General features: G+C 39.7%; 6 protein-coding genes and 1 long non-coding RNA gene across 7 annotated transcripts; 4 read left to right on the forward strand and 3 right to left on the reverse strand.

Annotated features, from left to right (window-relative positions):
• The first annotated feature begins 9102 nt into the window (after nucleotides 1-9102).
• On the forward strand, nucleotides 9103-12347 carry LOC110867965. The gene is made up of 3 exons (XM_022117030.2): nucleotides 9103-9883; nucleotides 9981-10149; nucleotides 11807-12347. Exons 1-3 carry the CDS (start codon nucleotides 9203-9205, stop codon nucleotides 12259-12261), a joined length of 1305 nt encoding a protein of 434 aa, XP_021972722.1. The 5' UTR covers nucleotides 9103-9202; the 3' UTR covers nucleotides 12262-12347.
• Nucleotides 12348-13333: 986 nt separating this feature from the next.
• Nucleotides 13334-17116, forward strand: LOC110867955. The gene is made up of 3 exons (XM_022117022.2): nucleotides 13334-14161; nucleotides 15220-15388; nucleotides 16474-17116. The coding sequence occupies exons 1-3, from the start codon at nucleotides 13442-13444 to the stop codon at nucleotides 16926-16928; spliced, it is 1344 nt and encodes a 447-aa protein (XP_021972714.1). The 5' UTR covers nucleotides 13334-13441; the 3' UTR covers nucleotides 16929-17116.
• Nucleotides 17117-20443: 3327 nt separating this feature from the next.
• LOC110867984 (probable small nuclear ribonucleoprotein G) lies at nucleotides 20444-21427 on the forward strand. Its single transcript, XM_022117051.2, has 4 exons — nucleotides 20444-20644; nucleotides 20752-20774; nucleotides 21057-21178; nucleotides 21267-21427. The coding sequence occupies exons 1-4, from the start codon at nucleotides 20610-20612 to the stop codon at nucleotides 21327-21329; spliced, it is 243 nt and encodes an 80-aa protein (XP_021972743.1). The 5' UTR covers nucleotides 20444-20609; the 3' UTR covers nucleotides 21330-21427.
• Nucleotides 21428-22118: 691 nt separating this feature from the next.
• LOC110867971 (probable small nuclear ribonucleoprotein G) lies at nucleotides 22119-23089 on the forward strand. Its single transcript, XM_022117037.2, has 4 exons — nucleotides 22119-22256; nucleotides 22364-22386; nucleotides 22670-22791; nucleotides 22880-23089. The coding sequence occupies exons 1-4, from the start codon at nucleotides 22222-22224 to the stop codon at nucleotides 22940-22942; spliced, it is 243 nt and encodes an 80-aa protein (XP_021972729.1). The 5' UTR covers nucleotides 22119-22221; the 3' UTR covers nucleotides 22943-23089.
• Nucleotides 23090-24386: 1297 nt separating this feature from the next.
• LOC110867938 (F-box/kelch-repeat protein At1g57790) lies at nucleotides 24387-27015 on the reverse strand. The gene is made up of 3 exons (XM_022117005.2): nucleotides 26860-27015; nucleotides 24756-25875; nucleotides 24387-24648 (listed from the first exon to the last, which is right to left on the reverse strand). Exons 1-2 carry the CDS (start codon nucleotides 26889-26891, stop codon nucleotides 24768-24770), a joined length of 1140 nt encoding a protein of 379 aa, XP_021972697.1. The 5' UTR covers nucleotides 26892-27015; the 3' UTR covers nucleotides 24387-24648; nucleotides 24756-24767.
• Nucleotides 27016-35130: 8115 nt separating this feature from the next.
• Nucleotides 35131-41218, reverse strand: LOC110936641. Its single transcript, XM_022179052.2, has 3 exons — nucleotides 40063-41218; nucleotides 35819-35872; nucleotides 35131-35357 (listed from the first exon to the last, which is right to left on the reverse strand). Exons 1-3 carry the CDS (start codon nucleotides 41216-41218, stop codon nucleotides 35341-35343), a joined length of 1227 nt encoding a protein of 408 aa, XP_022034744.1. The 3' UTR covers nucleotides 35131-35340.
• Nucleotides 41219-42125: 907 nt separating this feature from the next.
• Nucleotides 42126-43411, reverse strand: LOC118479275. Its single transcript, XR_002590179.2, has 3 exons — nucleotides 43261-43411; nucleotides 42734-42787; nucleotides 42126-42272 (listed from the first exon to the last, which is right to left on the reverse strand). It is a non-coding gene; the product is annotated as an uncharacterized LOC118479275 (long non-coding RNA).
• Between the last annotated feature and the right edge of the window lie 27894 nt (nucleotides 43412-71305).

Consider the following 71305-nt stretch of genomic DNA (forward strand, 5'->3'; position numbering starts at 1 on the left):
TGAAGGAGGAAAAGGAGTCTTGTGTGTTGAAGGAGGAGTTAGCGAGGTTTTGGCGCACCATTGCTATTTTACCATTTTCAAACAACATGGTGGCGTCTGATATCAGAGATCCTCTTTATCGGTTTGTGCACAAGATACTGTCAGCTACATTGATAGGTAGGCATGAAGGGGATAAGGTGAATCAGCACAGTTTGTTTTGTCTGATGTGTATGATAGAGCGTCGCCCAGCAAACTTAGCGAGCATTCTGGCATGGTCGTTGGCGAGGCCAAAGAAGGGAGGAGGAACGGCGAGGTTATATGGCGGCCCGTATATTACGATGTTGGCAGCGAATTTGGGTGTGTTTGCTGATTTCCCTCCTGAGGGGATGCGTGTAGGACCAGCTCCATCACTTATGGAGCTGAGGAGCTTTCAGCTGGCGAGGATAGTTACATGCACTAATCCGCCAGCGTGGTCTGAGGTTTTGCCAGCACCACCCTCACCAGATCCAGTTGCCGAGGAGGCAGCACGCACTACGATTCCCGAGCGTTATCAGGTGCCACTCAAGAGGCATCAGCTGCCGGCACGAGAGTACCCCATTAGGCAGCCGAGGCCTGAGCCGTTGACATTAGAGGCAGTTTATGATAGGATGGATAGGTTATTTGATGTAGTGGAGCAGACGCGGGATGGTATGAGAGTGATTATGGATCACTTCCACTTGCAGCCACTGGCATCTTGGCAGCCGCAACAGGAGGATCCTGCAGGCGGGCAGCAGGGTGGAGCAGGAGGAGCATGAGGATATGCAGCAGTGCTTATGGAGCTTATATCTTTTGTTTTTATTTTATGCAGTTTTGATCCTCATATTTTGGTCTGTACTGATATTATATACTGGTTGGTAGGGTTTTGGGGTTGGTAGATACTTGGTTGATTGTTGATATTTTGATGGTATATATTATGTTGGTTTGGTATGATTTGAGTGTTAGGTCGTTGTTGGTGCCGCTTTCGTTCGCGTGTCCGAGTTAGTACAGTTTGCTGAGCGCGTTTTGGATTGGAGAGCATGTGTGGTATCGACTGGCATACTGACAGTCTCACATATTTATTCAGCTAAGTCGTTCCACTTGTACACTTGTATATTTATTTATTTATTTTGTTTTTAGGTTTTACGAGTCATGTTTTCATCCTTGCATTAGGGACAATGCAATATTTAAGTGTGGGGATGGGAACTAGTGTTTAGTGTGTCTAGTTAGTAGTGTCTTGAGTCATAAAAAAATATAAAAATACAAAAAAATTGAAAAATTGAAAAATCCAAAAAAATTAAAAAATTGAAAATGTCCTTTGAAATAAGAAGTTTGCAAAATAAAAACGGAAAATGATAGAAAAGTCGAGTTTTTGTTCGGGTGCAAATAATAATAATATGAGATAATTTAATTGAGCTTGTGTCTAGTTTGGGATATGCGGGTAGGCTCGGTTCGGTTTTGAGTTCCTTTGATCTTAATATACCTAATGTCGGTTTACTAGTGGGTTCTCATCTAGGAAAAGTGGGGAAGTTGAAACCGCCAAAAATAACATAAGGGGCACCGTTATAAGTTAAAACCGTTAGAGTTTGTGATCATATAAAAAAATAAATAAATAAATAAATAAATAGAATAAAAAGGGAGCTAGAAACTGAATGAAAGTAGCCACTTCTATGTAATCTGAGCTAGGGATAGCGACTCTACAGCAAGATTACCGCTAGGGTGTGTGAAATCGATCGTGCAAAGCATTAAAAAGAAAAAATAATAAAAAAAAGTACCGAAACTAAGTAGTCTGTGGTTGGGGATAGCGACTTTACAGCCGGATTGCCTCTTGGTTTAGGAAAGCACCGTCTAGACTCACGAGAAAAAAAAAAGAGAGAAAATTTTTTTTTGATTGTAAACTCTCTTGGTTTTAATATAAAACGGTTGGGAATTGGTCCAGTGATCGTTTCCTTTTGTCCTATAAGTTTGAGGTGGGATTAGATGGGCATGCGATTTCTAGTGTGAGACCCTAGGTGGATTGACCCATATTTGAACCTAAATTGCATGATAAGGGCTTGGAACCGGGTTTGGGTTTAAGAGGATCGAAATACTTGCAATCGTAACTAACACATGTCTCGATTTTAAATGAATTAACATAAGCTTTTGGCCCGAATGACTATCTTGACTATGATTCCGTTTGCATAATTCTTTTTCAAGGACGAAAAAAGAGTAAGTGTGGGGATATTTGATGTATTGTAAAATACATCGGTATTCGCGTCTGTTTTAGTCGTTAGTTATTCGTTTTTAGTGTCGGTTTTAGATAGATTGTACATACTTCTAGTCTATTTGTGTTTTCAGGTACTTGGAGCTGAAAAGGGCGAAAAACAAGTAAAATATGACAAAGGAGAGTGTCGGGACGAAAACCGGAAGCTCGTAAGCGAAAACAAGTTAAAAAACCGGTTCTAGAGAGTTTAGGCGCCCCGCGTAGGATTCAAAAAACATTGACGCGGGCCGCGCCAACTTAAATCAAAACAAAATCAAGTGCTTAAGTTCATACGGGCCGCGTAAGAAGACAGCTTAAGTGGACGCGGGCCGCGCGAGTTATCATTAGGATTTCCGGTTTTGAGCAGTGATACGGGCCGCGTAAGTTTCTTTGTTAAGGTTACGCGGGCCGCGTGAGACCCTATGTCGGCAGTATGTCGCGATTTGCATGGATTTTTAGGGTTTTGGACTTATAAATCAAGAAGGGATGTGAACAGTCGGGCATCAACGAACATTGGACGAATTTTGGAGTTCTTGGAGCTTGTAGAAGGCTGATTGAAGATTCTTGAAGCTTTCGGTTGCTAGGAATCATCGGGTAACGATCAGAAGCACTCGGGAGTGAAGCATTCGGGTTTATTCTTCCCGTTTCTTTAGTTTTCGTTCGTTTTTAATTGTCACATGATGAATTCAGATTTGTTTATAATCGTTATTATACTTTTAGACATGTTTAGCGGCTAAGTTTTTGTTACTACCTAGACATGGTTGAATGATTGTATATATTTTGATTATTCTTGGATTTTTGAATGCTATGGATAGTTTATAAATTGTAAACGGTTTGTTCTATCAGTTAGATGTGTTTGCGTGCTTGATGTTGTTTAATTATTGATTATCGCTTCGCATGAATCTTGGTGACGGTCTTTATCACATAATAGAATCGTGCTAGGTTTTAGATTTTGGTGACTGTCTATATCACGTAATAAATCTTGAATCTTTAGGGTTAAATCGGCCGATAAACCTTAGAAGTAATAATTGGTATTTTTATAAAATCAAGTGCTCTACTAATCGTCAATAGCTGTAAGGTGCGAGATTATTGCTAGGTCTAAGTGATTAAACCGCAACGTGGGTCCTTCTTAGGAAGTTAACCTTTTGGCTGCTGTCTAGCAAGTCTAGCTGAGAAAACAAGCCTATCCTAGGTTTAGGTCTCGTAAGGGAGTGAGCCTTGTAGGATACTTTTATAAACCCATTAGATGTCTTGTAAAGGAGTCTAATAACCGGTAATTTAACAACCTTTAGGGGATCTTAGCGTGCTCTTGAGAAGGGTTAGGGGTCCTTAGATTTCCCGAGAGTTGAGAATTTTAAGATCCCGGTTCCATAGCAGACAACTTCCAATTATAATCATAACTAAAAGCAATCAGGATTCCTGTCTAGGTAGTTCCTTCATCATCCTTGAGTTCAACCTTCGTGTGAGTTCGTCTCTAGTTCGTTTAGTTAATTTAGTTGACTTTTAATTATAATTTTAGGATATTTAGAAACCCCCCCCCCTCCAATTAATAAACAATTTAGTTATGTCGTGTCAGTCTTAGTCTAGATAGAGTCGTAGCGTAATCAGTAGAGTCTCGTGGGTTCGATACTCGGACTTGCTTTAGCTTTACTACATTGATCGGTTTACTTGCCGGTTGTGTGGTTTAGGGTTTAGATCGAGTCTTAGTTTTATAAATTTAAAGCTTAGAGAGTCTAGAATTAGGGTAATTTTAGTTGTTTTTAATTAACCCATTTTCAGCACATCAGAACACACACACTTGGCCGTAATAGCCCTTCTTGTTTTATTTTGATCAATTGAAACCATAACTCATTATTTATCACTTAATTACATATTATTAACTAGGTTAATTATTCCTAGTTAATTTAATGGGTTCGGGAAGTCATAACCCGTTTTACTTTAAGTCCCGTTAAATTGGGCCTTTTATCCATTCTATTTTCTTGAAAGCTCTTATTCACTTTTAATTAATATTAGGATTATTCACTTAATTCCTAATATTTTCCGGTTTACTTTTACCACTAACGGTACTTTCCCCGTCTTTAGTATTAACGGGGTTTAATTACCAAACCCATTTTCGGGGTGTTACAGGACGGATTCGAATTTTCGAAATCTTTCTAGACTTCTAAGATGTTTCGATCTCTCTTCGGGTCTAAAAGTCAATTTCGACAAAAGTAATCTCTTCGGGGTGGGAGTTCCTACGGAAAGCATATCAGAAAAAGCTTCTATTCTCAGATGTAAAACGGGTGTGTTTCCTTTCAGCTATCTTGGTCTTCCAGTGGGTGCAAACATGGGTCTAGTCAAGAACTGGAAACCAATAATTGATAGATTTGAAGCAAAACTCACAGCTTGGAAAGCTCGCACACTTTCTTTCGGCGGCAGGTTGACATTGATTGAAGCGGTGTTAGGCAATCTACCAACCTATTTCCTCTCACTCTTCTGTGCACCAATAAATGTATTAAAACAACTGGAAAGAATCCGTCGTAAGTTCTTGTGGGGTGGATGTACGGAAAAAAAACAAAGTTAATTGGATTCCTTGGTTTAAAGTGGTTGCCCCAAAAGAAAAGGGGGGTTTGGGTATCGGTAGCCTGGCCGCTACAAACAAAGCTTTAATGATTAAATGGTTAATCCGTTTCAAAAATGAGTCGTCTTCATTATGGGCCCGTTTAATTTCAGCGATTCACGTTGGTGGAAGGTGTCACTCCTTCATACCGTTGAAAAGCTCTATAGGCGGGGTTTGAAAGTCTCTCGTGAACTTGGGTCGGATATCTCAAAATTAGCCTCTCAACGTCCAAGAAAGGATGGTCCTGAGGATGGGTAACGGTAAAAAAAGATTGTTTTGGCTGGATATTTGGGCTGGTGATAGACCACTTCGAGATTTATTCCCGAACTTATACGGCCTGGAAAGTGAAAAAAAGATGTTATGTATCGGACAGGTATACCATTAATCATGGCTCGATTGTTTGGTTTTGGGGTAGCAATAACTCTCTATCAATTGCAAATCAAACTGAAGTTTGGGCCGGATGAATTTCACTTATGCAAAAAGTGGATATTCAAATGAGACCGGACGTTTGGCTTTGGAAGTCAGGTTCTGAGGTTGCCGACTATACGGTCAGTAGTGTTAGAGCTGAAATGGATCATCTTGACACCATTAACGAAACACGGGTACTCAAATGGCTTCATTGGATCCCAAAAAAAGTAAATTGTTTTTTATGGAGGGTGGTACTTGATAGAATAGCTACGAGAGAAGCACTCCTGATTCGTCGTATCTCGCCACCTTCCACTCAATGTATTTTCTGCTATAACACGGTCGAATCAGCATACCACCTGCTGGTGTCTTGTGAAACAGCTCAACAGGTCCGGGTCGTTATCTTCCAATGGCTGAATATACCCCTTCCGAGATATATTCTAAGTATAGTTCAGTTACTGGAAATCATCAACTCATATAGAGTTCAAAAGAATTTGAAAATGGCAATTTATGTAGTGGTAGCGGCCACTTGCTGGAATTTATGGATAACAAGGAACGAAATAATTTTCAAACAAAGAGTATTCTCGTTGTCGAAACTGATTGGGGACATCAAAGCGATATCGTACACATGGATAAGGAATCGGGCTGAACTAGCGGAACTTAACTGGGAAAAATGGAGGAGTTTAAATGTATAACTAGCGTCGATGTAGTTTGTATTTGTTTTGGCTTTTTGTTTTCTTTGTCTCTCTTTGTTTTTGTTTGTATGTTTTCTTGAGCGCCTCGCTTAAGTTTTTTATAAAATTTCGCCCTTTCTAAAAAAAAGAGTAAACTTTCATTTTGGTCCCTGTGGTTTGGGCACTTTTGCCATTTTAGTTCAAATCTCAAACTTTTTAAATCTGGGTCCCTGTGGTTTCACTTTTATTGCCATTTTGGTCCAAAATTCAAAAACTCTCATTTTTTACTGTTCCAACATGCCTATTTTGTCTTTTTGTGGGGGGGTATTTTTGTCCAAGTTCTTTTCATTTAACATTTTGTTAAGTATAAAACTAAATTAAATACCCTTATTAATTCTTGTTTCCCCATTTACATCATCTTCAACCCCCAAATCTGAAACTCAGTCTCTCTCTCCTCTCTCTCTCTCTCTCTAAACTCACCAGCCTTAACATCCATCATCTAACACAGTATCATCTCCGTTAATCACACCTCTAAACAAAAGACCCAAATGGATCGGAACCGGACGGAGAGTCTGGTGTACTCCCGGTAGTGGAGCAGCACCGGTTCACCTTCTCGGGCGATGTCACCAGTGAACAGTTAGAGAGAGAAACAAAGGGTTTCGTTTCGCCGGTGAACAGTTAGAGAGAGAAACGAAGGGTTTCTCTTGTACCAGAATCACCCACCACCACCGTCTCCCCTCCACCAAGGTACACCCACCACCACCGTCTCCCCTCCACCACCGTACACCCTCCATCACCGTACACCCTCCACCACCGTACACCCACCACTAGCGTACACCCTCAATACCACAGCCTCTACCCTCAGCCGGCATTGAAGCCCTAGTACGCCGCCTATATCCTTAGATCTAGTATCAGAAACCGCATCAATCCACCTAAAAACGCACAGGTAGTTGTCGTCATCTAACGAACCCTTATTTTCACATTGAAACCCTTTCAATCCCTGTTTTCTCAGCCAAATAAACCTCCATTGCCGATAAAACCCTGATTGCTGATAAAATCCCAGTTGCAGATCTGTTTGTTATCGAAAATTGAAGGACTGCAGGTCTGGAATTTTTGCGATTGAACATTCAGAGATGAAGTTGTTGTTGCGTGATAGTAGTTGCAGAGAGAGAGAGAGACAGAGAGAGAGAGAGAGAGAGGATGTGTATCAGAGAGACGGGTTTAGTTGTTTATATATAATTTGATTAGTTATATATATTTATTTTTAGATAATAATTAATAATTAGTTATAATAAAAGTATAATGACCAAAATGCCCCTGAAGAAAAGGACAAAACAATCAGCTTTCAACAGTCAAAATAGGGATTTTTTTTATTTTGAACTAAAATAGCAATAAAAGTAAAACCACATGGACCCAGATTTAAAAAGTTGAAGATTTGGACTAAAATGGCAAAAATGCCCAAACCACAAGGACCAAAATGGCAGTTTACTCAAAAAAAAAAAAAAAAAAAAAAAAAAAGATAATCCTTCCCATTCAATTCAAATCAGATTTATTCTTTTATACTTTATGGAAAGTTGTGTTCATTCAAAGCACGAGCTTTAAAGTTTATATAGTTTAATTAAATATTTTCTATTTCGTAAAATGATATTGTATTAATAACCATCGTGTATCGTACGATCTGGTATCGTATGTTCATGCTGTCATTTTTATTCAAATTTAATATGATATGAATAATCAATTTCTCGCCATTATGCGTTTTTATATGATATTGCATGATTAGGTATCTCATGCTCATATTCTCAAATTCTTTCTATTTTATAATTTTATAATGGAAATGATATGGCATTACATTTTGAATTTGACACTTGCCTATGTCGCCTTGTAAAATTAATGAGTCTAAGCCCATATGAGGGTTACCTCATCTACTAGCAAGTCTGGTCGATCTCAACTAAATCGATGCAACAACAATAAAGAAATTTTGATTAAGAGGATGACCTCTTGTTGCTATTACGATCATAGTTCATGTTTACGTGTCTCTCTCTCCTCTTTCCACTTTAGTGACCAATACCTCAGAGGCTTTAACTCAACCCGCATGCCCGGGGCAGACTTACCCTTTGGCCAGGGTGGGTGGCCGCACCCCTTAAAAAATAATTAGTGTATATTTTAGGTAAAAAAATTCGACCACACCCCTTGAAAATAAGGTTGAACATCTCATCCGCACCCCCAACAAATAATTTATAGGTCCATCATTGCGCATACCTTACCCGAAGTAGTGACGACAGCATACCCACGGTTAACCACTTACCACCGAACAAAGGCACACGTAGATGCCTCGCCAACCAGGGGCGGACCCAAGTTATGGGGTGGGTGGGCGGCCACACCCCTTAAAAAAAAAATAGTGGTATTTTTCGCAAAAAATTCAGACCGCACCCCTTGAAAATTTTCGTCCGCACCCCTTGAAAAATTCCGACCGCACCCCTTGGAAATTTTCGTCCGCATTCCTTAGAAAAAAATGTTAGGAATTTATGTAAAAAAATTGTGAACACGGATTGAAACCAGATCAAATTATGTAAACAAGTTAGCCCACTAACCCCTTTAATAAAACTTAAATTCAATCCATCAAGCCCAATAACTTAATACCCATTCAAGCCCAACCCAACTACTAGTTTTGTTAAACAAACCAGTCCACATAATAAAAAAAAATCCCAAATTTTATTGAATGATTAAGAGAAATAAAAGTAGAGATGGTTTTAACTTTGACGTTTTTTTTTGCTTGTTAATATGATAGAAAGTTAGGAACTAGGGTTTGATTGTTTGAGAATTGAAATGGACCCGACCCGATGTGATTCGACCCGCTATGAAACTTTGTTTGTTTGTTTTTACTTGTTTTACATGACCCGACCATATCCAACCCGCTATGAACCAATTTTTTTATATAGCTAGGGGTCTAAAATCTTTAAAAAATTTCCGCACCCCCAAGAAAAAAATCCTGGTTCCGCCACTGTCGCCAACCCATATACCCAAACCAGCATTGTACGATTTATATCACATGCCCGTATTTTTATTCCCAGTAGTTTTTTGGTTTTCAACACGACACCTACATTACATTTCGATTTTGACACTTACCTAATCAAAGTTACAAAAACAAATCACACAACATTCATATATCACAACTAAAATACAAAATATAACACGTTGGCATGTTTGTGTACATAACCAAAACTTCTATCAATTATCATACTCACAGTCACAAGTCTTCACGAGTCCAACTAACTAACTCCGGCGACAATGTCCCGCCCCGTCGGCGGCACCGAACACAGCTGGTGCAGAGCCGTCCCCGGCGGCACCGGCGTCACCGTCTCCGCCATACTCCTCTCCAAACCACCCAATCTCCCCCACCTCCAATCCCTCATCCACCAACTCCAATCTCACCACCCTATTCTCAGATCAAAACTCCATTTCAACCCCACCACCAACACCTACTCTTTCTCCGATTTCACCCCACCCACCCTCCAAATCCACACCTCCGATCACACCCACTCATTCTACCAAACCCTCGAACAAGAAATGAACACAAACCCATGGAACAATCAAGAAATAACAGAAACTGACGTAATGTTTGCGAGTCTGTACAATCTACCGAACGAGCAGTGGGCGGTGGTTCTGCGGCTGCACACGGCGGTGTGTGACCGGGTGGCGGCGACGGGGTTGATGAGGGAGTTGGTGGGGTTAATGGGTGGTGGTGAAATGGGGGTTGCGAAGGAAGAGGGGTTAGGGGTAGCGATTGAGGATTGTGTACCTGCGGGTAAAGCTAATAAACCGTTTTGGGCTCGTGGGGCGGATATGATTGGGTATTCGGTTAATGCGTTTCGGTTTTCTAATTTGGAGTTCGCGGAAACGGGGTTGCCCGATTCGACTCGGTTTGTGAGGTTGAAGATTGGGGTGGATGAGACTGATAAGATTGTTAATGTAAGTGTTCATGATTTGTTGTTCTTGTAGTTGAAGGGTGATTGTGTTGTGTTAATTAAGTTTGGTGTACTTGCATTATGGGATTAAATTTTTTTAGGGATGTAAAGCAAAAGGGGTTAAATTGTTTGGGGCGTTGGCTGCTGCGGGATTTATTGCTGCTCGGGCTTCGAAAAGTTTGCCGGATGAGAAATGGGAAAAGTATTCGCTTGCGACTCTTATTGATTGTCGTTCGGAGCTTGATCCTGTTCTTAGTGATCATCATGTTGGTAAGATTGATTTCAGTCTTTTTAACTTGAATGTCATGTTAGTTGTGTAAGCATATACATAGTTACTTACATACTATGTACAAATGATTTTAATGGTGTGCGTATGTCCATAAACTGCATAATTGATAACGGCAAGCGGGTTTTTGTATGCGTAGAAATCATCTAGACCAGAAACACTTTATGCCTAAAACTTTTAAATTCTCTATTATACTCGGTAGGAACTGACTAAGACTTACAACACTAACATTTAACAGTAACAACTAACAATTAAGACGTAAAACACTAATAGCAGCAATAAGAAGAAAGACGGATGGTAGAAATAAGAAGAAAGGTACTGATATCAGGAAAATCGGTGATATATTGGTCAAATATCGGTCAATATCGCCAATATTATCGGTACCGATATTCGGACTGATATTTTGCACCGTTATCTCAGTAGGGGACCAATAACCGATATATCACTGATATATCGGTGATAAATCGGGATACTAACTACATAGCATTCAAGGCCCGGTTTCGAAATTTAACTACAGACATAACTGCAGCAACCATCAACCATTCGACCCCTCCCAAAGCTAGAAAAATAGATTTTATTTAAACATATACTATATCTATACAAAATGTATAACTTTAAAAAATTAACTTTGCCAACTATAAACTTTTTAGTTTATAATTGCTGGTAGGAGGAGGGTTTTATTACCAAATATGTTGAAAAGGATAATTTTACAAAAAGGCCTCCACTTCATAGTTCGCTTAGGGTCTCAAAAAACGTAGGAACGGCCCTGCAAATGGGTTGATGGATCAAGTGGGTTGTAAACAGGTTGGTTAGTCCAGTGAGTTGTCAAGTTGAATTTATAACTTTTAGCTTCTTCACTTTTAAATCTAATTTAAAATGGAGTACTGGAAACGGGTTGGTTAGGTAGTAGGTGCCTAGATCAACCAGAACCTGACCCTGTTTAGTTATCCTTGCCAACCTGTTTTAACCCAAACCCATTTAGCCCCAAACCTAACCCGTTTAGTTCATGTCGTATTGGGAATTGCTGCCCTAAAATATGTTTTAAATGAAGTGATTTAGGAGGATTTTCATATATATATATATGCATAAAACACAAATGTAGGCTAGCTTTGACTTGTTTTCATTTGAGTTAAATTTATTTTACCGTTTGGAGTAAACTGCCAAAATGGTCCCTGAGGTTTGATCACTTTTGCCACTTTAATCCGAAACTCAAACCTTTTGAATCTGGGTCCATGTGGTTTCAATTTTGTTGCCATTTTCATCCAAAAGCAAAATCTGGTCAGATTTTTCAGTTAATTTGTATTTTTCCTCCCTTTTAATGAAGGGCAAAATGGTCAGATTTTTTTAATTTGTTATAATAACACGTTAAAAGATCATTTTGCCCTTCATTAAAAGGGAAGAAAAAGACAAAAAAACTGGATGTTAACTGAAAAATCTGACCTGATTTTGATTTTGGATGAAAATGGCAACAAAATTGAAACCCTAGGGACCCAGATTCAAAAGGTTTGAGTTTTGGACTAAAGTGACCAAACTTCAGGGACCATTTTGTCAGTTTACTCTACCGTTTGACTAGCTATAGATAAACATAACCCGAATCTATTCATTGATAAGCTGTACTGAAATCGTTTTCGACTCATGCAGGATTTTACCATTCTGCCATCTTAAATTCGCATGACATAAAGGGAGGGGAAGATTTATGGGATCTAGCACAAAAAATCTACACATCCTTAACAACCGCAAAAAGCAAGAACAAACATTTTACAGACATGGCGGACTTAAACTTTTTAATGTGCAAAGCCATTGAAAACCCAGGTTTAACCCCTTCTTCTTCACTGAGAACTTCACTCATCTCTGTGTTTGAAGAACCTGTAACCGAAAACGCCAATCAAATCCACCAAGAGATTGGTTTGTTGGATTACGTTGGTTGTGCTTCGGTTCATGGTGTGAGTCCTTCACTAGCAATCTTTGATTCGATTCGTGATGGCGAGCTGGATTGTGCTTGTGTGTATCCATCTCCAACTCATTCAAGGGAACAAATGCAAGATTTGGTGGATCATATGAAGAAAATTCTTGTTGAATGTAGTGTACCTCAATGAAAATTGTGTTGGTAATTTTATATTTCTTGTTGTTGTGGACGATTGATTGATTCTTCATGTTTTCATATCACGGTTACTTTGATTAATTTTCACGGTGAATAAAATTATATACTTAGGATAGTAATAAAAATGTATTTGGGAATCTTAACGGGTAGTTTTTAACAAGATAACAAACGCCATATTTTGAAGTTTTGATACAAACAAAACAAACAATTGTACCTGGTAAAATTCTACTCGTAGAGGAATGATATACCTAAAATTAACATAGATAGCTGATACTCGACAGTTATTGGGAAATCATGTACCTGATGAGATCCATCTCGTCTCTTAGATTCAACCAAACCCTAAAAAGAGTAAGTGTTATTCACTAATTCTCATCGGCCCTTGTCTCTCAGAATCTGCTACAACTCTCGTCTCTCATGATCCACCTTGTTTCCACAACATCTGAGCAACTACACACCTTCCTACATTTTTGCTGGTAAGTATCGTTTCTCACAACTTAAATCTGTTTGACTTTTTGGTTTTAACTGATAGTCAACTACGTTTGAGTATTAGTACGTGAATTTTTATTTCTCTTACCGATTTTAGTTGACATGTACAAGGTTTGTTTTGATATGAATTGGATTACAAATTGAGGTATTCTTTCCTTGAATGTCTATTTTTATAGGATCAATTTACATTCGCATGTTTGAATAAAAAATACATTTTGATTGCACAACAAAACGAGTTATTGTAAATGATTCTGGATTGGATTTGTTAATAGTGGTTGAACATGACTTTTTAGCTAAACTAAAATAAGTAAATTCAGTTCTAAATGAAACCGTAAACGAATTCATATTTTGTTATTTAGTTAGGTTTGACGCTTGGTTAGGCACTTCTTCATACCTGTTCGGTCCGATTTTTGGTACGACCAAAAGAAAAAGAAAAACCAAATTAACCAAACTAAATTAACTGTTAACCTAACCAATGAACGCCCCGTAAAAACCACTAAAAAGAAATAATGTGAATTATTATGTACATAGAAAAAAATAAAATTGTTTAAAATAGAAAACAATAAAGTCTCCAATGTTTTCTAACCTCCTCTTGGTTATCACCCACGTAAACAACCTTTGACTTTCTCTCTCCAACAACGGTATTAACTTCCATTTCTCCCAAACAAACCATCATCATCTCCCTCAAAATGTCCGTACCATCCCCGGCCGACACCACCTCCCGCCCCGTCGGCGGCACCGAATACAGCTGGTGCAAAGCCGTTCCGGGCGGCACCGGCGTCAGCATCTTAGCCTTCTTATTCTCCAAACAACCCGACATCTCCCACCTCCAATCCTGCATCCACAAGCTCCAAAACTCCCACCCAATTCTCCGGTCCAAACTCCGGTTCGATCCCGCCACCAGCGGCTACTCCTTCGTCACCCCTGTCGACTCCTCTCCCCCGCAAATCCAACCCTCTGATCACACCCAATCTTTTGAGTTAACCATTGAACATGAGATGAATACAAACCCCTGGGCCAATACGAACAAACAGGTGAATGAAACGAATGTCATGTTTGTGAATGTTTATAATTTGCCGGAGCAGCAATGGGCGGTTGTTCTGAGGCTGCATACGGCGGCTTGTGATCGGGCTGCTGCCGCTTTTTTGTTTAGGGAGTTGTTGGGGTTGCTTGGTGGTGGGGGTGATAAGGAGATTGTGAAAGAAGATGGGGTTGGGTTAGCGATTGAGGATTGTGTACCCGCGGGTAAAGCTAGTAAACCGTTTTGGGCTCGTGGGGCGGATATGATTGGGTATTCGGTTAATTCGTTTAGGTTTTCGAATTTGGAGTTTAAGGAAAATGGGGTCCCTAATTCGACTCAGTTGGTGAGGATGAAGATCGGTGTTGAGGATACCGAAAAGATTCTCTCGGTAAGCGGTCTTATTCTCATTTTATTAGTATCATATCTTATTATATCATATGTTTTCATATATTTTAATCTATGATCTTCTTCCAATGTAATGCAATATGTGGAAAACTGTTACATTTGACCCCTTGTACCAGCTAATATTGTATGTATGTGGAAAACTGTTACATTTGACCCCTTATACCAGCTAATATTGTATGTATGTGGAAAACGGTTACATTTGACCCCTTATACCAGCTAATATTGTATGTATGTAGAAAACTGTTACATTTGACCCCTTATACCAGCTAATATTGTACGTATGTGGAAAACTGTTACATTTGACCCCTTATACTAGCTAATATTGTATGTTTCTATGAGCTCGTGACTTTGTTGTGGTTGCACACAAGGAGGTCACACAATTTGGAATTATTGCCATATAGGCACGCCTTAACTATAAGGCTATTTTTTCATCTACAACTAATGTGCCCAAAACGCGTTGGTGGTATTTGAGGTCAGACATTTTTTATAACCAATATCTCTCCTGTGGACGGAGCGATATGGGATTTGCATAAAGTGTGAACTGTCGTTGTAAAATCTTTCTTGGTGTTTTCATATTGTAAAAGCGGGCTACCTTAAACACAACCGGCTATCTTTTACATAAATCTCTAAGGATGATCGTTACATTCTGTTAAAAATGTTTATTCTTGCGTGTCTTTGGAGCATTTTGTGTGATAAAGTTGGTTGCTTTGGAACAACAAAGCCAAGTATGATGCTTCAAGAAAAGAATAGTTTGACTTTTGTGGTCAAATGGGATATATTCTTGATCCACTTTTCATTTACATCGCTATCGAATTTGCTCCTAGCCACTTGAATATATATCGAGTTTTTCACAAATTTTAAAGTAGTTGGCAAATTTCTTCCATAAACATAAAGAATTAGTACCGGATTTGATGGTTAAAAGTCGTAAGGTTGACCTCAATAGTCAAAGCAAAACCATTTTTGGTGGGCTATATGGTATTCAATTGTCATGTTTTTGCCTGATTAACTTGCTGTACTTGCATTGCGGAATTAAATTTTCAGGCCTGCAAAGCAAAAGATATCAAACTATTTGTGCTCTTAGCAGCCGCTGGCATTGTTGCTGCTCGTGCTTCTAAAAACCTTCCCAATGATAAAACTGAAAAATATTCGCTTACGACTCTCATGGACTGTCGTTCGCTTCTTGAGCCAGTTCTTAGTGATCATCATATTGGTAAGATCAATTTTCACGTACGCTGCTTACATATCATGTTAGATGTGTGTTGCAAACGCATACGCATACATATACATACATACATACTACATAAGAATGATTTTTATGGTGTATGTCTTTTATATACATACTAGAAAAGTTGAATCCTAATTAGGACACGCGGAATCAAGAATGACGCGTGTAACTCAATTATCTAAACGGGTTAAAAGGGGGATGTAAATCGGCTGGTCAGACCAAATAAAATTATGGTTTGTAGTTTTATAATTAGTTTTCTAAATCTAATTTCAAATGGGTTGGCGGGTTGAAAACAAGTTGCTTAGGTCAACCCGATCCTGTCTATTAAACGGGTTATCCTTGTTGACCCGTTTATGACTTGAACCCGTTTACCCCCAACCCTAAATTGTTAAGTTCTTATCCCTCTTGAAATGCCACCCTTACAAAAAAAATGAAAAAAAAATCATCATATTTCAGTAATAATCTTTTTTTTTAAATAAGGGTTTTACGAGTACAGTATTTACATTTTTAAATAAGGGTTTTACGAGGACATGGTCGAGGACAGAACTTCGTGGAGACGTAGAATTAAGGTTAAGGACTTTTAAGAGTGTGGCCTGGTTTTTGCTTTACATTCTCGTCTTATTAGTTTAATTTTTCATTTTGTATGAGGTGTGATATAGCTTTTATAAGTCCCCACCTAGTCCCGGTGTCGTAGTTTTACTAACACGTACTTATTCATTTATGTGTTTATTTTGATTATTTTTATTCCCCCTTCTTTTAGTAGTGTGTGCTTATATGATGTCCCAGAAGATTATGTCTTGGTTCCCCCCTTCTTTTAGTAGTGTGTGCTTATATATTTACCTAGAAGCTTATATCTTGGTTATGGTTTTTAGAGCCGGGGGTCTCACTGGAAGCAGTCTCTCTATCCTTGGGATAGAGGAAAGGCTTGCCTAGATCCTACCCTCCCCAGACCCTATAGGTGGGATTATACTGGATATGGTTGTTGTTGTTGTTACTTACTTAGAAAAAAAACATAACCCGTAAAGTGATAAAACCGCCACACTTCTGCTGAAGTTGTTTTACTTGAACAGGATTTTACCATTCTGCTCTCCTAAACAACCATGATGTAAAAGGAGGTGAAGATCTATGGGAACTAGCCCAAAAAATCTATGCATCCTTAACTACCGCGAAAGACAGCAATAAACATTTTACTGACATGGCCGACTTAAACTTATTAATGTGCAAAGTCGTCGACAACCCTGGATTAACCCCCTCTTCTTCATTGAGAACTTCACTCATTTCTCTATTTGATGAAACCTTAGTCGAGAATACGAATCAGTGTCATAAAGATATTGGTTTATTGGACTATGTTGGTTGTGCTTCGGTCCATGGTGCGAGTCCTTCACTTGCGATCTTTGATACTATACGCGATGGTGAGCTAGATTGTGCTTGTGTGTATCCATCCCCAACACATTCAAGGGAACAAATGCAAGCTTTTGTGGATCATATGAAGCAAATTCTTATTGCTTCTAGTGTACCTAAATGAAAATTGTTGTAATTCTAACCTAATGTTTTGTTTGTCATACATGTGGTCTTTGATTTTTTTATTTTAAAGTGACACGCTATTGAATAACTTTGTTCTTGATTCATACGTGTACACAAACTTTGTTGTTGTCATATTATAATCATGTAATGTAATGTAATTTCACTTTGTAAATGATTTAAGTTTTTGACTTTTTGTTGTCATATTATAATCAGGTAATTTCACTTTGTAAATGATTTAAGTGTTTTAACTTTTTGTTTTACAAAGATATTAGATGTTAAGCTATTGAGTTCTCAACCAGTACTACAAAGTAGATTTCTTTCAATAAAATAATTAATAAAACACTAAAGGGCTAAATATAACAAAATGACAATGTTATTACTTATTTCCTCTTGCTAATAATATCACCATATTGAAAATATTTCGATTATTAATCCTTAAACAAACGGACCACAAGGTGCGCACCTAACCCTTTTTATTCACTTAACCATACTCGATAAAATGAAAAAAAGAAATAAAAATAGAATATCAAGTATCATGATGTTAATATTTTGATAGTTTAAGAAGATATTATACTATGTTGTTTTCTCGGGATATAGTATTGAGTCGAAACACTAATTAGTTTTGGAAAACGACATAGCAAACTAGCAAAGTTGGGTGGGTATGCAACACTGGTCAGTTTTATCAGTTTGATTGACGGTTTAGAGTTTAGATGGCGGGATCTAGGAGTAGTGAAGTATATTAAGGGCGAGGATGGACGGGTTTTAGTTAGGGAATGAGACATTAAGTTGAGATGGCAAACCTACTTTTACAATCTCTTCAACGGGGAGAGGACTGACCAATGGCCAAACGACATCCCCTCTACTCAAAGCCGACCACAGAATGCTATTGTAGGCGGATCACACATGGAGAGGTGAGGGCAGAATTGAGGAAGATGGGAAGGGCTAAGGCAGTATGTACGAACAACGTCCGGATTGGGGTGTGGAAGTGTTTGGGAGACGAAGGAACTCGGTGGCTAGCTAATTTATTCAGTCTTATTTTTTAGTATGGAAGAATGCCAAATCAATGGAGGAATAGTGTTGTAGTGCCTCTATATAAGAACAAATGAGATGCTCAATGTTGTGGGAATTAGAAAGGGATTAAGTTGCTAAGTCACACTATGAAGTTATGGGAGTGGGTAATTGAGACTAGACTTAGAAGAGAAACTCAGGTTACGGTGAACCAATTTGGTTTCATGTCAGGGCGGTCAATTACGGAAGTGATACACATTATCTGGAGGTTGATGGAAAAGTATAGGGAAAAGAAATGAGGTCTACATATGGTATTCATCTACCTTGAAAAAGCATACGATAGTGTGCCGCATAGAGTGATTTGGGTTAGTTTAGAGGGTAGAGGCGTTCCTAGGAGGTATATAGACATAGTTAAGGATATGTATATTAGGACTGAAACTAGTGTCCGTGCGCCCTTAGGGGATACTAATTTCTTCCATGTGGAGGTAGGACGCCACCAAGGGTTTGCATTGAGTCCATTTCTTTTTGCAATTGTGTTGGATGAGCTGTCAAAGTCAATTCAGTAGAATGTTCCATGGTGCTTGATTTTTACGAATGATATTGTGTTACATGCGGACAGAGCCTAAATGCGAAGTTAGAGGAGTGACAAGTAGCTTTGGAGGGAAAATGTTCAAGGATAAGTTGCTCTAAGACCGAACACCTTTATTGTGATTTTAGTGGTGCAGACGATCGAAAGGACACTTAGATCACCATAGAGGACCAAATGGTCCCGCGTGCAACCAAGTTCAAATATCTAGAGTCGTTTGTACAAAGGGATGAAGAGATAGATAGTGACGTAGACCATCGCGTCCAAGCTGGACGGTATAAGTGGAGAGCAGCTATTGGGATATTGTGCGAAAAAAAGGGTCCTAGTTAAACTAAGGGGGGAATTTTATAAGGTTGCAATTAGACCGACCATGTTATATAGAACAGACTGTTGGGCCATCAAGAAGACGCAACCGCGTAAGTTGGAGGTAGCAGAGATGCGGATGCTGAGGTGGATGTGTGGACACACTAGGCTAGACAAGATAAGAAATAAGGTTTTTAAATATAGATTAGGGGTAGCTAGTATATCAGACAAAATAAGAGATGGGAGGTTGAGATGGTTTGGGCATCTTAGGAGGAGACAAACGATAGCCACAATTAGAAGCGTAGAAAATCTTAATGTGGAGGGGAGGAGGAGTAGATGCAGACCAAAACTAACATGGGATGAACGAATTAGACAAGATTTGCTAGAATTGCACATCTATGAGGACATGGTCTAGGATAGGAGTTCGTAGAGACATATGATTAAAGTTAAGTACTTTTAGGAGGATAATTTGGTTTAACATTGTTCTTTAGGAGCTTAGGATGTTGGTCATTCCTAAGGAGCTTAGAGTGTTAATATGCTTTGGTGGCCTTTTCATTTTATTGCTTCTGTTTTTATGATGTGTTTCCTGTCCTTTTTAATATACTTTAGTGCACTGTGTTTTATGTTGATTTTGAGTATCTATGTGCCTTTTATGTTTTTATGTAACCTTGATGCCTGGATATGGCTTTGAAGCTGGCGGTTTCACTAGAGCAATATTTTTATCCATTGGAATGGAGATAAGGCTCGTCTACATCTCACCCTCCCTAAACCCTACCGATAGCTTTGCTATAAGAGAGATTTACTGGGTATGGTTGAGGTTGCTGTATTGATGGTTTAACAAATCATGTATTATTTGTTTTAGTTTCTTTAAATGTTAAAATGATTCATGATTATAATCAAAATCCGTAACTATATATTAAAAAAGGATATACTTACAAAATTGATAATCGAGCGCTTCAGTTTATAGGTGCACAAAAAACTCGAGCCTGGAAAAAACATCCAGACTCGGGGTTTATAAGAACCGGGTATTGTAAACCGAACCCCAAACCCGACCTTACCCATAGGGTAGGGTCCAAGTTTGGTATTTGTTGGGAGAACTTGGACCTGGGTTTTTTCAACCCGATTTATACCCGGGTTTTATCTATACCCGGGTTTTACAATACCCGCACCGGGTTTTTTGATACTTGACTATGTATGCACTTTTATGATATGTAATCTTGTAATACTTCTAACTTTCTAATATATTGGAAGTTTTATTTTGTAATTGTTATAGTTTGTAAACCCAAAATGGAGTTGGAAACATAAAAATACAAAAAATTTAAAATAAAAAAAAGCTGCGACATCGGGTTTTTTGCATACCCGTATAGGGTTTTCTAATACTCGACCCAGAAACCAGGTTTTTTTATACCCGCAAATATGGTATATTTAATACCTGGGTATAGAAAATCTGAACCCGATACACCAGGTATGATTTTCCTCACAAATACCTGGATCCGAACCTGACCCAGGTATTGCCAATACTCAGTCATACCCGAACCCGAGTATTAAAAAACCAGGTTATGTGCACACCTCTAGTTCAGTTTACACTAGAGATTTCAAGGCTCAAAACGGATCAACCAGGAAAACCAAACCGTAACATTGGGCTTGTTAAAGTGAAAGGGTCTGTGTTATTTTTAGACTTTGGATTCTCTTTTCAAAACCACTACGCGCGATAAACCTCCCTAAAATTTCTTTAATTTCGTTTAGTCATCGTTTTCGCTCTCTCTCTCTCTCTAGGGTTTCGCCATGAGCAGATCAGGTCAGCCGCCAGATCTCAAGAAGTAACAACCTCTCCTTTCTCATCACTTTTTTCTACATTCTTAACGCCTTTTTGTTCATCTGATTCAACCCTAATTTCCCTTTACTTTTTTTTTTAATTTTAATGCAGGTACATGGACAAGCAACTACAGAGTAAGTTTTCGCTTTTACACTATCATAATAATTAATTCTCTGTTATTTTCTGTACTAAATTGCAAAAAAAAAATAATAATAATAATAATTGAGAAATTAACCAATTCTAAAGGTTGATTTTGTTTGAAAACAGTAAATTAGGGCAAATATATTTTACAGTCATACTGTCATACCTTATTATTAGTATAATGATCTTTCTCGGGTTAATTGTAAAGTAGAGTAAGAGTAACAATTGCCGTAAAAAATGATTTATTGCTAGTTAATTTTGAAAGTTTGTTGCAGTCAAGCTGAATGCGAATCGAACAGTGGTGGGAACACTTAGGGGGTTTGATCAGTTCATGAACCTGGTGATTGACAACACAGTGGAAATTAATGGTGATGACAAACATGATATTGGCATGGTGGTAATGATCATTTTAACATGTTGATTTTTGATGTTAGATATCAGGTATTTAAGAATTGATAAAAATGTCATTTGTTTTGTGTGCACAGGTCATAAGAGGGAATAGTGTGGTCACTGTTGAAGCACTCGAGCCGGTCAGCAGAGGCCAATGATTCCCGACTCGTATTGGTATGGTTCTGGTGTATCGTGTGGCTGGTTTTGTAATTCTGAGAACTGTTATGGTGGTAATTGATGTTTAACTTCATAGCTTGCTTTTGAAAAGAGAATCCAAAGTCTAAAAATAACACAGACCCTTTCACTTTAACAAGCCCAATGTTACGGTTTGGTTTTCCTGGTTGATCCGTTTTGAGCCTTGAAATCTCTAGTGTAAACTGAACTAGAGGTGTGCACATAACCTGGTTTTTTAATACTCGGGTTCGGGTATGACTGAGTATTGGCAATACCTGGGTCAGGTTCGGATCCAGGTATTTGTGAGGAAAATCATACCTGGTGTATCGGGTTCAGATTTTCTATACCCAGGTATTAAATATACCATATTTGCGGGTATAAAAAAACCTGGTTTCTGGGTCGAGTATTAGAAAACCCTATACGGGTATGCAAAAAACCCGATGTCGCAGCTTTTTTTTATTTTAAATTTTTTGTATTTTTATGTTTCCAACTCCATTTTGGGTTTACAAACTATAACAATTACAAAATAAAACTTCCAATATATTAGAAAGTTAGAAGTATTACAAGATTACATATCATAAAAGTGCATACATAGTCAAGTATCAAAAAACCCGGTGCGGGTATTGTAAAACCCGGGTATAGATAAAACCCGGGTATAAATCGGGTTGAAAAAACCCAGGTCCAAGTTCTCCCAACAAATACCAAACTTGGACCCTACCCTATGGGTAAGGTCGGGTTTGGGGTTCGGTTTACAATACCCGGTTCTTATAAACCCCGAGTCTGGATGTTTTTTCCAGGCGCGATAAACCTCCCTAAAATTTCTTTAATTTCGTTTAGTCATCGTTTTCGCTCTCTCTCTCTCTCTAGGGTTTCGCCATGAGCAGATCAGGTCAGCCGCCAGATCTCAAGAAGTAACAACCTCTCCTTTCTCATCACTTTTTTCTACATTCTTAACGCCTTTTTGTTCATCTGATTCAACCCTAATTTCCCTTTACTTTTTTTTTTAATTTTAATGCAGGTACATGGACAAGCAACTACAGAGTAAGTTTTCGCTTTTACACTATCATAATAATTAATTCTCTGTTATTTTCTGTACTAAATTGCAAAAAAAAAAATAATAATAATAATAATTGAGAAATTAACCAATTCTAAAGGTTGATTTTGTTTGAAAACAGTAAATTAGGGCAAATATATTTTACAGTCATACTGTCATACCTTATTATTAGTATAATGATCTTTCTCGGGTTAATTGTAAAGTAGAGTAAGAGTAACAATTGCCGTAAAAAATGATTTATTGCTAGTTAATTTTGAAAGTTTGTTGCAGTCAAGCTGAATGCGAATCGAACAGTGGTGGGAACACTTAGGGGGTTTGATCAGTTCATGAACCTGGTGATTGACAACACAGTGGAAATTAATGGTGATGACAAACATGATATTGGCATGGTGGTAATGATCATTTTAACATGTTGATTTTTGATGTTAGATATCAGGTATTTAAGAATTGATAAAAATGTCATTTGTTTTGTGTGCACAGGTCATAAGAGGGAATAGTGTGGTCACTGTTGAAGCACTCGAGCCGGTCAGCAGAGGCCAATGATTCCCGACTCGTATTGGTATGGTTCTGGTGTATCGTGTGGCTGGTTTTGTAATTCTGAGAACTGTTATGGTGGTAATTGATGTTTAACTTCATAGCTTGCTGTGACTTCCGTGTATAAATTTGACCGTAAAAACATAATAACTGGTATTCATGTGTTCAAGCTGAATTGCATGGTCAAATGCACGCTCGGATGACCTTCCTGATCCAAATCGTCGGTTCCATAGGCATTGTATTAATAATCTTTTGGGCATCATCAAGCAGGCTCTCCCTGCCCAAAAGACCCTTGGCACACGAGTAATGTTATGGGCCTCGTTTTAACTCATTCTGTCTTCTGGACCCGTTGAGCATACATTGTAAGCAAACAATGTGCTGCGCAGAAGTCGTGATCTAGCCCACGTTTAGCTACAAAATCATGTAAAGATTCCAACTGCAAATTTTATTAAAATTAACACACAAAAACCTCATTTTACAAAAAAAAAAAAAAAAAAAAAAAAAAAAAAAAAAAAAATTCATGCTCGTTTAGATAAGATGGTCGTTGAAGTACACCTGGTTTAACCAGAGCGATGCAACAAACTGTAAACATTTGTATGGTCTTTCGTCGAACAGGTTGTATGCATCTTCACTAAAACAAGAACCTGTGTAAAGAGAAATCAGGCCTGTTTGTACGAAGGGTTTTGAGTGGCACCCGGTTAGGGGTGCCAATGGTGTACATTGATATACCTATGGCGGGTATCAGGTCTATACCCATTTAGGATCTTCTGTGGTTAGAAATTACCCACTGGCATCACCATTACCTAAACCCAATCTTAAATTCACTTTAACAACTGACTTGAAATATAAAACGAATCGCATGCTTAGTCCCATACCCAATTTTGATGACGAAGCTGTGTGCCTGAGATTTAGGACGACGCTGAACTTGAGGGTAACCGGGGAAAAAATATCCCGAGTATCAAGTTGTTTTTAAAGGAAAGATGGAAATGGAGAACTTACTACTCAAGAGGTGTTTTCTTTTTATCAATATTTTATCATCTAACAAAATACCCCTGGTTTTAAATCTTACAATGATGCATTGAAGATCTTAGAATGAAGCAATTACTTCTCTGTTTAAGAATCTGCTTGTCGTAGATTCGAGAAAGTTAGGGTCTAGTGGCTAGAAGAGGACCGGACCCTGATAAAACCAACTATTTAAATGCCCAACCGTTCTTAAATGGTATGCGCGGTGCTGTATGTTCGATTGTGCAATTGGCTTTTAGATTTGTTTTGGCCATCACATCTAACCAGTCCGATTCTTTTCTTTCTCCGTTTGGAGGGGAAATCAGTGTCTTTGGTTACAATACCCTTTCAAATCCCGTTGCATTGCACGGGTACCTTCTAATTTATGAAAAATCATGAACATGCGAGTTAATGCACATTCTTTTTCTCATAATTCCCCTCTTTAAAGATCTAAAAACGACAATTAAACATAACATATATGAATAGTTAGGACTAGATTATTCAACTAACGTGACTATTACATAATTCACTATCTACTAGTAATCCTGCAGTGTGTGCTTGGATCATAACTCAATATCCTAAAATACATAATTATTCATGTTATTCCTCACAACATATTTGACATTTATTCAGTCTAAAGAGACCAAAGCCAAACTTCTGGTGGTTTTATTCAGAAGCACTCCACTCTGGATCCATCATCTTTCAGCTAGAAACTGAAGAAAACAGATAGTTTTAGTAACAAATGGTGAAGCCGAAGCCAATATTTCATAAACGAAAATAAAAATGAAAACTATAGTTATTAACAAACCAGTGAAATCACCTGCTACATAACTTAATCTTCCCAGCTAAATGTTGAGACATCTTCGGGCGGTTCGACCCATATGCTCTCAAACGGATCTTGTTCGCCCCAATCATGACACTGCTTTCGTGGGTAGTATCTACGGTGATCTAAAGAGTATGAAATACACCTTTTTCCATAAAACCGAACTTTAGAAAAATAAACGCTATTCCTCATCATCCCCAAAAGATCGGTTCTTGCATGTGACGACAAAAAGCTAGCGAATAACGTCACGCCTTCAAGTGTTTTCATTTCAACCCATTCTTTATTCACCTGATCGAGTTTATAAATAATCGGGTTTTCACTATAACAAGTGTAGATAACAAAAATATCTCCTTTATGCTCCGCCATAAACTTCCCCTTCCACCAATTTTTAACGAAGAAATTATCGGGACAACGGGGCGGAGGTACAACACGGATACTCCAAGTGAGCTCAAGCGGGTCATAAACTCCAAGCCAGCCCGTTAAACTTAAACAATAGAAAAGCCCGTGACAGAACACAAGCTTATTCCATATACTGCTTACGAACGGCAATCGGTTATGGTAATTAACCGTAGTCCAAACTGTTGCTCCGGGATAACACGTGCTAATAGCAACGACAGTTGGACTAACATGTTTAACTGTAAAAACTATACAGTTGGGAGATTTAGGGGAACTTGAAAACGCGACTATTTGGTAAGTCATTTCAAATCGTGGTAATTTAATCATTTCTCGTGTAAACGGGTTGAAAAATAGGACCCGTTGTGTTCTTGGCTTGTATAGCAATAACCAACCGTCTTTATTGTAACAAATTCTGCAGCCGTGTAACTCGGGTAATTCCAAAGAGTATGTTTTACGTTTTGACGGGTCATAAAACTCGAAACGGTTACCGAGTTTTGGGAAGTACATAAGCCATGGTGGCTTGTTGACCACTCTGACCGACAAAGCAACCGAAAACCATGTTTTGCAAACTGCTGACGTTCGAATATTGTCTTTCAATGTTAACTGTGAAATTATAAATTCAAGGAGTTCAACCGGAAGGAATGACCATGCTTCTTGTTCGTTCTGCTCTGCATCTCCCTGTTTTGAAATTCTTGTATCGTCTTTATAACTTGCCGTTAACCTATCAATCACAAATTATATAAATCTGTCATAATTGACAACAAAATTTCAAGAATTCATGAGTTTGAACCTTAAAATACTTGACAACAAGATCAAGGATCACCAATTTAAACAAAGGCCTAAAAACCTAAACTTTCAGAGAAATTAAACCCTAAAATCCTAATTTTATCAATTTCATAAATATAAAAAAAATATGCATCAAATTAGCGATGAAATGCAACGTCAAATCGAACAATTTACAAATGAAAGTTAAGATAAACTTTCATAGACTAAACCCTAAATCCTAAATATTGTGAATCTTTAAATTTAAGATAAAATGCATCAAATTAAAGTTGAAATGCATACATTAAATCGAACAATTTACAGATGAAATTTAAGATAAACTTTCAGAGACATTAAACCCTAAATCCTATAAGTTGTGAATTTCATAAATATCAAACAAAATGTATACATCAAATTAAACAATTTTTAAGATAAACTTTCATAGACTAAACCCTAAATCCTAAAATTAAAAATTTCATAAATATCAAAGAAAATGCATCAAATTACAAATAAAATGAATACACCAAATTAAATAACTTACAGACAAAATATAAGATTAACTTTCATAGGCTAAACCCTAAATCCTAAAAATTGTGAATTTCATAAAAATCAAACAAAATGCATCAAATTACAAATAAAAAACATACATCAAACCAAACAAATCACAAACAAAACTAATCCACAAAACATCAAACAAATTCATCACAAAAAAAACCATCAATTCCGTACACACAACACAAATTCTCAATATTCAGATCAATTCCGTTCAAATTCACTTCAAATCACACATATAATACACAAATTCATGAACAATTAACATCGATCTCATCTCTACAACCTCACACACACCCAAATTTCACAAAACCTGAAAGTAGGATAAAAAACAGAGCCAAAACACGAACAATCCGATTGAATTCGAGTAAAATTCGATGAAGAAACTTACAATTTGAGTCTCCGTCTCTTCCGTCCGGCCATAACAGCAAGAAATGAAGCTTTCTCTCACTAGAATTGACAACGGTGTGTGTTAGTGTGTGAGAGAGAATAAAAAGAAGAACGGATGTGTTGAAATGATGAAGAGAAAGACGGTTGTCTCAACGTGAGTGTGCTAGCACTACACGTGTATATTATTGTGATCTGGTGCGGTGCGGAACACTGGGAGTGTGTGGGGCGACCAATGGAGTGAGGGTACGGGGGTTGTTTGGTGACGTGGCGAGGTTTGATTGGATGGGGGTGTGGAGATGTGGTGTGTGGGTGTAGACTAGATCTGCGTGGGAATCACAGCCTTTTCGGTGGTGGTGTTGTGTGTTTGGTTTGGGGTTTTTGGTGGGTCACTTTGTTTAAAGTTGGAATTAAATAAAGTTAACTTTTTACTAGAAATATATGACGTTTAACCGTTTAAACCGTTTTATACATACATAAGGTATAAGGACTGGTTAGACATTTGAGAGTGACAAACTAAAAAATCAATCAATGAGAGTGTGTCATATCAAATTGGTAAACTATGCTCAAAAGTGTTGATAATGGTTAGATACTTGGTGAAGTGGTAAACTATTTTTTTTAAAAGAAAAATATGTGATTGGTTGAGATTGGAATAGACCCCACCCACACTATCTTCTCTCTCTCTCATACCCTCCCTTCACCACTCCGGCAAGCCTACACCGATTTGGCAAACTTTTGAGTGGCAAACTACGTTGACGGCGGTGTTACTAATTGACAAACTAAGTTTGCCACACTTTGCCGCACCCCACTCCGTGTACCCTAATTTTATTATGGGTAGAAGAGTACTCATTTCCAAACTCATTTGCTTCTTTTTGAGGTCATGGGTTCAACTCCAGGTAAAAGAGAATTTTAATAGTGACTTGGTGATATTGACATGCTAACTACTAACGCGGTTAGCGACATCTTAACCATACGCCGTTAAAAAAAATTGAACCAAGAAAACCGATTAATAAAATGATACCAACTCATTAAATTTCATTTGAATTCGCGCAGTTTATTGTCCGTTTACCATCTATCTCGATGTAAATTCTTAACTAATCTAATATGAATTCATTCTCTAATTGAACCAATGATATTTTTAAGTAAAATAAAATTAAAAGCACGTTTAGACCATATGTAGGAGTATGGCAAACCACATGCTTTTTTTCGTCACGTGTTCGCCACATTACCAAAGTCATTTCACAGTACAATGGTTCATCCCCTTCATTAATTAATATATCAACCAATACTCACTTTCTATAGACTCTCTCTTTCTCTCTCTATCTTTCTCACATCAAAACCCATCAATCTCTCTCTCTCTCTCTCTCTCTCTCTCTCTCTCTCACACACACACACACACACACACACACACCCGTGACCAGAACCACGAGTTCATCCCAAAAAAGCCAAACAACATGAGGAGGGGGTAGTGTTGAGCATGTGGTTTGGTCAACCACATCACATGCCCATGCCACTACGAATGGTCTTAAGCACCTTCATCCAGTACGGGTTCACGAACTGGAAAAGAACCCATGATCCCATATTGGAGAAGTTGCGGACTTACGACGATGTTCCTATGAACCTGGGTGAACTCATGATGGCATGATACCATGTTGAAGTTTCCTCGTCTGCCCTGCTAGAATGCTAGAATGGAAATAAAACTAAATTTGAAACTAAACTATAGATACAAATTTTACGTATCAACATTACTATCTTACAACTTATATAACACAAATCATTAGAAACCACTACTTTTAATGCGTTAATATAATAAAATCCTTCTAACATTCGACATCTCGTACTATCAGTATTGTTCGTTTTAATCATGAGAAGTTCATAAATTTCTTTATGGTTGTCAAAGTTGAGACTTCCCAAAAAGGCACCAATTGTAGTAGGGATGAGCATATGCCACCGAATACCGATCCCATACCGATCCCGTACCGATCCCGATCCCGATCGGTATCCCGATCGGTATCCACTTTTTGGCGTTTTCGGTATCGGTACGGTACGGTATCGGTATTATACCGATACCGACCCTCAAAATACGGTATAATACCGATACCGTACCGTACCGATACCTAACCGACATGTTTCAGTATCGATACCTAGTTTGGGTGAAATTCGGGATCGGTATTAGGCGGTATCGGTATCGGTTCGGTATCGAATACCGATATGCTCATCCCTAAATTGTAGTACCACTCGGCAACTCGAGCATGCTTAATTGTGAACTTGGTCTTTCATTCACATTCATTATGTCAAAAAAGGCATCGATGATACTTGACTTCTTGTATACTTTATGAACCTGACATATCCCATCTACACGAATGGTGTGAGATCCGAAGTTACAATCCCACTCTTCTTTATCTTAGAACTTATACAACACAAGTCGTTAAAAATTGTTACCTTTGGCGTATTAATATAATATTAGAACATTCGACCTAGCGTACCATCATTATTGTTTGTTTTTCCCACAAGAAACTTTCGAACTTCTTAGGAGGTCACCCATTATAGTACTACTCCCAATATGCTAATACGTTTAAGATGAATATTTTTCAGGTAAGACAATTTGCATGTGGGGTTAACTGATGCGGATCTCTTCATTGATATTTTTTTGAACGGCCAACGAATCCTCCAAATGGTCTACTGACAAAATTCAGCACATCAGGATACACTTGCCTCTGAACCGGGAAAAACTTCACCTAGGCCGAAGCCCGTGAACACTCGCTCGAAAGCATGACAGTGGGGTGAGGTAAAATGTAACACCCCGTGTTCCGAAAGTCAAAGTCAAAGTCAAAGTCAAAGAAAGAAAAGGTTGCTAATTGCGATCTGTCACTCCTTGCTTAATTATTGATTTGACTTCTTTGACTTGATCGAATCTTTATTTTATTTAGAGCTGGTAATTCTGACACGAACACGATAACACGACACGAACCTACACGAAGTTAACAGGTTTCGTGTTTGACCTTAACAGGTTTCGTGTCTAAACAGGTCGACATGATAAGACCTGTTTAAATTTCGTGTCTAAACAGGTTAAAACCCGTTAACCTGTTAAGACCCGTTAGTGACCTGTTTATAATTTTAAATTAATAAAATATATCAAATATGTGGGGTTAAGAAGTCATGTTCGTGTCTTAACAAGTCGTGTTCGTGTCTTAACAGGTCATGTTCGTGTCTTAACAGGTCGTGTTCGTGTCTTAAACATGTCACATGATATGTTGGTAACATTTTCGTGTCTTAACATGTCATTTCGTGTAACCTGTTTATTAACAGGTTCGTGTTCGTGTTTGGAAAATCAGACACGATAAGATTTCGTGTTGTGTTCGTGTTTACAGGTTTCGTGTTCGTGTCTTATCGGGTTCGTGTCTTAACAGATCGGGTTGATCCGATATGCCAACCCTAATTTTATTTACTTTAGTCGTATTATGTGGAGTATCTGTGAATAATCGAGGTTTAATCGATATGTATCGCACGTTTATCGCTTATCGCATCGCAATCGCATTCGAAACTCGAGTTATGCGTTCTGGATATTGTTTTACGTGTGTGTGTTATTTATGTGTTACTTGTGCGTGTTTATTTATGTTTATGTTTTGTGGTGACTAATCGAAACGCAATCGCAACTCTATCGCAATCGAAATCGCAAACACTAAACGCAAGTTATTTATAGTGATTGTATGTTAGATATAGTAGTTAGGTTATTTGTGTAACTAATGGGTAAATCTATCTCATCGCTCGCTCGAAACGCATCGCAACGCTCAACACGCGAATCGAAACGACAAAACTCAACACGCCGGACACCAGGATCGAGTGGCCACCCGATCGAGTGGCCATCCGATCGAGTGGCCATCCGACCGGATTGCCATTCGATCGGATTGCCATCCGATCGAGTTGCCATCCAATCGGTGACCAATCCGACCCTGCACACTTTCCTCTTTTGGAAACCTTATAAATACCCTCCTGTCACATCATTTGTGATGTGACAGCTCCTCTGCTCGACCAGCCACTCTCAAGCTCTCTCTTTCCCTCGATTTCTCGCGATTCTTGTAAGTTTCCAACCTAAATCGTGTACTTCTATGATCTACACACACTTATTCATCATTTTCTCTTTTGAATCTCAACTTTTGACCGTGAAATCAGTGGATTTGAGGTGTTCTAGGGTGATGTCATCATGGAGTTCTTATGAACTAAGCTTTGGCTTCATTCCACCAAGAACAACTCAGATCTGAAGGATTTCCACAAGATTAAGCAATGTTTTCACATAGATCTACACATATTCATGGTTAAAAGGATTGAAAGATGGTTTCTTAACTTCCTTTCAACTCTTTTACACTCAATGCACTCAAAACTGATAGAATCGGAGCTCGTTCTGATTTTCTACTCCTTCTTAGCGATGTATCGGTTCAAGATCTAGTTTCTATCAAAGGGACTACCGATTTCGGGTTAAACATGAAAGACCGTCTCGAACCATTAACTGGTCGGACTAGGGTGATTCCTGCTCGATCGGGTCACTTGGTTCAAGATGGGGTTTTTGTTGTTTAGCACGTCATCACACCGTCTCGATCAAAACTGCAAAACTTTCCAAAAAATCAAGTGTCAAAGACGATCGGGTCGTTGGGACGGATTGCCGTCCGATCGGGTTGCCATCCGATCGGATTGCCATCCTATCGGACAGCCATCCGATCGGCTTACACTTGGTTCCACACTTAAACTTTTGTTTCAACTTTGCAAGGATCTGAACGTCGAACGGATTACCGTCCGATCGGATTGCCATCCGATCGAACGACCATCCGACCATGTGACATTTGGAACTTCGATACTTAAACAATTTTCAACATGTTCAATACATAGTCAGTTCTGACGGATTGCCATCCGATCGGATTGCTATCCAATCGAGTGACAATCCTGCTATGAACTTGTTCTCACTAAGTGTCCTACCAATCGGATCGTTACCCGATCGAACGACCGTTCGATCGACGACCTAAAGGGTAGAGATACTTCTCTGTTTTCATAATGCTACAACGACAACTTCAAAGCCATCGTACACAAACACATCCTTACCAAACGATGTCAACCCAATCGACTGGCCATCCGATCGGATTACCATCTGACACTTGGTACTTTACACCGTTTTACGCGCCGCTTATCGTTTATGCTATCGTTAACTGTTCAGGCTAATCTCTCAGCGCTCTCTTCAATCCAAAAGAGTGTTTACTTGTTAAACACAATCTGTGAGTATACTCGAACCCTTTTTGCTTTACGCACTTTTGGGTGTTACACACGTTACTTATTCTAAATCACAATCTACACACAACGCAAACACTATTTATACGCTGACCATTATTGCATGCTACGTGTTATTCGATGAATGCTTGTATGTTATGTTAACACAGTAATTGTTGCCTAACACCTTAGCAACGATAGTACTATAGTTTGGATTCAGCACCTGTTGTGACAACCCTAAAAATCCCATGTATTCCGTACAAATTATTAATGATAATTAAAGTGTCTGATGACTGTGTGGAATTACTTAACTGCTTTCTGATATCTGTGTTATGCTTACACGTATTTGTTAATATGCTAGGAATATGCTAGGAATATGCTTGGAATATGCTAGGAATATGCTATATGGAAGATCTTATAAATACCACCATTCCACCAAAACTCTCTTTCTCTCCTCTCCTCCCTAGCTCACGGCCAAGACCCCCCTTGAACACACCACCATTTTCGGCTCTTGATCTCCTCATTCCAAAGTCATACAAGTGTTACGGGTCACGCATAAGGAGTCTTGGAGCTAACGGAAGGCGAAGGACCTCTCTATCTTGCTTTTATCCACCTCTTTTTCGCATAGTTTCTTCCCTAGCCTTGTGCTAGTTGTAAGTGCTTCTAATCAACTTCTTGTTCATGTTTGATGTGGTTAATAAGAGATTAGTCGGTTAAAAATTATGAACATACAAGATCAAAATCTAAAAGTCTACTAAAATGATGAACAAGGTGGTTAATGGATGAATATTAGTGTAAAGCATGTAGATCTTGTGTGATTGTGATTATTGGTTGATGATCTGAAGTATTGCTGGATAATATTAATGTTTGATGTTGTTGTGAATACTAAACTTGTTAACGATATCAATCGAACACGATTTAGAAAGTTAAACACTAAAAATCAGAATCTGTCCAAGTTTTACAGCCAACTTCAGTTGGCTGTAAACAGGTCATAAACCTAACGAAAAACTGATATTTCGACTCTAAAATGTGATATTAGGAAATATGGTTCTAATGGCACCGGAATCGTAATTTTTGGACTCCGTTTACTATTTTTAAAGTATTAATTTGTAACAGCAACTTAAGCTGGATTTTGACAGCAATAAATGGGTGTCGTACTTTCAGTCATAACCTGAGTTTTGTGATGAATCGGACCATGAAATTTGTACAGTAGATGACAACCGATGCATGTGTAATTACCCCACTGGAATTTCGTAAATCGGACACTCGATGAATTTTTAATAAAATGTTCCGTGGACTGTGGTCAGAAATTCATAAATCTGAGTTCAGTCCGGAATATGATTTTTTATAAAATATTGGTAGTGAACCGGACCCCGATATTTTTACACAATAAAATATGGAATGTTTAAGTCATCTTGTAAAAATTTGGGAATTTTTGGAATAATTTAACTATTTTATTAAAACGACCGAAAACTGCCGGTTTTGAATGTTAATGCTGAATTAATATAATTTGTGACTTGCGTGTCTAAATGTCGAGTATGCTATCCGTGAATGATCTAACATGGTATATATGTTATGTGCATTATCGTATGTTTGATTTTGAGTGGGGAATGAATGGGAAACTTAGAGGGGCATGAACCGTTAAAACGATGCATGTTGTGTGATAAATACGTGTAGGAACTTTGTGTTCTATTTGAGAGCCACTAAATGACTAACTGGTAAATTATATTAGGACGTGATTGACCGACCTTGACTGTTAGCTATATTGAGAATCTAACCGAGCAAACCAAGGTGAGTTCACACACTTTCTAAGGCATGGGATTCCCGGTGGTTTGGGAATGGGTTAAAGAATTAAAACGGAATCTACATATCTTACATAAGTAGGGTATGTACGGCCATCCTCCTCGGGTAGGATGCCAGTATTAATCCTGCGTATTCTCTTTGGGAGAACTACGTACGTTCGTCCTCCTTGGGTAGGACAACAACCTTAAAACTTACTAGACAAAACTCTATCATAAGTCCCTCATTTTATATCGACTTAATCGCCGAGGCCAATGGCGAGCGGGTCATTAGTTAATAGCGCTATTAGGTTTAACAAACCTCACACCGTGCCAGTCGGACGGGCGTGTACTAATGGACTATGGCAAACCGTCAGTGATGATAGACACTGATGTAGGGCACAACTTATTTGCGTAGTAGTCGATATGGTACAATCTAGTGGTTCACATGGGGAAGCCCCCACTAATCATGAACAGGGTATGGGTAATAAAGAATGAACTGGTTAAACTTTCTTTCAACTACGGGGTAACCCCCACGGCAATTTCGCCAACGAAAGACAAACCACGTTTTAGGAAAACAACTTAAAACTAAACAACCAAACGTGAACTCACTCAACTTTGTTGTTGACTCGTTGTTACATGCCTTACAGGTCGCTAAATGTTTGGAGCTTGCATATGGAGGTGGTCGTTGTGGGATGCGAACTGATATGTCCCGTATTTAATAAATAAACTTTATGAACTTGTTAAACCTACGTTTTGGACTTTAAACTTATGAACCATGGTCTATGAACTTATATTTTGGTATCACGTATTATGCTTCCGCTGTTTAAATTTAAAACTTGGTTAACTGGCTTTTGGTCACCAATTGTTGACCGACCTTAACTGTTAGCTATGTTGAGAATCTAACCGAGCAAACCAAGGTGAGTTCACACACTTTCTAAGGCATGGGATTCCCGGTGGTTTGGGAATGGGTTAAAGAATTAAAACGGAATCTACATATCTTACATAAGTAGGGTATGTACGACCATCCTCCTCGGGTAGGATGCCAGTATTAATCCTGCGTATTCTCTTTGGGAGAACTACGTACGTTCGTCCTCCTTGGGTAGGACAACAATGTTAGGACCGTTTTTCAAAAATAAAAGAATAACTACATAAGCAAGATTTTTAGGAGAATTAAAGTACCACTTTGACGCTTAATGAAATTTTTACAAAAATTGTGCATGACCCGTTTGTAAAAACGGACATACTCCCTGTTTTTACCTAACTTACAACGTTTACACTACGACCCATTTAACATAAAACTATCCCAACAAAAACGACAAGTTTTTAATTCTAAAACATTTCAACAAGTCAACAAGTAATAAACACGATCCAAAAGCATGCATATAAGTTGCGGAAGCGCATGGTATCTTAAGGCTTGAACATGTGCTCGTCCCATATCTCCAAATCGCCTATAGAGGTGCTTTACCTACATTAACATTCACAAATTTAATAAGTTAGTTATCTCATAGAAAACCATAACCTTTCGATTTAGCTTTAACCACATAGAACATTCTTACTCTTAAGCATACAACAACCCAATAATTGGGTTAAGCATAACCACTCTCGCAGAGAGTTTGACATACGCATTCTACCCACGAAATTGGGTTTAGCATAAACACTCTCGTAGAGAGCTAAGCATACACATTCGACCCATGAGATTGGGTTTAGCATAACCACTCTCATAGAGAGCTAAGCATACACATTCGACCCATGAGATTGGGTTTGCATAACTCAACACTTCTTTCATTAGCATACCCAAATCCACGAGGGATTTGTCGCTTGCTTACTACATCGTCAATCTCGTTATATATAAAAAAATATAACTTTAACAACGAAAGTTTATATAAATAGGAAATATAATAAAGACTCGTATGACGTGAAGCATACCTCGATCTTGTGCTCCTTCCGCTTTACTAGTGTTAGAGCTTTCCTCCTTCACGCCTACATTACAACATTCGTTTACTTAGTTGAATCAAGTCATTCCATCATTTTCTCTCATACTACACATATAGTCATCTCTTAAGCATTTTATCAAACACTTGGTGGGCATTGAATTTATAATCATAATGTACAAGTGTTCATAGCATGGATTTCACTTGATTAACTTTCTAGTTCAACAAGAATTTGTTAAATTCATATACTTCCTTTACCTTATGATAATTTGTCTAATTCCTTCATCACATACAAGATCATGCAACAACTCACAATTGTAAGCATGTTATAGAAATCACCTTGTTCATACAAGTCTTTCAACATATGGGTATAACCCTAACCTTTTCAATAATCGAAATTAAGCATAATTCTAAGTTTATTTTAGGTTCCTAACCTGCATTTGCACATGAATTGCACCTAATTTCACGTTTGGGTCAAAAACCCACTTCTTATTACTCACTAAAACATGATTTTCGACTTACCTATTGTTGTTAGAACTTAGATGGTTGACAATTCGGGTTCTTGCATCGATTTGGGCTCTCAATTCCTTCCAAATCTTGAGAATTCTTGAAAGCTAGGGTTTTCCCCCTTTTGTTCTTGCTTGTCGTCGACCAACAACACCACCAGTGTGTTGGTTTTACAACTTTCTAGTAGTAATAAAATACTTTTATCATAATTTACTATTTCAGCCCTTATAGTTTTAAGTGTTGATAATTATCATACTAAACCTCTCTCTTATTAACTAATAACACATTCTATTAACTTGGTTAAATTCTTGCAAGTTATATTTACTTAAATTAGCATAAATAAGTGATAAACATATTTTGGGGTGTTACAAGTCTACCCCCCTTAAAGGAGGTTTCGTCCCCGAAACCTGATCATAAATTTATTCATGGACATACCGAATAGAAAAGGATAGTGTCTCCTCATTTCGTCTTCTGCTTCCCATGTAAGATCCGAACCCTTCCGGTGCTGCCATTGTACCAACACTTGTCTAACAGCTTTGTTGCGGAGATTCTTCACCTTGAACTCCTTAACGGCTATGGGCCTTTCGACATAATTTAACCCTTCATCCAACTCGATATCATCGAGTGGTACTAATGCTGTCTCATCCGCAAGACACCTTCTTAATTGCGACACGTGGAAAGTATTGTGAATCCCGTTTAGAGCAGGCGGTAATTCCAATCGATACGCAACCCTTCCAACCCGTGCCAAAATTTTAAACGGCCCAATGTAACGAGGACCTAGTTTTCCCCGTTTGCGAAAACGGATTATACCCTTCCATGGGGACACCTTTAGCAAGACGAAATCTCCAACTTGGAACTCGATAGGACGCCTTCTCTTGTCTGCATAAGCTTTTTGCCGATCTTGAGCTGCTTTCAACCTTGTTCTAACCATTTCAATCTTTTCGTTCGTTACTGCTATTAAATCACTTGGTGCAAGCTCCCTTTGTCCCACTTCGCCCCAACATACGGGAGTCCTACATTTTCTCCCGTATAATAGTTCGTATGGTGCCATTTGAATACCACTATGGTAACTGTTGTTATAAGAAAACTCGACCAGGGGCAATTGGTCGTCCCAACTTCCTCCAAAATCTAAGGCACACGCCCTCAACATATCAACGAGCGTTTGAATGGTTCTTTCTGACTGGCCGTCAGTTTGAGGGTGGTAGGCGGTACTTATGTGCAGCTTCGTACCCACACTCTCGTGAAACTTCCGCCAGTAACGAGAAGTAAATCTAGTGTCCCGATCCGAGACAATCGACACGGGCACTCCATGACGTGATATGATCTCGTTCATATAAATTTCTGCCATTTTCTCGGAAGAGTAAGCTTCTTTGATGGGTAAAAAGTGAGCGCTTTTCGTAAGTCGGTCTACGATTACCCATATTGTATCATGCCCTTTCTTTGTTTTAGGAAGTTTGGTTATCAAATCCATCGTTAGTTCCTCCCACTTCCATACCGGTATCTCCAAAGGTTGTAATTTCCCATACGACTTTTGATGTTCAACTTTCACTTGGGAGCATGTTAAGCATTTCGCGACGTATTTAACTATGTCGCGCTTCATTCCCGGCCACCAATAATTGGCTTTCAAATCCCGATACATCTTTGTAGCCCCGGGATGGACCGAATATCGAGACTTATGTGCCTCGTCGAGCAAGGCAGCTTTGACTTCGCAGAACCGCGGAATCCAAATTCGGCCGAACCGTGTCTTAAGCCCGGTCGAATTTTCTTCTAGATTATTGATCACACCTTTTAGTCGTTCCCTCTTCAGGTCTTCCGCTCCGAGCGACTTTATCTGGGATTCGCGTATTGCCTCGAGTAATCGTGGCGTAACTACCATCTTCATGGATTTCACTTTTATGGGAGGTGGATACTCTTTACGGCTTAGAGCATCGGCTACTACATTTGCCCTCCCCGGGTGGTAGAGGATATCACAATCATAATCTTTGATAAGTTCCAACCACCTCCACTGCCTCATATTTAGGTCTCTTTGTTCAAAGAAATATTTAAGGCTTTTGTGGTCCGAGTAAATGGTGCATTTTGCCCCATATAGATAATGCCTCCAAATTTTTAATGCAAACACTACCGCCGCTAATTCTAAGTCGTGTGTGGGGTAGTTCATCTCATGAGGCTTCAATTGTCGCGAAGCATAAGCGATAACTCTCCCTCTTTGCATTAGAACACAACCCAATCCCTGGTGTGAAGCGTCTGAATAGACCACTAGGTCTTCGGTTCCGTCTGGTAACATTAGGATTGGGGGACTCGATAATTTTTCTTTCAACATTCGAAAAGCCTCTTCCTGTTCTTTTTCCCATACAAACTTCTCTTTCTTTCTGGTCAGCTTTGTTAAGGGCAGGGCTATCTTGGAAAAATCTTGTATGAACCTCCGGTAGTATCCAGCAAGACCCAGAAAACTTCTTATCTCTGTTGGGTTTTTCGGAGGAACCCATTTCATTACCGCATCGATCTTTGAAGGATCAACCATAACACCCTCCGCATTTATCACGTGCCCCAGAAACTGTACCTCCCTAAGCCAAAAGGCACACTTTGAAAATTTTGCGTAGAGCTTCTCCTTACGGAGAGTTTCAAGTACTTCACGCAAATGTACCGCATGTTCGTCCTTGCTTCGTGAATAAACCAAAATGTCATCTATGAATACGATTACCGATCTATCCAACATGGGTCGGCATACACGGTTCATAAGGTCCATAAATGCCGCCGGCGCATTTGTTAACCCGAAGGACATAACTAAAAACTCATAATGTCCGTAACGTGTTCTAAATGCGGTCTTTTGAACGTCTTCTCCTCGTACTCTAACCTGATGGTACCCAGATCGCAGATCTATCTTGGAGAACCAACTCGCCCCTTGTAACTGATCGAAAAGGTCGTCAATTCTAGGTAAAGGGTAGCGGTTCTTTATAGTTAGCTTATTCAACTCCCTATAGTCGATGCACATGCGCATCGACCCGTCTTTCTTTTTAACAAATAAGACGGGCGCTCCCCAAGGAGACACGCTCGGGCGTATAAAGCCTTTGTCTAAGAGGTCTTGTATTTGTGTCATTAATTCCCGCATCTCCGTGGGAGCTAATCTATAGGGAGCCTTAGCGACTGGTTTCGCATCTGGATTCAATTCGATTTTAAACTCCACTTCTCGCTCAGGAGGGAGTCCCGGCAATTCTTCCGGGAATACATCCGGAAATTCGTTCACAACTTCAACATCTTCAAGCTTTGGGAAGCTTTGTTGAGTATTTACTACATAAGCTAAGTATGCCTTACACCCATTGAGCAAGTACTTAGTGGCTTGAACGAGAGTACATAGTTTTGCTTCTATCTTTCTTTCGCCTTGTATATTTAATCGTCTTCCACTTGGGGCTCGGAGATGTATGGTTTTGGTTTCACAATTTATTTCCGCATGGTTTTGAGACATCCAATCCATACCCACTATTACTTTGAATTCCCCCAAGATCATGGGGATAAGATCAATAGCAAACTCCTCATCCTCAATGGCCAATTTACAATTTTTACATATTTCGTGCAACAAGAAACTTTTGCTATCTGCTATCTCTACTTCTAAGGGCATCGACATTCGTTCAATCTTAAAGGATGGACGTTGAACAAGTTCACTAGAGATAAACGACATGGTAGCTCCGGTGTCAAACAAAACGTAAACCGGTATAGAATTTATTAGAAAAATACCTGAAACCACATTTGGTTGGGACTTGGCTTCTTCAGACGTGATCTGATACATTCTCCCTTTTGCCCTAGAACCCTCTTGCTTCTTATCTTCTTTCTTTGACCCTTGTTGAAGCTTTGGACATTCCGACTTGATATGCCCTTTTTCGAAACAGTTGAAACAAGTCTTTGGGTTGTCCGGGCATTGATAGGACGAATGCCCCTCCTTACCGCATTTAAAGCACCCCTTCTTACCTAGCAAGCACTCTCCGGTATGGAGCTTTCCACACGTCTTGCATGGCGTAATCCCACCTTTCGACTTACCCTTTCTTCCTGGATCCTGAAACTTCCCCTTTTTGGATGGACTAAAACTTGCACCTTTTTCACTCGGCCTCTTTTCACCTCGCTCCTCTTGCCTTTTAATTTCGATCTCTCTATCCCGCGCTAAATCAATGAGCTCTTCAAGAGTTTCACATTTTGAGGGAGTGATGAACTCTCTAACTTCTGCCTTTAACACACCATAAAAACGACTTATCTTCATCCTCTCGGTTGTTACCAATTCCCCACAGAACTTCATCTTATCCATAAAATTGTTTGCTATTTCATTCACTGATTCGTTTTTCTGCCGGAGACGTAAGAAATCCTCCTGAATCTTGTCGATCGCCGACTGAGGACAATGATATCTCATGAAGGGCCCCTTGAACTCTTGCCAAGTCATAGCTTGCAGTCTGTCTTCGCCTACCTCCTTGCTGTGAGCATCCCACCAATCCTTCGCTTGATGGGTTAGTAAACCGGTAGCGAACATCACTTGATCCTCCTTATCACACCGGCTTCGTATAAAGACCGCCTCTATATTCGAGATCCACCTTTGACATTCAATAGGATCTATTTTACCGTCATACGTCGTCGGATGACAGGCCATAAAATCCTTGTAAGTGCACCTTCGTTCCTTACTTCTACTCTTGGATCCTTCGATTAATTCCTTCAACTCTTCGAACCTACTCGTCATCATAGCATCCACAACCCCCAGAACTCGGCTTTCTACTTCTTGAGCTAACCGAGGTAGATTGGCTTGCATAACCCCTTCCGCTACTTCCGTGACTCTGTTTTCAAATGCTTCTTGTCTAACCGCATCATTGTTATCATCATTATCATTGTTAATATTTCTTGCATCAGCCATCTACACAATGTTAATATTTCGTTTAATACAATTTAATCATTCAGCATATCTTTAATCATTAATCATCATTCATTTAGTCCATTTCATCTCATTTGCTTCGTTTCTTTTGATTCTTACGAATCCATTTTCGTTGTGTTCACTAATAGTGATTACACACACTTGTTAACCTTATATGGACACAACGTAGCCAAGAAATAAGCTTTCGAACAAACCGGTAACACAAAACGGGAAAAACAAACAATTCAGCATTTCGGTATTGGGTAAGCCGTCGGCGACGGCTATATGCCCGTCGGCGACGGGTTCATATAATGGCCGTCGGACAAAAATCACCCGTCGGCAGGGTGTTAAGGCGTCGGACCAGGGCTGGCCGTCGGCGACGGGGGCTAACCCGTCGGCGACGGGCCTTCGTTTAGCAGAAACGCTGCAACTTCATTTTTTTTTGTGTTTTAACCCGCTTCCAGGTCCGTACCAGCTGCCCGGGTTCCGGAATTACTTGTTTTGATGCCCATAATTGTTACTTCACATTTTTAACTTAACCTTACATCTTAAACTCATAACATATACTAGCATTTATCGAAATCATACTTTATTACCTCATTGGCGATCCGGGAGCGAGCACACTTTCGAACGAGCCACTGGTTTGAGTTCAAGCATCGCTTTACAAGCTCGAATCCCTCAAACCATGGCTCTGATACCAACTTGTTAGGACCGTTTTTCAAAAATAAAAGAATAACTACATAAGCAAGATTTTTAGGAGAATTAAAGTACCACTTTGACGCTTAATGAAATTTTTACAAAAATTGGGCATGACCCGTTTGTAAAAACGGACATACTCCCTGTTTTTACCTAACTTACAACGTTTACACTACGACCCATTTAACATAAAACTATCCCAACAAAAACGACAAGTTTTTAATTCTAACACATTTCAACAAGTCAACAAGTAATAAACACGATCCAAAAGCATGCATATAAGTTGCGGAAGCGCATGGTATCTTAAGGCTTGAACATGTGCTCGTCCCATATCTCCAAATCGCCTATAGAGGTGCTTTACCTACATTAACATTCACAAATTTAATAAGTTAGTTATCTCATAGAAAACCATAACCTTTCGATTTAGCTTTAACCACATAGAACATTCTTACTCTTAAGCATACAACAACCCAATAATTGGGTTAAGCATAACCACTCTCGCAGAGAGTTTGACATACGCATTCTACCCACGAAATTGGGTTTAGCATAAACACTCTCGTAGAGAGCTAAGCATACACATTCGACCCATGAGATTGGGTTTAGCATAACCACTCTCATAGAGAGCTAAGCATACACATTCGACCCATGAGATTGGGTTTGCATAACTCAACACTTCTTTCATTAGCATACCCAAATCCACGAGGGATTTGTCGCTTGCTTACTACATCGTCAATCTCGTTATATATAAAAAAATATAACTTTAACAACGAAAGTTTATATAAATAGGAAATATAATAAAGACTCGTATGACGTGAAGCATACCTCGATCTTGTGCTCCTTCCGCTTTACTAGTGTTAGAGCTTTCCTCCTTCACGCCTACATTACAACATTCGTTTACTTAGTTGAATCAAGTCATTCCATCATTTTCTCTCATACTACACATATAGTCATCTCTTAAGCATTTTATCAAACACTTGGTGGGCATTGAATTTATAATCATAATGTACAAGTGTTCATAGCATGGATTTCACTTGATTAACTTTCTAGTTCAACAAGAATTTGTTAAATTCATATACTTCCTTTACCTTATGATAATTTGTCTAATTCCTTCATCACATACAAGATCATGCAACAACTCACAATTGTAAGCATGTTATAGAAATCACCTTGTTCATACAAGTCTTTCAACATATGGGTATAACCCTAACCTTTTCAATAATCGAAATTAAGCATAATTCTAAGTTTATTTTAGGTTCCTAACCTGCATTTGCACATGAATTGCACCTAATTTCACGTTTGGGTCAAAAACCCACTTCTTATTACTCACTAAAACATGATTTTCGACTTACCTATTGTTGTTAGAACTTAGATGGTTGACAATTCGGGTTCTTGCATCGATTTGGGCTCTCAATTCCTTCCAAATCTTGAGAATTCTTGAAAGCTAGGGTTTTCCCCCTTTTGTTCTTGCTTGTCGTCGACCAACAACACCACCAGTGTGTTGGTTTTACAACTTTCTAGTAGTAATAAAATACTTTTATCATAATTTACTATTTCAGCCCTTATAGTTTTAAGTGTTGATAATTATCATACTAAACCTCTCTCTTATTAACTAATAACACATTCTATTAACTTGGTTAAATTCTTGCAAGTTATATTTACTTAAATTAGCATAAATAAGTGATAAACATATTTTGGGGTGTTACAAACAACCTTAAAACTTACTAGACAAAACTCTATCATAAGTCCCTCATTTTATATCGACTTAATCGCCGAGGCCAATGGCGAGCGGGTCATTAGTTAATAGCGCTATTAGGTTTAACAAACCTCACACCGTGCCAGTCGGACGGGCGTGTACTAATGGACTATGGCAAACCGTCAGTGATGATAGACACTGATGTAGGGCACAACTTATTTGCGTAGTAGTCGATATGGTACAATCTAGTGGTTCACATGGGGAAGCCCCCACTAATCATGAACAGGGTATGGGTAATAAAGAATGAACTGGTTAAACTTTCTTTCAACTACGGGGTAACCCCCACGGCAATTTCGCCAACGAAAGACAAACCACGTTTTAGGAAAACAACTTAAAACTAAACAACCAAACGTGAACTCACTCAACTTTGTTGTTGACTCGTTGTTACATGCCTTACAGGTCGCTAAATGTTTGGAGCTTGCATATGGAGGTGGTCGTTGTGGGATGCGAACTGATATGTCCCGTATTTAATAAATAAACTTTATGAACTTGTTAAACCTACGTTTTGGACTTTAAACTTATGAACCATGGTCTATGAACTTATATTTTGGTATCACGTATTATGCTTCCGCTGTTTAAATTTAAAACTTGGTTAACTGGCTTTTGGTCACCAATTGTTGACCGACCTTGACTGTTAGCTATATTGAGAATCTAACCGAGCAAACCAAGGTGAGTTCACACACTTTCTAAGGCATGGGATTCCCGGTGGTCTGGGAATGGGTTAAAGAATTAAAACGGAATCTACATATCTTACATAAGTAGGGTATGTACGGCCATCCTCCTCGGGTAGGATGCCAGTATTAATCCTGCGTATTCTCTTTGGGAGAACTACGTACGTTCGTCCTCCTTGGGTAGGACAACAACCTTAAAACTTACTAGACAAAACTCTATCATAAGTCCCTCATTTTATATCGACTTAATCGCCGAGGCCAATGGCGAGCGGGTCATTAGTTAATAGCGCTATTAGGTTTAACAAACCTCACACCGTGCCAGTCGGACGGGCGTGTACTAATGGACTATGGCAAACCGTCAGTGATGATAGGCACTGATGTAGGGCACAACTTATTTGCGTAGTAGTCGATATGGTACAATCTAGTGGTTCACATGGGGAAGCCCCCACTAATCATGAACAGTGTATGGGTAATAAAGAATGAACTGGTTAAACTTTCTTTCAACTACGGGGTAACCCCCACGGCAATTTCGCCAACGAAAGACAAACCACGTTTTCGGAAAACAACTTAAAACTAAACAACCAAACGTGAACTCACTCAACTTTGTTGTTGACTCGTTGTTACATGCCTTACAGGTCGCTAAATGTTTGGAGCTTGCATATGGAGGTGGTCGTTGTGGATGCGAACTGATATGTCCCGTATTTAATAAATAAACTTTATGAACTTGTTAAACCTACGTTTTGGACTTTAAACTTATGAACCATGGTCTATGAACTTATATTTTGGTATCACGTATTATGCTTCCGCTGTTTAAATTTAAAACTTGGTTAACTGGCTTTTGGTCACCAATTGTATTGTGGTTGGTTTTATTTACTTAAATACATTGTTCAATATGATTGGTGGCTCGATCCTGGTCACGTCACGCCTCCAAGCGGTGGTACTCCGCAGGGTGGATTTTGGGGGTGTGACACCTGTCGTGGACATGGGTTGTTAAGGGCTTTTCTTCACGTGTCCAAGTGGGGATATGTGTTGCACATTCTACAACTCGCAGTCACGTCTGTGCATATTTCTCTGTCGATAACCTACTTGCCTTCACTTTAAACATGTTACATGCTGGTTATGCGTAAACTATTCGAACTCTATTATTATATCAAACTTGTATGCTCAGCTTACACTATGTGTATTGACCTTTATTTTAACGTATGTGACGGGTGCTTAGGATGCTTTGCTTACTTTTCATGGAATCAAGTTAGGGGTCTAGTTATGTCACGCTTAAATCTGAGTGGTCGAGATAATATTTGTTTTTGAGACATTTATTTGTAATAACTGTTTTATTTGGATATGTTGTGGTATGGGACATGACGCTTTAATATCTCGTAATTAATAGTTGTTATGGATACTCATGGACAATCTGTTTCGCTCAATGCCATGCGCCGATGTTTCCGCCATCGGTTGGGTGTGACATAAAACCCGCTCAGTTCAAGGATCGAACTAGCGATCACCGCCTACTCGCCTAGTCTCACATCATCACCAGGTGCCGCCAACAGTAAATGGTGGAGACAAATTTCAAACTTGTGTCACTTAGAACACCAGGTCTCTCCCTTACCACTTTACCACCAGCTCTTTCGTATCTCTTCATTGATATTAAACAAGCTTTTGAGAAAAAAAGGTTTTCTGGTGTAATGGATTATTCCATGTTAAGAATAGTTTATGTTACCAACACTCAAACCCCGTACTTGAACAAAGTTTTAGCATGCAACTAAACCATAATTTTTGTTATTCGCGTCCCTATATGTGTTTTGAAATGCATATTTATACGAACGTTTTTTAACACTAGCTATGATATTATTAAAAGAGTATTGTAATGGCTTTCGATGATATATATATCCTACTGTTGAAACAATAAGGATAAGGTCAGGAGAAGGTATGGACGTTCCTCAGATCAGCCTCGTCACCTCCTAGCTTGTACCTACAACACGAAAGATATTATTAAAAGAGTATTATAATGGATTTTGATGATATATATCCTACTGTTGAAACAACAAAGATAAGGTCATGGGAAGGTATGAACGTTCTTCGTGTCAGACTCGTCACCTCCTTGCTTGTACCCAACCGACCGACTTGTGCAAACTCGTTAGGGGTTCCGTACGAGCTTATTGCTATTTCCCGATCGACTCACACCCACGCTATACTATCACACTACCTTTCCTAAGGTAGTTGCACTGCACTGTTTTAAAAAATGAGCGAGTGATTAGATCGAGATTAGGTGTGAAAACCGCAAACTCTCGATTAAATCGCTTATTCGAACCGCACTTTTATCTACAAACAGGAGAATTTGCGTTGAATCAGGAGTGAAATCCGTACTTTAACGCAACTTTTCCTCTCTATTTTATTAAACAGGAATGAAGTTGTTAAGTCAGGGGTGAAACCCGAACCTTGACGACTTGTTTTGCTCTTATTTTGGCTTTACCAAAACTCTCACCAAAGTCTCAACGGACTCCAACAGCTTGAAGTCACACTGTAACTCGAGGGATGCGTGCCAATCGCCCAAATCGAGGCGACAACACAGTCCCGAAAGCCAAGAGTGTGTACCAAAGGTCCTTGAGAATAGTCGAATCACTTTGGGTAGTCGATGTCTATTAGCCTTAGACAATCTATCCTCGATTTCAATCTCGCATTTGCTGATCTTATGTGTTTTCGATTCTGAGCCCGCAATTGCTGACTCTGATATTTGCCGTTTTATGTGGAAATTTCATGTGTTTTAAGGGGTTTTACCTGTTTATATGTTTCGATTTTTGGTGATTTATTCGCTTTTCACTCCCGCTTTGATCGACAAACACAACTTGCATTGCACATCTATCTCAACACGCTAACAGATCGTTGCTACTTGTGGATGATCGCATGCTATATAATTCGCTTATGATATACTACTCGCTATGTGCTCGTTGATCACAACCGCTATTCTCGAACGCGCGAACTTTGAATGGTAGGTTTATGTATTTTGACTGCCTCATGTGCTTACTTGCCTTACGTGCTTACGTGTTCCTACGTGCTTATGTGTTATGTGATTATGTGCTTATGTGATTATGTGTTTATGTGCTTGATTGTGTTCCTGAGCTTTAGTAAGTAGTACGTGTGAGGTGAGAATCGATTATATAGCGTTTTGAATCCTATGGCGCTGTCTATTGCATACAATGTCGTCATTTGGATCATTTCACTCCCGTGCCGCTCGCCGCAATCATGATGACAAACGCATCGCTGCACTTGTCTCGAAGCAGATGGCGAAAGTCATCCCTCAGATTGTTAGTGAGCTGAATGAAAACGCTATCAAATCTTCTGAAGAGTCCCAGACTGATTCACCAAAGTCTGCTTTTAGCTTCAAGCAGTTCAAAGCTTGCGGCCCAAAGGAATTTACTGGCGAAGATGGTCCTACAACCATTTTTCAATGGTTTGATTCTATCGAAGTCACCCTGTGCCATAGTGGTTGTCCTGACAATCTCCGTACTCTTAACGCCACCGGCGTCTTCCAGTCCCGTGCTTTAGACTAGTGGAAGGCCGAGAGAAACAAACGCGGAAATGATGCAGCTTACGGGCTGACGTGGGATGAGTTGAAGGACATCATGATGCAAGTGTTTTGCCCTCCCCACGAGCACCAAAAGCTGGAGGACGAGTTCTGTAACACCCCAACCAGGAACAGGTTGGCATGTCACTATTACAGATATCAAAAACCAAACAAGTTTCAAATAACAGCAAGAATCCAACAAACAAAAAGTCTAAAATCCACCAGAAAACCTAAGTCTTATGTTATTCAATTACTGAAATAAAAAGAAACGAAAAACTTTAAAAACTTGAACTTCATATTCCCCTCACTCATCCTTGTTTCCCCTGATTACCTATAAATACATAAGACAAACACCAGAAAGAAAATACGACTGAGCCAAAAAGTTGCCCAGTAACGGAGAAATCAACAGTAAAGTAGTGGCAGGTATGCGAAAGCATAACGGATCAGTACCGATACTAACAAATCCCAAAAAGATGGCACTAAAACAAATACTTTCATAACTTGAATCCCAAAACTTATACTGAACAGGTAACAGATACTGAACATAATCAGATGCATATAATCATATCAAACATATCATAACAGAGACAAGACATACGTGACAACATATAACAGTAAAACAAGTCACGTAATATAGAAGCATCCACGAGCCTAAACAGAGGCATGCATGGCTATAGTCCATGTGCCGAGATGGTGCGTGTAGGCGTACAAACATTATTCCATCTCAACAGGAGTCAGAAGTCAGAGCTAAGATCGATCTATTCGCCTCTAGGGGCCAGGTGCTACACAAGCACAAACTAGAGACGCCGTGAACTTTAGTTATGCACTGTCACGATGAGTGCCATGACGTTGACGCCCCAACGACAAGTCTTATAATTGCTCGGGTGATAGAGTACAAAGTGTATCAGAAATAAAAGTATCTTGACATAAGTCTAAAGGGAACATGCAATAACGAGCACAAGGTCTAAGGTCTATTGCATGCTACAATATATACTAGTCATATAACAATACGAAACAGAAACTACTGACGAAAACATCCGTACTACAAAGTAGCGGACTTGACTAAAAATACTATGATGTCAAGAAAAGGAATCCGTACTAACGAGTAACGAACAATAAAAGTATACTACGATGAAAAGAAAACAGAATCCGTACCTTAAAGCAAGCAAAGCAAAACAAAACAAGTCGTCTCTAATAACAAGCTCGAGAACCTACGTTTTAATTATAGTTCGCATAAGATACATATATATAGCACTTGAGTCACATAGTATGATTCATTGATCGATAGGTTTCTGGCGACAAGAGACTTTTAGGACGCGTTATTTAATCCTCAAATTGGTATCGCAACGTGTTCAGTACACTAATTATAGATGAATCTCGTTTTTTTTCCTTAGTCATATTTTCGTGTATAACAAATATATGTTTATATAAAATTTTACTTCATTGTTTTTAATTACAAATGGATTGATAAAAGTAATTTATTATTAAATCGAAAACTATTACAAAACAAAACACATCGTAAACTTACTGTTGGTTTATGTTTGTAAAATAACTAACATGTAAATTTAATACTTACATCGTCAAACTGGTTCGTCAAATACATATATACATATGGATATTCAAAACATCAAAATATAAAACTTCCCCTTTTATTTTAGAAATCATAATATATATTGTCAATTAAGTTAACTGTTCTACATACAAAATTCGTGAGTGCAGAACTCCAACAAATTAATTGAACCAGTGAGTGGTTGAAGTAAAAACATTTAACTATATTATTTTAGGCTATGAACTAGATAACTAAACTAAAAGTACAAAGGTTGGAGATGAGGTCAAATCTGTAAGTACTAAAGTAGTCTAAAACTCTTTGATTTACATCTTATGAACTCAAATAATTATGGTTTAACCTTAGTGAAATTCAAACCATATACTATAACCTTGCAACTATAACATAAGGGTGCGCCCGCTCATGTGCCAAACCTTAGGAAAAAAAAACCATCAAGACTTCATACATGAGGGTGCGCCCGATCATGTGCCAAACCAACCAGAGAGCAATGAAGTTTCAAGATAGAGGTTAGTTATCTCTTTGACTACTTTTTGTAATTCAGTTGCGCCTGATTGTTAATTTTGAATGCAGAGGCACATCACTATCAGGTTGCTTTCCCCACCTTCGGTGGATCCATGAGGGTGCGCCCGCTGGAACTAGGGGAGCCATATTGGTATGAGCGCATCAAAGGTCACTTTCTATATCCACTTGCTGGAGCTTTCACCAATCCTCCCACTGCAACCAAAGGTGTGCATCTTCCCAATCCTAGACCCTTGTGTGCCGTGACTTCCGCTGGGAAAGAGATACTTTATCTTTCCAGCGAGGAGTCTGTAGGGTCTTCAAATGGGAGCTAAGTTCCTGGTCTAACATCTTTGCAGGTGTGTTGCGCGACCTTGGGATTGACCCGGAGGAGAAGAAGAAGAAGCCACCCAAGAAAAGAAGAAAGTCATTACTATCGACGCTGAAGCATCCAGCAAGAAGGGCGGAGGTAGCCGCGCAACTGCTAGGGCTTCTGATAAAGGTACTCACCGATTCCGGTAGAGTAACCTAGATGATCACGTTGTTGCCAGTGACTCACTTGAGGGATTGTCCCGTATAGGTGAGAAGAAGACCGGAGCTGCTGGTTCAAAGAGCTCAGGAAGCGCGGGTTCCAGGAACCCAGAGGCTGGCGCTACTCCTTCGTCCATTGCCTTGGATGAAGACGAAGAGGAGGAAGAAGAAGAACCTGCTGTTAAGTTGATAAGCCGGAAAAGGGTCAGAGAGGAGACTGCTGTCAGTGCGCAGGCGGCACAGAAAACTAGGAGGGCCCCAGTAATAGGCAAGCAGAGCAGTCTGCGCTCCCTCTAAAAATTTCCTCCAGGTTAGTGTTGTACTTCCTTCGTGCTTTCTTTTAATAAAATTTCTTTTTAACACTTGGCTTCTGCAGAAGCCAAGAAGAAAACCCTTGAGAAGAAAGGTGTTGAGTTTAAGGACCCGAAAGAACCGACGCAAAAAGAACTAAGTTTGTGATCAAGCCTCTAAAGACTGCTGAGTTAGAGGTTGAGAAGGAGAAAAAGAAAACTTCTGAGGAACCTATTGAGAAGGAGAAAACGCAAGAGAAAGAGAAGGTTGCTGCAAAGCCTGAGGGTGATAGTTCTAAGGAGACCGGGGCCGCTGGTGCTATTGCCCATGAGAAGGCGCAGGGTCCGAAGGTCGTCCGTATTACGGGGCTTGACCAGCCTCTTCATGAGAAACAGAAAACTGCTCGAGGTAAAGGACCCGAGGTTGTGAAGCCAACCAAGCCTGTGCATGTTGATGCCCCAACCCAAACTGCTCAAGTTACTTCCGCTGCTGGGGGATCATCTGCTATGCATAAGGAAACCACCCCTGATGCAGGTGGCACGGGTGCTGATGTTAACATCCGTTCCAGCGCTTTCGCTGCTGGGCAAGCTGGTGCGGGGAGCCAGAGCTCGATGCCTCATCCCCCGATAGGTCCTAAAGATACCTTGGGGGATATCTATTACAAGACTTATACTGAGGAGGCGCGCAGCGATGCTCCCCATCATCCACCATGGGGCTTGAAGCAAAAGGATACTTTCTTGGAGTTCGCCCCATGCCGCGAATGGTTCTTGAATTCTTTCCCTCCCGGTGAGGTTAACCGGAAAATGGCGCGGACCCATGATGGATTATACCATGCGTATGTTGTAGGTGAAGCCAATACTCGCGCTTCCAATAACCAAATTGTGCGAGAGTGGCGCACGATGGTTATGGAGCGGGGTGATTGGGAGAAGTATCGCGAACGTTTGCTGAGGCAAGTCAAGTTTGAGGCTGATAGAAAATCAGAGGAGTGGGGCCGCGAGGGCTTACGAGGCAAGCTTCGTGCTGCTGAACATCTATTGGCGAAAGAGCGTGCTGATTGGAAGAAAATATGTGAAAAGGATAATCAGCGCATGTATGCATCTCGCGCCAAGATTACCGACCTCGAGGCTCAAAATGTCACATTAACAATGAAGGTTGAGGATCTTGAAGCTGACAAGGGGCGCTGAGGTTCAACAATTTCATCTGGGATAACCACCTCTGAGCCGTAGACCAGGCTAAAGGGGGTTTCGCCAGTGCTTGTTTTCGGCATGGTTCGATGAGCCCATAGGATGCTCGGGAGCTCATCTACCCAGCCTCTTCTCTTAGTGCCCAGGCGGGCCTTTGTCCCTTCAACGATACCTTTTTTAACACTTTCTACTTGGCCATTGCCCTGAGGATGCGCAACCGAAGAGAAAGTGTGTTCGATATTCATCTCTTTCATCCATTCTTGAAGGTCTTCAGAAGCAAAATTTGTGCCGTTATCTATTAGAATCTTGAGTGGGAGACCAAACCTGCAAATGATGTGTTCCCATATGAACTTGCGCACCATCATTATAGTGGTTGAAGCGAGTGCTTTGGCCTCCACCTACTTGGTGAAATAATCAACGACAACAATTATAAACTTCACAGCTCCGGGAGCTTCAGGGAAAGGTCCTACCATATCGATCCCCCACTGCTGGAAAGGCCAGGCAGTGGACACAGGGATGAGATCATTTTTTGGGCACATGGTTTTTGGGGCGTGCCTTTGACAGGAGTCGCATTTGCGCAATTCCGTTCGAGTGGTTTGGCTTCCACCCAGGGTTTCTGTTTTTGTTTCGCCTGTTGTTATCACACGAGCTTCCCTTGGAAAAACGATCTTCGGTGTAAGAGTTTTTGGTACCGGCCAATGACTCTTCTGTTTGCGCTACTATCTTTGCGGCCTCAATGAGCTTGTCCCACTCCTTGGGCATACCGTCTTTTCCTGTGATAGTCCTGATGAGGCTATCACAACGAATGGCTTTCTTGAAGTGAGCGTGCATCAATTGTTCATTTACCACACCGTTCTCTAAACACTCCTTGTTGAAGCAAGTGATAAAATCTTCTAGCCCTTCGTTATCTCTGCGCCAGATGTTTGTTACCTCAGTCGTGTCGCGCTAGTAACGTCTCTGTTGGCTGAACTGATTTATGAACTGGGTTCTGAAATCGACCAATGATGTGATTTTTCTGGGGGGAGGCTGTCGAACCAGGCGCGAGCAGTGTCACACCCCAACCGATGGCGGAAACATCGGGATGAGACGAACAAATTGCTCAAAACAACATAACACTATTGGTGACAATATTGATTAAGTCAAATTTCATAAATGGCTCAAATGTCATACATTGTTCAACATGATCATAACATAAATCAAATTTCAAACATAGATTATTTTCTAGGTGAGTTTCTAGTCCACCCTAACTTGATTTCTTCATCACTTCGTCTATCAACCTGCAACATGTATTAAAATAACATCAACAAAAAAATGTTGGCGAGTATACAAGTTTGATACGTAGCATAGTAGAATAAAATAGTTTAAGTACTCATATCCAACATGAACAACATAATACAAGTTACTAATATGCTGAAACAGTGTCACTATATGTCAAACCCAAGTTTCCAACGCAAACACCCCAAGACTCACTCAAGGGCGGTGCATACTCCTATAGCATAGGAGTTTAATAAGTATAAGAAGTCTAACAAGTCTCACAAGTTTAACAAGTTTAACAAGTCTAACAAGTTTAATAAGTTTAACAAGGTTAATGAGCATATAGACACGAAAAGTTTACCTAGCATACGAGATTAACAAGCATCAAATTGTGTAATGTTTAAAATGGATAGAGTGTGCATATAACAAGTTTCAAGCGTTGCGTGTTTTTGTATAGAATACATGTTGCACCCAAAAGTGATAAAATAAAAATGGGATCAAGTATACTCACATTGATTGCGTTTCTTGGTAAGAGTGTAGAGAAAGGGTTGTCCAAGAGATTGCAAGAGATTATCCTATTGTGTTTGGGAATTCGTTAATTAATGTTGGTGAATTAAATAAATAATAAAACTAGTGGGAATTAATAACAATAGTAATATTTTTAAAATGGTAATAACAATGATAATCATATAATAATATTATCTCTGATTTTATTTAGTAATGAATATGATAATAATAATATTATTTTTTTATAATTCAAATAATATTAGTATTTGTAATAATAATGTTAACAATAATAACTTTGTTATTATTATCAATATGATAATAGTAATAATATTGATAATTCTAATGATAACAATAATAGCATTACTGATATATGTAATATATGTTAATAACAATAATCATAAAAATAAAATAATGTTGATTAATAATTGAAATAATAATTCTGAAATAAATAATAATAATAATAATAAAGATTCGGATATATATAAAAAAATATATATAATTCTGATGTATAAAGATAAATCTGATTATAACAATAATGTTTAATCTGATTTAATAATAATATTTCTGATTAATATAAATTAGTAAAAATAATAAACTTGGTTACTATTATATAATTATACTAAAAAAAATCATAAAATTTCTGATTAATGATATTACCAACACTATTATTTCAGAATATTAATAAGAAAAAATTTAATAATTATTTCCGATTAATATAAATAAAATAAAACTAATAAATCTGATTATTTCAGAATAAATCTAATTATTTCTGATTATATAACATTATATATTATAAATATATAATAATAATAATAATGATAATGATAATATAATAATAATATTAGTAATAATAACAATAACAGTGAAATCAGCCGGAGGAAGGGGATTACCGGAGTTGATTGTCTTCTCCGGCGACTCCGGCGGAATTCCGGCAAACGGAGCTTCAAGCAGGTGAGTTGCAGGTCTCGACTTGTCTTCTCCGATGTGTTTCCGGCGATCCCAGGAGGCGTGCAAGTGTGGTAGGTTCGAGAGTGAGAGGGTGTCGAGTGGTGAGTTCGAGATGGTGAGGGTTCGGGTATATATAGGGTGGTAAGGTGGTGATGGTTTGGAAATAGTTCGGACCTAAGGAAACCGAATAAATACGGTTTAATCAAAGAAGGAAACGGAAATCATTGATTGATCGTATTATAAAAGTTTCCGAAATCCTCCTGTCAATCCTTGACGGATGGTTGAAAAGAAAATAAGGAATGTTGCTGTCAATTCGTTTTGGTGGTTAATGGAAATCAGGTTTGAAATCTAATTAACGCATAAATATAATTAGTTTCCTAAAATGTTTGGATGTGGCATGCCCGGCCGAGTGGTTAAGACGTTTGTGTGTGATACGAGAGACCCGAGTTCGAACCGCACAAGGGCCGGTTCTCATCCAGGAGACCCCCTTTTTTTATGTTTTTGTCCTGAAGTTACAGTTTGGTCCCTGTAGTTTGCGATTGTGACTAACGGGCCTAACTGAGTTCCCTGACTCAGTTAGTGTTTCCCTTTTAAAAGGGATAACTAGGCTAACCTAACTTGGTTATTTAACCTTTTTAGTAAATAACTAACCTAGTTAGTTTATTTAAATTAAACTAACCCTTTTATTTAAACGTTTATTTTTAATTAATTACAATATTAATTTATTAATTAATTAAAGTATTAATTTATTTATTAAATGATAATATATATTATAATTATTTGATTTAACCCAAATTTTGGGTATTTTACCGATTTAACGTACAAATTTCCGATTTTTGAACGAATTAGGATCCGAACATTTAAAATGGGTCAGATTTGGATATCCGTTTTTGACGGATGTTACAAGCAGCCACTGTAAAGGTCTGGATAAACAGATGGCACCACATTGGCATGTTCCATCCTCCCATAACACCAACACTTGTGAATACTCAGACGTGATCATCTAGGTCAGTTAGACCGTTGAACTTTCCCACTGTTGGAGGCAACTTTTCCTTTGATAGTGGGGCTAGAGCGATCTTTGGGATGAACTTTCAGTGTTCGGCTGCTTCAGCTGGTCTGTATGCGAGGCTGAAGTCTCGTTCCGCTTCTTCGCTGTATGCGATGCGCTGCCTTGGCTTGTAAGACTCGTGGTTTTTCGGCAAACGATTGAAAACTGAGGAGCCCTCGTCCTCTTGCCATGTATAATCTTCCGAATCCGTGTTGTCCCATTCGTTGTTCATGTTGAACGTCCCGAGCCGGCTATGAACTGGAACCCTTTGCACATATGACGGGTGGTCGTAATAACCCTCTGTCTCTCCTCGTGTGTCACGCGTGTCATGCACGCATGGTCTTCTCAGTGGAGGAGGTCTGTTGATTCTTCCTTGAAAATTTTGTTGCGGGGGTGTCTTGCGCACCCCCTGACTCGGACCCAGCGGTGTAACCAAAGATGGTTCTGCTTGCAAGAGTGCTTGCTGTGCGCTCAAAGACTGATACGCAGCGTTGATGGTAGCAATTTGCTTGGCATACCAGGAAGTGACAATTTCACCTTCTGGTAGCCCAAGTAGCACTGAAATGATTGAGTTTGGAGCTGGGTTTAAAGGACCAGCAACATTGCTTCCTGGGGTTCTCGTTGAAGTGATGCGAGTGAAGCTTGCGCGGCGTCCCTTAGTGTTTGTTATTTCGATTTCGCCTACTTCCTCGGTAGGTTGGACTTGGACATTTGTCCTCACCCGGACCCACGTTGGAGTTTGTGCCGAAGCCGAAATCAGGAATGATTCCCTGACCAGCCATGATCGAAGGAACAAAAACTTTGAAAAACTCATAAAAAGAAGATGGAAGTGATTGTGAAAATCGGTGGGCGCCAATGAAGAAACACAGAACTAATTTTAGGGTTAATTAGTTTGGTTTATGTTCCTTTCATAAGGGTTAATCTTCTTTTAGCTTTCTGAGCTCCGATTGATCTGATAATCCTGTAAAACAGAACACCGTTAGCTCGTTAAGAGGGGAATATGGGGGTTTCCCTCTTAACCAGACTCCGGCGTGAGAATAAGTATCTGCTTTGAGGAGATAATTGTGTGTTAAGAATGAGAGTGAAAGGAATAGAATGTTTAACCCGTGCAATGGAGGTCTCTATTTATAGCCGGAGAGATGTAAGGAGAGATGGGCTGATGGGCCTTGGGCCGAAAGGCGACAACAGAGAACATCCTTCTTGTCTCACTGGTATCGACCGTTAGTGCCGTCTAGAAGATCCCCGGTGCTGGCGCACCTTGATTGGAGCCACGTGTCCCTGTTGTCGGCCTTGTTGTCCCTCTGCCATCGGCAGGTAAGTGGAGATCATGGGGCAGGTGTCGCCGCCCCCTGATTGGTACCACGTAGGCATCCTTGTGTACTTTCTGTCTCCTGCACGTCAGACGATCGTGGAGCACGATTGAGCACAGCCTGGAGGATGCTGATTGGCTTGTTCTTCTATCACTTGTACCTTTGGTACCTTCTGAAGCGACCTTGCGCTTTGGTTCTTGCGCGGCCCTTACTGAGCACAGCAGTAGCCCGCGCAGGGTTACAGGAAGTGAAGGCTCTTGTAACACCCCGTGTTTTCGAAAGTCAAAGTCAATATTGAAGTCAAAGGAAGAAAAGATCGCTAATTGCGATCTATCACTCCTTGCTCAACTACTGTTTTGACTTCTTTGACTGTAGTAGTCTATTTTATGATTTCGTTACTTGTATTATGTTGACTAATTAATTATAATCGAAGTAATCGAATGTTTATCGCTACGAAACGCTTTACGACTGTGAATAAGAAGGAAGTAACAATGCGATAAAGTTTATTAACCAATAATCGAGCTAATCAAATCATCATCGAACTCGAAACTCGAATATCACATTTATGGTTACTGTTATACGTGTGTGTGTGCCTTATGTGTTACTTGTGCATGTTTACTTTATGTTATGTGTGGTAATCAATCTAATCGCAATCGAAACTCAATCGCAATTGGAACGCAATCGAACTCAATCGAAATCAGACCATGATAATTAGTGGAGAAATGATGGTGCTCGATATGAATAGTTGGGATTAAAAGTAATTTGAATAGGAAACTCTATCGTACTCGCATCGTTCGCAATCAAAAATCGAAATATAAAAAATCGTCGCACCGAACGCTCGAATCAGGCAGCTGAACGATCAGGCTACCAGCCGATCGAACAGCCAGTCGATCGGACAGCCTGTTCGATCGAGCTGCCTGGCCGATCGGCCAGCCTTTACCTCTTTTGGCATCCTATAAATACCCCTGTCATTGTCAAACTTTCTACTTTTGGAAACCTCTGTCCGACCAGCACGCTCAGCTCACTTTTTCTTAGATTTTCTCGATTCTGGTAAGATCTCATCCTAAATCTTGTACTTTCTTGATCTACACGCACTCCTATACCTTTCTATCTTTCAAATCTTAACTTTTAACCGTGAAATAATCAAGATTCAAGTGTTCTAGGATGATGTCATCATGGTGTTCTTGAAGAACTTCATGTTTTGGCCTCAATCCACCAAGAATAACTTGGATCTAACCGATTTCCACATAAACAAACAAAGATCTTTCACAGATCTAAACATGTTCACAATGAAAGAGATTGAAAGATGGTTTTCCAACTTTCTCTCAACTCTTTTACACTCAATATCTTCAAAACCGATAGAAACGGAGCTTGTGCCAACTTGCTAATCATTCCGGTGGTTGCGTGCCCCTAGATCCGGATTCTATCCATGAGGTTCACCGGTCTCGAGTTAAACGTTAAACACCGTCTCGAACCATTCGCTAACCGGATTTGGGTGATTCCTGTCCGATCAGGAGAACCAAGTAAAGATGAGGGTTCTGTGGTTTGACTCGTTGTCAAAATACCTCGATAGAACGACAAACGATCAGAACAACCAAGTGTTTGGCGAACATGCCGACCAGGTCAGGGTGCTGACCGATCGGACTGCTGTCCGAACGGACACTCAGCCGATCGACTGGCCAGGAAAGCGAGGCTAGAATAAAGCTCTAGAGTCCAACAAATAGTTGTCTGTAGTAGTCAATTCAAGGGTCTCTAGAAGCAGATAAACAATTGCTATTTAATTAAATCTGAGTTATCGGAACAGAATTAATTGCCTGGATTTGCTCTGTAATAATTTGTTTACTGTTTGAGATACGGTATGGGATGTATTATTTTAAATTGAATAGTAATGATAGTTGTTATGGAAACTTCTGGACAATCTGTTTCGCTCAGTGCCATGCCCCGATGATTCCGCCATCGGTTGGGGTGTGACAGATTGGTATCAGAGCCATAACTATAGGGATTTAGGCAAGACTCGACCTAGTCCGGGTCGATGTCTTAGAGACCTAGACTATAGTTAGGAACCAACAGACCGAGCTTATATGCTATACCTAGCCATTCTCGCTTATACTTCACTATCACTGCACTCGAAATCTCAATTTTGGATAGGCGATTAAGTCAAGATTAGGTGTGAAAACCGCAAACTCTCGATTAAACTGCTTGTTTGATCTATATTTATCTATAAAACGCGGGAATACGCGTTGAATCAGGAGTGAAATCCATACTTCAACGCGGATTTTCGTCGCTATTTCTAACAAAAAGCTGGAACGAAGTTGTTAAGCCAGGGGTGAAACCCGAACCTTGACGACTTAACCCGCTCAGTTTTTATTTTTACAAAACTCTCACCAAAGTTTCGATGGATTCCAAGGACACGAGTGCTTAAACAACCGAAAGGACGAGTGCCATTTTCCGCATGATGGTGATAGAGCACAGTCTATTAGATCAATAAGGGCTTGTTGTACATCCTTGAGAATAGTCGAATCACTTTGGGTAGTCAATGTCTATCTAGCCGCAGACAATCCATTTCTCGATTTTTACATATTTCGATTCTGAGCCCGCAACTGTTGACTCTGATAATTCATCGATTTTATGTGTTTTATGTGTATTTACCTGCTCGTGTGTTTAAATTGTTGGCGTATTGAGACACTATGGGTTTCGATCTAACGCCTTTTGTTTCCGCGAATCACACAACACACTAGACATCGCTAACAAGTCGCTGTAATACGGACGACATTATGCTACGTTATACGCTTATTCTATACTACTCGATCTGTTTGAACGACACGCGAACTTGGAAGGATAGGTTTCTGTATTCTGACTGCTTCTGTGTGCTGATAGGAAGACTATGTGTCATTTTGTGCCTCTGTGATTCTGTGCTCTACGTGCTTATGTGTTTCTGTGAATATGTGAATCTATGATTTTGTGCCTATGTGTTTACATGATACATGTCTTAATGTGTTCCCGAGCTTTAGTAAGTAGTAGACGTGTGAGGTGAGATTCGATTATGATGTGTCTGAGACCTACGACGATGTCTGTTGCAGACAATGTCGTCATCTGGACACCGAACCCTACTAACTCGCCAAGAAAAGAGAGATAAACGTCTTGCTGCTATCATTGCCAAACAAGTAGCAAAAGCTATGAGTGATGTCTATGAGAACGTCAGCAAGTCATCTGAGGAGTCGAGAATTGAAGCTCCCAAAGATGGTACCAACACTGTTTTCAGCTTCAAACAGTTCAAGGCATGCGGACCAAAGGAATTTACCAGAGAAGATGGCCCAACAGCTATGTTTCAATGGTTCGATTCCGTCAAAGTCACTCTGCGCCAAAGCGGCTGTCCTGAGAATCTCTGTACCCTAAACGCAACCGGCTTCTTCCAGTCCCGCGCTCTAGACTGGTGGATGGCCGAACGAAACAAACGCGGGAATGATGCAGCTTATGAGCTGACCTGGGAAGAGCTGAAAACCATCATGATGGACGAATTCTGCCCTCCCCATGAACGCCAAAAAATGGAGGATGAGTTTTGGAACATTAAGAAGAAAGATGGAGACAACGCTGCCCTGACTGCTCGCTTCAAGCAGCTCAGCATTATCTGTCCCGATCAAGTCAAGACGCCAGACATGGCAATCAAGAAGTACATTCGAGCTCTACCCGACTGTGTTGTCGATTTTGTTCACGCCGCGAAGACATCGTCGATTGAAGAGACTTACTTGCTTGCCGCTGAAATCAACGACAAGCGAGTGAAAGCTGGTTTTTGGGATAAGCCCTCCAAGTCTCTGCATCAAGCCACCATTGCACTGACCGCTGAAACCGCCACTGCTCAACCGTCCAAGTCATCACGCCGCAAGAAGAAGAACAACAACAGCAGCTCCAGCAACAAGAATTGTGCTGTCACTACCACTGCTGCACCTCTGCAAGCCGTACCAGCACAGCAGCAGTCTCATCATCGACTAGCACCAGTTACTCATGCACCACCAGCAAAGCGTGCATACACAGGTCCCCACCCGCTTTGCCCGACATGCTCGTATCATCATCCGATGGGTCTCGCCTGTTGTTTCTGCGCTCATTGCAATTTGTACGGTCATTTTACTGCCAACTGTCGCTATGGTCCCCGTAACACCACAGCTCCTGCCACTACTCATCAAGCTCTACTCCCAGCCCCTCAAGGCCAACACGCGGCTCAGGCACCCGCGATCAACGCCCGAGTCTGCTTTGCATGTGGTGATCCTAACCACTTTGCAAACATGTGCCCGACCAGGGTTGTGAAGCAAGAGCCCCAGCAGCAGCAACAAGCAGCACGCGCCAGAACCTTCAACATCAATGCTCGTCAAGCCCGGCTGACAACAATGTGGTTAATGGTACGTTCCTTGTGAATGGTATTTATGCATCGTGTTTGTTTGATACTGGAGCCGATAACTGCTTTGTGTCATTTGAATTCGAGAAGCTCATAAGTCGTAAGCGCTCTTATTTCTCCTCAACATTCGAAGTTGAAGCCGCCATTGGAAGAACTGTCGCCGTTAATTCCGTTCTTCGTGATTGTACTCTCGAGCTCAACAATCACATTTTCCCAATCGATCTTATTCCGATGCAACTCGGAAGTTTTGACATCATAGTAGGCATGGACTTTCTTCGCGAAAACCATGCTGAAGTTGTATGCTTCGATAAAATGATTCGATTCTCGCTCGCAAATGGTGATCTATTATGTGTGTACGGTGAAACTGCTTCAAAAGGTCTCAAGCTCATGTCATGTGTCCAAGCTAGCAAGTATCTCCGCAAGGAATACAGAGCTTTCTTGGCTAGCATTGTAGTAGCGGAGAAGGAAAAGAAAGGAAAGACAGAAGTGAAAGACGTTCCTGTGGTTCGTGAATTTCCTGTTGTGTTCCCTGACGACCTTCCCGGCTTACCGCCAAGTCGTGATATCGACTTTCGTATCGACCTCATTCCTGGAGCTACCCCTGTTGCCAAAGCCCTATATCGACTCGCGCCGTCCGAAATGCGTGAACTCTCGAACCAACTCCAGGAACTACTTGAAAAAGGCTTCATTAGCCCGAGCACCTCTCCTTGGGGCGCGCTACTCCTCTTCGTTAAAAAGAAGGATGGGTCGTTCAGGATGTGCATCGACTATCGAGAGTTGAATAAGTTAACCATCAAGAACCGCTATCCCTTGCCTTGTATCGACGATTTGTTTGATCAACTGCAAGGTGCTACGTGTTTCTCGAAGATCGATCTACACTCAGGCTATCATCAACTGCGCATTCAGGAAGAAGATATACCCAAAACCGCTTTTCGCACTCGTTATGGCCACTATGAGTTCGTTGTTATGCCTTTTGGTTTAACCAATGCACCCGCGGTTTTCATGGATCTGATGAATCGCGTGTGTAAGCCATTTCTAGACCGTTTCGTCATCGTGTTCATCGACGATGTCTTGATCTATTCCAAGTCGAAAACCGAACACGCGCAACATCTACGTTTGGTTCTCGAGTTACTCCAGGGGAATCAACTCTATGCCAAGTTCCCAAGTGTGAATTCTGCCTGGAGGAGGTTCAGTTTCTGGGTCACATCGTCAATAGTCAAGGTATTCATGTCGATCCCGTGAAGATTGAAGCAGTTAAGAGTTGGATTACGCCTAAGAACCCGTCTGAAGTCCGTTCTTTTCTCGGATTAGCGGGCTATTATCGACAATTTATTGAAGGATTCTCTAAGATCGCTGTGCCGCTTACCGCTTTTACGCATAAAGACAAGCCTTTTGTTTGGGGAACCGAACAAGAGTCTGCTTTCCAAACCCTCAAGCACATGCTTTGCAACGCTCCTGTTCTCACTTTGCCCGACGGAACAACGACTTCATTGTCTATTGTGATGCTTCCAACCTTGGTCTTGGTTGTGTTCTTATGCAGCAGGACAAGGTTATAGCTTACGCATCTCACCAGCTCAAAGTCCACGAGGAGAACTATACAACCCATGATCTCGAGCTAGGCGCGACTGTTTTTGCGTTAAAGATTTGGAGACACTATCTGTATGGTACTAAGTGTACGATCTTCACCGATTACAGGAGTTTACAACACATCTTTGATCAGAAAGAACTTAATATGCGTCAACGCCGATGGGCAGAACTTCTCAACGATTACGACTATGAGATTCGTTATCACCCAGGCAAAGCAAATGTCGTTGCCGACGCTCTCAACAGACGGAGTTATTTGCTTAGTATTCGCAATACCCAAGCCCAACACGATCTCGAAACTCTCATCCGCGAAGCCCAACATGCTTGTTTTAATGAACACACCTTGAAGAAGGAGAGAATCTATCACGATGGAGCTCAGCTTGTAAGCAAGTTGAATGGGATCTTCTACTTTCTGGACCGAATTTGGATCCCTAAGCGGACTGAATTGCGAAAGATTTTGATGGACGAAGCCCACAAATCCCGATATTCTATTCATCCCGGTGCCGACAAAATGTACTAGGACCTTCGCTACAAGTACTGGTGGCCGGGCATGAAAAGGGATATCGTTCTCTATGTAGGACCGGTTTTTACGCCGTTCGATTGCGTAACGAACGTTCGACGTGCGGAATCCGTGAACGTGCGTGACCGAACACACAATAACGTACTAGAAACGTGAATCTATTGCAAGATATGACAAGTTCGGTACAAGAATCACGTGTACAAAGACTTTCTCTCTCTAGACTTTCTCTTTCTAGACTTGAATCACCAACAACACACAATGAGAGCTAAAGTCTTCACTAGATACTCAACTTATGTCATAACTAACCTATTTATAGGCCAAGGCTTTAATGAAACTTTACATTAATTACAAGATTGCCACCTTGCCTTTTAACTAGATATGACACTATAAAGACTTGATTTCTTCGGTTTCTCGCTACGGCTCGGATTGACGAAGGCGATAGACATTAATGCACTAACAATCTCCCCCTTGGATATTGCCGCAGTCAATCTCGTAGCGTCTTGTCTTTCTCTCTCTCTCTTGAGTCCCTCTTGCTTGAACAAAATCCCGGTGGATCTGTCTTCAGCTTCCGTTGCTCTTTCTTCAGACTCTTCAGGCTCCCCCTTTCGTCAAGCTTCCGTGCTTTTGGGATCGACGCCTGGCTTTCCGTATCAACAAATCAGAAACCTGCACATCTCAACCTCTCTATTACAAACAAATAAAGTTGCGATTCAACTTAATGAATCAACTAAACATTTGAGACTCATTTACATTTAAAAATTATCAAGAATTCGAAACATTCCAAATTCTGATTCAACTTAATGAATCATCTTAAACATTTCAAACCATTTAACCAACCTGTCTGTTCATCATGATTAGCCTTTGAGATTTTGAATGTCAGCTTTTCAACATCAGTTGTCGAAAATCTTTTTGGGTTTTTCAAAATAAGAAACATAAATGCAATGACAGAAATTAAATGCAGAAATGAAATATGTACAAACATATTTTTGTGAGTTTGTGTAAGAGGATCATATCAGTTTTTGAGACACGTCACAAGAACCGTTAAGCTTCTAATCGTTTTAAGTTCTAAACGATTCACGTTGATTGACGATATTGTTGTCCACTTAAGCTCAATCTAAAAACTTTCGAAATGCTTACCGATACGTTAAGGTATATTAATTTTGCACTAAAATTCTTATGGACCCCACGATCTCAGCATATCCCCTCATCATGCAATACACTAACTCAAGTAATGCCTTTAAACTTTCATCAACTGTGATATGTGCGAAAACAAAGCAGAATGTTTAAACATTAACAATCAGGTCGATACTTCCGTATACGCAGAGAAAGTCCAATGTTTAAACAAAATAAGAAAATAAAACAAGTTGAAGTTGTTTAGGCTTTAACCACCAGGTCGATACTTCCGTATACGCAGAGGAGGTCCAAAGCTTAAACGAAACACCAAAGAAAATAAAGCAGAACGTTTAGGCAACAACATCCAGGTCGATACTCCCGTATACGCAGAGGATGTCCGATGCTTAAACAAAATAAAGAAATCAAACAAGTTTAAATCTTTGCAAAATTAAATGCACAATCACAGCGATTTTTCAGCAAAGTAGTGAAAGTTCACAAACTTAACCAGTTTTTATGCTTTTTGGCATTCAGCGATTACTGAGTAGGCACACAGTCAAGAAGGACAAAACTAAGTACTATGCTTTCAACCGTGTTTCCCACTAGAACTAGGCTTTTTATTTAAGTTTGTATCGTTATCGCAAATCTACTAGTCTAGCTGAGCCTATCGTCATATCTTTAGTGAGATCGTTTATCACATTTGACATTTCATTTCTTTAGCATGCTGTAATAGTCCACTGATTTACTATCATTTCCTCTTTTTCGCAACAAAACTCATTTTGACTTTTTCAATGTTTTTGACTTTTTCTAATTTTCTAATTTTTTAAAAATTTTCCTCCCCCTAAAATCAAAATATGTTTCAATTTTGATTTTCTGGGAAAATTTGAAACAAACTGTACAAACTTGACAACTTGATGAGAATCACTTCAATTCTCCATCCACTTGGCGTAAACAATCAGAACTCCCCCTCACAACAAACTATTTTCCCATTGTGATATCAAAACACTTAAGTTTGTTTTAATCAAAATGGTTTTTTCCGGAAAATTAGGTTTGTGTGACATTTCATAAACACGGGGTTTCATCACCTTGTTTTTCAAATTACCACTTGTAGGAAAGATGAATCAATTACAACTTAATGTCCCTGATTTATCTTTTGAAAGTCGAAATATCACCGAAGTGAATTTCTCAAGAAATGTGCCGATTCATGTTCCACGCTTACCAACCTGGGAACTCCGGCAAGTCAGGATTTTCAGTTAAAGAGATTCACCCAAGCCTGACGGTCCTTGGGTGTTTTGAACATGCCTTTTTGATTCATAAAATTCTTTAACCCCTTTGACTTTTCCGTCAACCATTTTTTCAAAAATATTTAGAACATTGGGGTTAAAGGCTTTTTCAACATCAAAATCTTTCTTTTCAGAAAAAGATTGATTTGAAATTTCAACTTCGTCAACTTTTTGTTTATAATTTTCAGCTCGCAATGGTGGAAAGTTGATATCATCCATTGGCGGAACTGAATTTTCACTTTTGAGCTCAACTTGTGGCTCCTCTGATTTTGACGAATCAGAATCATCTCCAGAACGTGGCTCCTTTGTTTCTGAAGAAACAAATTCATCGCGAGGAACCTTTCTTTTCTTCACACTCCATTCTGTCCTCAGATTTACATCTGATGAATTCGTTTTGCTTGATTTGTCATTCTTTGAAGAGCAAGACGATTTATCAGAACTCTTCTCTGTTTTACTTGTTGTATCCAAGGACAAAATCCTTTCGAGATACTCTCGAGCGTTCTTTCTTTTCTTTCTCAGTCGGTCTTTCTGCCCTTGTGAAAGCTTCACTTTCTGTTCTTTCACCTTCTGTTCTTTGGGCTTTTCTTCGACCTTGACTGATTTCTTCAACTTTTTCTAAGATTCAGCCCTCGATCTTTCCATTGATCTCATTGGGCAATCTCTGGCAATGTGACCTCTGATTTGACAATTATAGCATCTTCTCGATTCAAACCTCCAATTCTGGCAGTTAACAGCAATGTGTCCTTGATAGCCGCATCTGTAACACACTCTGTTATCGTACCAATCACCATTTTCAGTCCAAATGCTCAAATCAAAGCACTGTTTGGCTTGGTGATATTCCTTCCTCCTCTTGATTGCTGGATTTGACTTTTGAGCACTGTGGTCCGACCTGCACCACTTATTACCAAAAATTTTTGAGTTTTCATTTTTCAATTTTTGTGATTTTTGATTGCGATTGGATGATTGATCTGATGAGCTTTTATTTTCTTTTTGTAAAATTTTCTCATTTTTAATTTTTTGTTTCTGTTCCACTTTCTTCTTTAAAGGTTTTTGCTTAGTGCATTCTCCCTTTTCAGTCGATTGTAAAACAGTTTTCTGAAATTTTTCTTTTAATTTCAAAAACAATTTTTGTTTTTCTATTTTTTCTTTTTCATCATCAGATTTCTCATCACAATCTTCAACTTTGACATTGTCAAAGTTTGTGACATCGTCACTTATTGAAACGGAATTGATCGGTTTTGGACATGGAATGTTCACATACTTTGAAGAAGTCACAAAACCTTTCAATTTTGTTTCAAGCTCACTGATTTTCTTTCGAGCTTGCTCACTTTCCTTTTCAAGTCGAATAATCTTTTTGATGTGTGTAAAATGCAACATATAAATCACATCAATTAAGGCATAAAACTAACCCTTTTTAAGTACTAATGTTGGAAAAAGAGTGTTTTTGTCTTCCTTTTGTATTTTCAGGATGAAATGAGCTCAAAATCATAAAAGAAGCAAAAAGACAACTAATTCTAGCATAAATACAAGAAAAGGAACAAAAGTAGACTGCCCGGACCCTCAACGGCACCTCCCAAGGCAAAGAAGTGAAAACAGAGACTGAACACGCCCCGTGTCCAGCGAACACGGGGGCGTGCCCAGGAAGCAGCAGAAAAGACAAACCAGTAGAAGCTTCCATTGCCCACCACGGGGCCGTGTCCAGCGGGCACGGGGGCGTGGTGAAAGTACAGCAGGCGCATTAATTGTAATTGCGAATTACAATTAATGAAGAGAGAGAATGTCAGACGGGCACGGGGGCGTGTCCAGCGGACACGGGGCCGTGCCCAGCCTTCTGTTCAGCCTATAAATAGGGGTGCTTGGCTTCATTCCATCTCATCCCTTGGCACACCACCTCTCTCACACTTCATCCACCACCCACCACCACCATAACACCATCATCCACCACCATCATCCATTGTCCATCGTAGAGTGTGTGAGTCGTCTCGGGATCCAAGATTGATCGTAAGAGTTCTTGACAATCAAGGCCATGTTTGCCTAAGTCTCTTACATCACTTGGTGAAGACAAGTGTTTAGTATAATACTTTTTATTTTTAATCTTTTGCACTTTTTATTTGGTTTTGTATTAATGACTTTAATAACTAGTTACTTATGTTGAAGGTGATCTTTCCTTATCGTTTGTCCGTGGTGTCTTGGCATTATTTTACTGTCTATATAAAATAAAAGATTTTCACCATTCATATCTCCACGGTCTATATGGAGGTATGTTGGCTACCTGGTCGGGGGTTAAGGGAACGGTTTGGTAAGGGTCTTGCCCTTGTTCAGCGTTTAGAGGTCCTGCTTGGGACCTAGGTCAAATTTAGTAGGATCTCCTTCAATGCCCATAGGTATTGGATGGCGGGGATCCAAACTCTTTGACCCCCTCATAAGTTAACTACTATTAATACTATAACCCGGTTATTTAGGACTGTATCCCTGCTGACTCAGACTACTTAGCCGAGGGTAACGTCACCGCCGAAAGCGGGGCCTACCACAATTTGCATTAATAACTTAATTCATTATCTTTCAATAATCCGACCCTTTAGGATTGTATCCTTGCTGACTCAAACTACTGGGTTGAGGGTAACGTCGCCTTCAAAAGAGGGGCCTACTACAATAACTAAGATAATCTCTTAAACAAGTGCAAAAGTGCAAAAATAATCAAAGGTTATACTAATACACGTGTCGGATCCAAGTGATTCATCTTGTCTATCTGTTTTTATTTTATTTTATTTTTCAGCATTTAGTTAGTTTTATTTTTCTTAGTTTAAAACATTCTTCTCACTTTTTGATTTGATTAGACGTTGAGGATAAACCGGTATTAAAAGCTCTTGTGTCCTTGGAAGACCTCGGTATCTTACCAACACTATACTACGTCCACGATGGGTACACTTGCCCATATGTGTGTTTAGTGTTAGTGAATATCGTGTTTTATAAATTTAAAACTTGGCTAAAAGTGTAAAAAGGGGCTTAAATATACATCTAAATTATAACACACTTCACGCACATCAAGTTTTTGGCGCCGCTGCCGGGGACACAATGATTTTAAGAAAGTTAGGAATCAGCGGCCTAATCATATTTTTATTTTTTTTAATTTTTTTAGGATTTTTTTTAGAATTTTAGCTTCTGCAGAGCTCAACACGGGGCCGTGCCTGCTGAACACGCCCCCGTGCTCAATCATTGGAACTGGCAATCCTGTTTTAAGTCAGACAGTAAGCTGAACACGGGGCCGTGTCCACTCAACACGCCCCCGTGCCCAAGATTCAGTTACTGAAAACAGAACCGTTAGATCCCAGCGGTTGGTAATTTCTGACACAAACATGAGTGATAGTAATTCTTTTTACTTTCGGCACTCTTATGGTTTGTGGTGTCGATTATGTGGAGGCAAACATGAGGAATAAAATGTTATTTTCTCAATTATAGGCCCCACTATATAGACCCACCGATTCCTTGTAACCATAAGAGGGGCGAAAGTAAAAATAAGCACTATCTCTCCCTCGAATGCGCCCAGCCAGATATTCTAGGCGAAATGCTCCTTGACGAGTTATTTCAACTAGAAGAACTAATTCTCAATTGGTCAAAAGAACTTAGGAAGGATTTTATAGATCCATCCCAAGATGATGACCATGAGGAAATGTTGGAACCGCATTCCGACAACCTCGTTGCTCCCGAAAATACCTTCATACCTAGAAAAGACGTGGACGATAGTCGTCCCTGTGTCGATTGTGCCGTGAAGGACTCCCCATCGACTTCGTTCGGTGCATACATAGACCTGAGCGATTCGGCATACACCTTCTTTAACGAGAGCCCGGAAAAGGGTTGTACTTGTCCACCTAGAATGAAAATAGGAATTACCCTCACCGATAACCTCTTGCGTTCTCGCCTTAGTATAGGACAATTAAGGTATCTTAGGCACTTTGGGGTTGTTCCAACAAATCAAGAGCCACCCGATATAAATTAACTCCTTAGTAAGAAACAAAACTCCATGAAACAGCCTGCCGACACGGGGCCGTGCCCGGTCAACACGCCCCCGTGTTCACTCAGAAGATTCTCTGCTGATTCTGTCAGAATACGGACAAAATGTGTCAGGATTTTCTCTGCACACGGGGCCGTGTCCAGCGAACACGGGGCCGTGTCCAGTGTGCTGTCGTTTTCTTTAAATGCAGCCTGAATCCTGCTCATTTTTTACCACTTCACCAAGCAGAGATTCCTGGGATCTTCACATATACCATCCTAGGTAAGTGCTAAAAGAAGGTTCCTAAGGGCCCTCTTGTCTTTTCCACTTTTGTTTATTTCTCCTTCTTCCAAAATTTTGCAAACATCCCCTCCATGGAAGCTTGGAAACCCATGATTCCAATCTTCTATGAAAGGTTTGTAGGATTTTTGGCTACGGATTCTTGTCTAAAGTTAATTCTATAACTTTATTTTAAATTATCTGAGCTTAGAACACGATAAAAGTATATTAAAATAATTTAAAAACCTAGAAGCGTTAGACAAAAATCCTGCAGACAACTGAACACGGGCCGTGCTCACTGAGCACGGGGCCGTGTTCGAGGTACTGTTCTGCAAAAGTTTAGTTATCTTCAGCTTCTTTCGCAGAAAATGGCCAGCAGAAATAGCGGAACATCTTCGAGAAATAACCGAAATGGAAGAAGGTCGTCCACGGCGGAAGATTCCCTAGTAAACTACGTTTACGCTCTGAGGGAAGCCATAGACGAAATGACGGGAGTAGAGGAAGCATTGGTGGACCGTATTAATCATCTGACGGTAGGTTTGGAGGGCTGCCTGCGAGAAGTAAACCTCCTGCACCAGAGGTTAAACCTTCTCGCTTCCCCGCCTTTGGTTCCAGTGATAACCCAAAGGGCGTGGAATGTAGTACCCGAGGTCATAATTCCAGCCGAATGGCACGCCATGCACCAAGTGCCTCAACCAAGGGTGGTGCAAGGAGTCCCGGTGAGCATTCCTCCTCAAAACACAGAAGAGAGTGAAGCTACCTTCTACCTCCCAAGGGAGATAGAAGAATGGCTTTGAATGACAACCGAGGAGCCATCGGCTAGAGAGTGTTACTACATCGGGAAGCTATTCCCGAAATTTTCCTAAATAAGTAGAACCCTTATGATAACCTCATGTATCCCCTAGTTATTTAGCTAACTTAATGTAATGTCTCTCTATGTTCGCAATGTTATGATGGTTTTTAAGATTGATGGTTGTTTTGCGAATAAAACACACTCATGGTGGTAATGGATGAAAAAGGGAACGAGAAAAATGGACCCATGCACAAAGAACAGAGCAACCCGACATAAATCTCCATCACAGAAGGCTCAACACGGGCCGTGCCCAACCAACA

Source organism: Helianthus annuus, chromosome 1 (assembly GCF_002127325.2).
Source record: "Helianthus annuus cultivar XRQ/B chromosome 1, HanXRQr2.0-SUNRISE, whole genome shotgun sequence".
Classification (NCBI taxonomy): domain Eukaryota; kingdom Viridiplantae; phylum Streptophyta; class Magnoliopsida; order Asterales; family Asteraceae; genus Helianthus; species Helianthus annuus.

Bases quoted from the DNA above. Each gene is read 5' to 3' on its own strand.
- LOC110867971 (XM_022117037.2), top strand. From the start codon at position 22,222: ATGAGCAGATCAGGTCAGCCGCCAGATCTCAAGAA. The intron at 22,387-22,669 runs GTAAGTTTTCGC...AGTTTGTTGCAG, and splicing joins CATGGACAAGCAACTACAGA to TCAAGCTGAATGCGAATCGA. The intron at 22,792-22,879 runs GTAATGATCATT...TTGTGTGCACAG, and splicing joins AACATGATATTGGCATGGTG to GTCATAAGAGGGAATAGTGT.
- LOC110867955 (XM_022117022.2), top strand. From the start codon at position 13,442: ATGTCCGTACCATCCCCGGCCGACACCACCTCCCGCCCCGTCGGCGGC. The intron at 14,162-15,219 runs GTAAGCGGTCTT...TTAAATTTTCAG, and splicing joins ATACCGAAAAGATTCTCTCG to GCCTGCAAAGCAAAAGATAT. The intron at 15,389-16,473 runs GTAAGATCAATT...TTACTTGAACAG, and splicing joins TCTTAGTGATCATCATATTG to GATTTTACCATTCTGCTCTC.
- LOC110867984 (XM_022117051.2), top strand. From the start codon at position 20,610: ATGAGCAGATCAGGTCAGCCGCCAGATCTCAAGAA. The intron at 20,645-20,751 runs GTAACAACCTCT...ATTTTAATGCAG, and splicing joins CAGCCGCCAGATCTCAAGAA to GTACATGGACAAGCAACTAC. The intron at 21,179-21,266 runs GTAATGATCATT...TTGTGTGCACAG, and splicing joins AACATGATATTGGCATGGTG to GTCATAAGAGGGAATAGTGT.
- LOC110867965 (XM_022117030.2), top strand. From the start codon at position 9,203: ATGTCCCGCCCCGTCGGCGGCACCGAACACAGCTGGTGCAGAGCCGTC. The intron at 9,884-9,980 runs GTAAGTGTTCAT...AAATTTTTTTAG, and splicing joins AGACTGATAAGATTGTTAAT to GGATGTAAAGCAAAAGGGGT. The intron at 10,150-11,806 runs GTAAGATTGATT...CGACTCATGCAG, and splicing joins TCTTAGTGATCATCATGTTG to GATTTTACCATTCTGCCATC.
- LOC110867938 (XM_022117005.2), bottom strand. From the start codon at position 26,891: ATGGCCGGACGGAAGAGACGGAGACTCAAATT. The intron at 25,876-26,859 runs GTAAGTTTCTTC...TGTGATTGATAG, and splicing joins AAGAGACGGAGACTCAAATT to GTTAACGGCAAGTTATAAAG.
- LOC110936641 (XM_022179052.2), bottom strand. From the start codon at position 41,218: ATGGCTGATGCAAGAAATATTAACAATGATAATGATGATAACAATGAT. The intron at 35,873-40,062 runs GTATTTTTCTAA...GTTGTAATGTAG, and splicing joins CCAACCAAATGTGGTTTCAG to GCGTGAAGGAGGAAAGCTCT.